General features: G+C 41.4%; 3 protein-coding genes across 4 annotated transcripts; all 3 read right to left on the bottom strand.

Moving 5' to 3' along the window:
• Positions 1-20431: 20431 nt before the first annotated feature.
• On the bottom strand, positions 20432-33436 carry LOC147213392 (calmodulin-1). The gene is made up of 6 exons (XM_086142981.1): positions 33310-33436; positions 28771-28801; positions 27322-27465; positions 22785-22891; positions 22521-22656; positions 20432-21611 (listed from the first exon to the last, which is right to left on the bottom strand). The coding sequence occupies exons 1-6, from the start codon at positions 33310-33312 to the stop codon at positions 21583-21585; spliced, it is 450 nt and encodes a 149-aa protein (XP_085999107.1). The 5' UTR covers positions 33313-33436; the 3' UTR covers positions 20432-21582.
• A 3217-nt stretch (positions 33437-36653) lies between these two features.
• On the bottom strand, positions 36654-45281 carry LOC147213391 (26S proteasome regulatory subunit 4). The gene is made up of 11 exons (XM_086142980.1): positions 45213-45281; positions 44843-44896; positions 44401-44497; positions 43627-43751; positions 42151-42336; positions 41816-41944; positions 41484-41580; positions 40078-40267; positions 38897-39048; positions 38468-38622; positions 36654-36926 (listed from the first exon to the last, which is right to left on the bottom strand). The coding sequence occupies exons 1-11, from the start codon at positions 45213-45215 to the stop codon at positions 36792-36794; spliced, it is 1323 nt and encodes a 440-aa protein (XP_085999106.1). The 5' UTR covers positions 45216-45281; the 3' UTR covers positions 36654-36791.
• A 3479-nt stretch (positions 45282-48760) lies between these two features.
• Positions 48761-56971, bottom strand: kcnk13b (potassium channel, subfamily K, member 13b). Of its 2 annotated transcripts, XM_086143085.1 has the most exons (4): positions 56195-56692; positions 51664-52067; positions 51301-51531; positions 48761-49429 (listed from the first exon to the last, which is right to left on the bottom strand). In XM_086143085.1, exons 1-4 carry the CDS (start codon positions 56529-56531, stop codon positions 49274-49276), a joined length of 1128 nt encoding a protein of 375 aa, XP_085999211.1. In that variant the 5' UTR covers positions 56532-56692; the 3' UTR covers positions 48761-49273. The 2 variants fall into 2 exon arrangements, with proteins under 2 accessions (XP_085999211.1, XP_085999210.1); XM_086143084.1 differs by having other exon boundaries at positions 51301-52067; positions 56195-56971.
• Between the last annotated feature and the right edge of the window lie 15118 nt (positions 56972-72089).

Raw genomic sequence — 72089 nt, 5'->3', positions numbered from 1 at the left:
AAACACGTTTAACATATGTGTATCTACACTGAATATATATTATTTACGTATCTATGTATAAATATGCAACCCATATATATATATATATTGTGTCTATATAAATATGTAGTGTAAATATATGAAAAATATCTATACATATACACACACCTATGTATACATACCAACACATATACATACATGTATATACACACACAAACCTACACATAAGCACAAATATACCGATAAATATATACATACTACTTTTATACACATACATATATATGTTTACACACATACCTATACAAGTGTATATTTATATATGTATGTCTTTATATATATATATTTGTTTATATGTATGTGTGTATACATGTATGTAATTATATATTTAGGTATGTATGTGTATACATGTATATAATTTATGTAAGTAAATATATGTAGGTATGTTTGTGTGTATACATGTAGGTATTTATGTGTGTATACATGTATGTATGTACATACATGTAGGTATGTATGTAAATGTGTATGTACATATATGTAGGTACACTTTTATGTAATTATATATCTAGGTAGAGCTATATAAGAGAAAATGCTGTTTGTGGTTTATTCGTTCTGACAGGCAGGCAGCGCCACTCTTACCGTTCATTTAGGACCATCATAACCACTGGCTCAGTCATTGACACATACATATTTCCTCACTTTGTAAGAAGTAAAAGAATGTATTTTCCTCAACTGAGACAAAATTATCACATGTGTGTTTGTTCCTATAACAGTGTTTAAAAAGTGTTAATCAGTTCTACCTTTGTTTTATTGTTCAAAATAAGTGACTGAGCAGAAACATACAAACATTTATCCAAACGATTCGGCACCGGAAATGACGTGTTTCTTTTCTGTTTTGTATGTATATATATGGAGACAAACAAATTTATACACACACATATACATACCTGTCACGTGGCGCTGGGGCAGACTCGAGCAGGGAACCACACTTCCGAGCAGGGATGGGTTGAAAGCGCTTTTATTGCGTTGAACTGGCAGGACGGGTTGCAGACGGGACTGCGGACGGGAGGGGTTGCAGGCCGGATGGATTGCAGGCGGGACCGCGGAGGCTGGGTCTTACCGGGACGGGTTGCAGGCAGGACGGGTTGCAGACTGGATGGGCCCCAGGCAGGGTGGCAGACTGGACGGGTTGCAGACGGGGTCAGAGGTTACATCGGCCGACTGGGTCCGGTCGTAACGAGGGAGGGGACAGAGGTTACACCTGGGGTCCAGCCGTGGCAGGGCTCTGCAGTGATCTGAGAGCCACGATCCCCCAGCGCCAGGCAGAGCGTGCCGCTGCCCTTTATAGGGATCTTGATTAGCGGCATCTGCTGCAACTGGCGCTGATTACAATTGGGATCAGGTGTGAACCCTGACATACCTACATATCTATATGCATGCGTGTGTGTGTTTGTTTGTGTATGCCTGCATACATTCACATATACATGCATGCATACACGCCTGAATGCACGTATGCACGCTCACACATAAGCACTCGTGTATGCATGTGTGTATCAATGAACACACATACATGTAGGTATGTTTTTTTATATTTATGTAGGCATATTAGTGTTCATACATGTATGTACGTATGTATCTTGCTCATCTTCATGACACAACAGGACACGTATGTATGTATGTATGTATGTATGTATACACAAGACCATCTCAGCCACCACGCGTGAGGGGCCTGAGGGGACGCCTACCTGTGGTGGAGGAACAAGAGGCCATCTGAGTCGCAGTCAGACGTATGAATGCAGATGAATGCATGCAGCCATACACACACAAACACACACACGCATGCATGCATGTATGTATGTAAATATGTAGGTAGGTATGTATGTGTGTGTAAAAATTTGTTTTTATGTGTGTATACATGTAAATTTTTATGAAGGTATCTGTGTGTATACATAAATATGTGTATATGGAGGTATGTGTATACATGTATGTATGTATGTCCATATATACATATCTATGTATAAAAAGTTATGTGTTCATACATATATGTGTATAAATATATGTATGAACACAAGTGCTTACGTGTGAGCGTGCATACATGCATGCAGGCGTGTATGCTTGCATGTATATGTGAATGCATGCAAGCATACACAAACACACACACACATGCATATAAATATGCAGGTATGTATATATATATACATATTATATACATATATACATACAACGTATATGTCAAATATAACGTCCGAACGGATCACTGTTGGGCGGCTCGGTGGCGCAGCGGTTAGAGCTGTGGCCTCACAGCAAAGCAACTCGGGTTCAAGCCCCACAGCAACCACTGTGTGTGGTTGCCTCTGTGTGGAGTTGGCATGTTCTCCCCGTGTCCGCGTGGGTTCTTCCCTTCCTCCCACTGGCCAAAAGCATGCATTTAAGTTGATTGGCGACTGTAAAGTGTCCCTAGGAATGAATGGTGTGAGTGGCCCTGTGCAATCCAGGGCGGCCCTATAGGCTGTGAGATGGGCGCCAGCCACCCCTCGCCACCCGCGGAGGCGGGGGGCTAATGTGTGAGTGTGTCCCCGGTAGAAAAGGAAACTTTTAGATTTTTCCCAATCAATCATTAAGACATATATAATAAGTATTTATGTATATATATATTTATGTATGTATAGATATAATTAACACAACAAGTATGCCAATATAAAAACAACACAGACTCCAATATGATGAAAAAGGAACTTTATTTAAAATTGACGCTGCCATTGACGTGCTGCCATGGCCTCCGTGGCGTCACAAATGAAGTTATTCTGCACAGACGCTCCAATCCACACCAAACAATCTGAGGTGCTCAAGGAGATCACAAGTTACATCACTCATTGGACAACATTCAACTTGGAAGCTGTTTAAAAAATATTAACGTTGCTATCATTTCTAGACTTCAAAAATAAAAAAGGTTTAATGAATCATTTCATGTGCCAATTTGATGACTGGAATCCATTTTTAAAATTCATGTGCTGAACTTGAAATAGAACATATTTACCTTTCAATCCTACTCAAACCCAGAGCATTGTTTGCTATTTTATCACTCTCAATATGGCCATTCATATTGCTGGGGAAAAACAATATCCAACAAAATGACTAACTTCAGACTGTTACACCAACATTAAGATGAACTGTCTGTTTTACAGGTCTGATCCATGAGAAAGAATCATTTAACAGCATTGAATGCAAAGTGCTGGGGAGATAAAGTTTGTTACTTTACCATTTAAAACTTCTTCTGCCTTCAGCAAACCATCTCTTCCTTGCATTCCGTTTCCTCAGATCAATCAACATCATGTCCTCGTTCAATCCATCCATACATATCCTCTTCCAAACCCTCCATTGACCTGCACTGTTGACAAGTGTACTTAAAATCCTCCACCTTCACACTTCTGCTTGGTCCCACTACACATGACAATGTACTTAATTTGGGATTTTGTCAAAATGCAGACTAACATACAAATACTTCGGAGAGGTTTTGGCTACAGACTGCCTATCAACGTAACTTCAGCAATTGCAGCATTTACACGTCAACGACAAGTCTGTCCTGAACTGAGCAGCGATAGCAAAGAAGCTCGATGCTAATGCTACTAGCCTCTTAACTGCTGCCCGCCAAGGTCTCACCTTTGAATGAAACAAAATTACGGTTACGAATTTCACCTCCTCTCTCTGAGGAATTTGATTAGTGTGTTCTTTCATCGAATTGTAGCAATTTCATCAGTAAAAAGGTTTAAATTTGTTTGTCTCACGTAGTCGGCGTCCCACGCCACTGCTACTGCTAGCTCGCCGGGCTTCACTTCCGGTCAGCTCGTTGGCCACGCCCCCTAATTTATAACATTGGTCGGAAAAAACGGAAAAGAAAAACGTCATTTCCGGTGCCGAATCGTTTGGATAAATGTTTGTATGTTTCTGCTCAATCACTTATTTTGAACAATAAAACAAAGGTAGAACTGATTAACACTTTTTGTAAACATTGTAGGAAAAAACACACATACGATAACTTTGTCTCAGTTGAGGAAAATACATTCTTTTACTTCTTACAAAGTGAGGAAATATGTATGTATCAATGACTGAGCCAGTGGTTATGATGGTCCTAAATGAACGGTAAGAGTCGAGTTGCCTGCCTGTCAGAACGAATCAACCACTAACAGCATTTTCTCTTATACATCTCTACCTAGATATATAATTACATAAAAGTATACATACCTACATATCTACATATATGTACATCCATACATGTATACATACATACATACCTACATATATGTACATACATACATTTCAATACATACTTGTATACACACATGAATACCTACATATATGTACAAACACATATATACACACAAACATACCTACATATATTTACTTACATAAATTATATACATAGATGTATACACATACATACCTACATATGTACAGATACATATATGTATACACACATATATACACACATATATACAAATATATACAAACAGACATGTACACACACAAACATACCTACATATATACATACATACGTATAAACACACATACATACATACACACTTACATACATACGAAGGTATGTATGAACACATACATGCATGTACAGATAAAAATACATATTAACATACATGTACACTCATTCATACATACATAGATATATGTACACACACACTTAAATATATACATACATGTATACACACAGATTAGTACATGTACTCAAATACATACCTACATATATATACAAATTCAAACACACATACATACATATATATACATATAAACACACATTCATTATCGTATACGAACATACTTAGTTACATATGTACAGATACATGTATGTATACACACATATATACATACATATATACAAATATATACAAAAATACATGTACACACACAAACATACCTATATATATACATACATATATAGACACACATACATACAAACATACATACATAGGTATGTATGAACACATACATGCATATACAGATAAAAATACATATTAACATACATGTACACTCATACATACATACATAAATATATATATATACACACACACTTAAATATATACACACATGTATACACAATACATACCTACGTGTATTTACTTACATACATTATATACATTCATGTATACACATACATACCTAAATATATACACACATACTAACATGTATGCACACATACATACATACTTACATGTATACAAATACATATATGCACGCACATATTTACATAAATACACACATATCTTTACAACACACGTACTTAAATATATAATTACATACATGTATACACACATAGATATAAACAAATATATCCTTAAATATATAAAGACATACATACATTCATATATAAATATACATTTATATAGGTATGTGTGTATACACACACACACACATATGTACATATATATTTATATATGTGTGTGTGTGTATAAAAGTAGGTATGTATGTGTGTATATATTTAGATATGTATATATTTTGGTGCGTTTGTGCATATATGTAGATATGTGTGTGTATACATGTATGTAGGTATGTATTTATGTGTATGTGTTTGTATGTATGTATTTATATATGTAGTTGAGTATACATGTATGTATGTTTGTGTATATATGTAGGAATGTATGCTAATATATACAGACACATACATACATACATAAATGTGTGAACACATACATACCACCATATATACGCCTACATACATATATTAACACAAACATTTCAACCTTTACACTTATATATACAAACACACATACATGTTTACACATACATATCAACATATATACACATTAACATACATGCATATTTATACATACAAACATGTATAGACACAGAAATTCCTACATTCATACATACAATTATATAGACACACATACATAATTACATTCATGAACAAAGAAATACCAACATATATACATACATAGAAAAATACATGTAGACGCACATAGATACATACAAAATACACACATACATGTATACACATACATACACACATACATACATACATACATACATACATACAAACACATATACACACACACATTGAAATATAAATGTATACCCACATATAGTCACATACATACCTAAATATTTACATAAATAGATAGATATGTATGAAAACATACAAACCTACAAATAAAGATAAAAATACATACTTACATACATGTACAAACATAAATATATATATATACATTTATACACACTACATACCTACATGAATACATATATAGACACTGATAAATACATATGTGTATACTCACATACATATCTAAATATACATACATACACATATACATGTTTAAAAAACCTACATACCTACATATATACACACACATAAATACATACATATATTCATACATATAAACACATATTCACAATCATATACAAACAAACTTACCTACATATGTACAGAAACATATATGTATTCACACATATATACCTATATATATACCACATATACAAATATATACAAACATACATGAAGACACACAAACATACCTACATATATAAATACATACATACATATATAAATATATGTATGTAAACATACACACAAATATATACATACATATATTCACACATACATGTCGACCTTTATACGTATATATACATACATGCATGTATACACATATACATACAAACACATATACATATAAACATACATACATATACATACATAAATGTATACACACAGATCTCTACATATATACATACAAATATATAGACAAACATACATAATTACATGCATGAACACATAAATACCAACATATGTATATAAAAAAACAAACATACATGTATACACACACATATATACATACATAGATACATACATACATACAAACATACATACATATGTACACGCACACATAAATACATACATACATGTATACACACTACATACCTACATGCCTACATACATACATAGACACTGTTAAATACATATGTGTATACTCATATACATACCTACATATACTTACATACACATATACATGTTTAAAAAAACCTACATACTACATATATACACACACATAAATGCATACATATATTCATACATATAAACACACATTCATAATCATATACAAACAAACTTACCATCATATGTACAGATTCATATATGTATACACAAACATACAAACATACATGTGCACACACAAAAATACCCAAATAAAAATATTGATACATATATACACACATACATGAATAGATGTATGAACACATACATACCTTCATATACATGCATACATACATGTACACAAATATATGTATACACACGCATAATATATATACATAAGTGTATACACATTCATGCCAACTTGTTCATGCCTACAATCATACCTGTTCGTGACTATAGTTGTATGTATGGATATAAATATATTTAGATGTCTGTGTTTGAACACATGTTTGTATGTGTATATATGTGTATATATGTATATATGTAGGTTTGTATGTGGTTATAGATGTCTGTATGTATGTTTGTATCAATGTGTGTGTATATATATTTAGTTATGTATGTGTGCATACATGGATGTATATATTTGTGTGTATGTTTACATACATATATTTATATATGTATGTATGTGTGTATATATATTTATGTATGTATGTGTGTCAATATATAGATGGTTTCATACATGTATGAATGTATGTATGTATGCGTGTGTGTGCATATATGTAGGTATATATATGAGCTTTTTTTGTGTATGCATGTATCTCTATGTATGTGTATATGTAGGTAGATATGTGTATACTTGTATGTATGTGTAAGTATACATGTATGTATATAGGTTTGTATATTTTTGTATTTACATATTTAGGTATGTGTGTTTATACATCTCTGTATTTAATGTTTATGTATGTATGTATGTTTGTATAGTTGTATGTATGTATTTAAGTAGGTTTCTATAAGCATGTATATATATGTATGTATGTGTGTTTGAATTTGTATATATATGTAGGTATATGTATATGAATCTGTGTGTATATGTGTAGGTATGTAGTGTGTATATTTGTATGTATATATTTAAGTGTGTGTGTATATATATATATTTATGTATGTATGTATTAGTGTGCATGCATGTTTATATGTATTTTTATCTATATATGCATGTATGTGTTCATACATACCTATGTATGTATGTATGTGTGTCTATATATTATGTATATATGTATGTATGTTTGTGTGTGTACATGAACGTTTGTATATATTTGTATATATTTGTATATATGTATGTACATATGTGTGTATACATATATGTATCTGTACATATGTAGGCAAGTATGTTTGTATGTGTTTATGAATGTGTGTTTATATGTATATATATGTATGTATGTATGTATGTATGTGTGTTTGAATGTGTATATATATATTTGTAGGTATGTATTTGAGTATATGTATTAATCTGTGTGTATATTTGTATGTATATATTTAAGTGTGTGTATATATATTTATGTATGTATGTATTAGTGTACATGTATGTTAATATGTATTTTTATCTGTATATGCATGTATGTGTTCATACATACCTATGTATGTATGTATGTGTGTCTATATATATGTATGTATATATTTGTATATATTTGTATATATGTATGTGCATATGTGTGTATACATATATGTATCTGTACACATGTAGGCAAGTATGTTTGTACACAATTATGAATGTGTGTTTATATGTATATATATATGTATGTATGTATATATGTATGTATGTGTGTTTGAATTTGAATATATTTATGTAGGTATGTATTTGAGTATATGTATTAATCTGTGTGTATACATGTATGTATATATTTAAGTGTGTGTGTGTATATATATATTTATGTATGTATGAATGAGTGTACATGTATGTTAATATGTATTTTTATCTGTATATGCATGTATGTGTTCATACATACCTATGTATGTATGTATGTATATATGTAGGTATGTTTGTGTGTACATGTATGTTTGTATATATTTGTATATGTGGTATGTATATATATATATATATATATATATATATATATATATATATATATATATATATACCTGAATATACATATATGTATATATGTATATTAAGGTATATTCAAATTAAATTTTATTACAAAACAAAGCAGTACATACATTTAATATATTTCATTTTTTAAAGTATTTTATAATTTTTCTTCTGGTTTCAATCTTCATATACCTCATATGTACAAACAATATATATAAACAAAGAATTACTTAGATTTTATATATATGTATATATATATATTTATATACTGCTTTGTTTTGTAAAAGAAATTGCATTAAAAATAAATAATTTCTTGTATCTATATTAAAATATATATATGTATACATATATATATGTCTGTGTATATGTATATATATATATTGAGTCATATATATGCATAAAAATGTATACATGAAAAATATAAATGTATCAAGATATATATATAATATACATTAGGTTATTCCAAGTATATTCATATATATAGAAGATAATTTTTTTTAATCATTTACACATACATATGTACATACACACACAATGAAAGAGTGAGCGTTTCTGTGTGCATCTGCACTAAATAAATGAATGTACTGGCATAATGTACGTACGTACATTATATTTTTTCTTTTACAAAACAAAGTTGTACATACATTTAATGTATGAATGTATATATATGTATATTTATATAAATATATTGATTGAATTTATACAATCAAGAATTGAAACCAAAAGTATAATAAAATGCATCAAAAAATGAAATATTTTTAAATGTAGAAGAAATTTGCATTAAAAAAGAAAAATATTTTATCAATACACATATGTATAAATATGAGGATACATATATACATACAAAAATGTATACATATATGTATATATATATGTGTGTATGTAAATTTATAAGTGTGTTTTTATGTGTCTGTATATATAGATATATATGGATATATCTACATATACATACATATATATCTATATGTACATCTATAAATATCTATACATCTATATGTATATATATATATATATATAGAGAGAGAGAGAGAGAGAGAGAGAGATACAAACACACATACTCACACATATAAATGTATACATAAATATATTTATGTATATAGATACAAGATTTTTTGTCATTTCTAATGCAATTTGTTTTACAAAACAAAGCCCTACATACTTTTCAAAAATGATTCATTATTTTAAGCATTTCATGATGTTGGTCTTTTGGTTTCAATTCTGGGTTGTATATACTTCAAATATACAAGTAGTATATATAAACAAAGGAGTACACATGTATAACATATATATATATATATATATATATATATATATATATATATATATATATATATATATGTATTTGTTAACCATGTGTACCGCTTTGTTTTGTAAAGGGAATTGCATTAAAATAAAAAATAATGTATACATATTCATATTTATATGTATATACCTATACATTTATGTGTATGTTTTAATGTTAAAAATTTTTATAATTAATGTTATCTTAATATTTTGTCTCAACCTGTGTTTTTAAAAAATAATTGCATATATAAATTTGTATCCATATTTATATATGTGTATATATATACATATGTGTGTGTGTAAATTTGTATATATACATACATATATATGTATTTGTATATTTATAAATTCATAAAAATGTGTCTATATATACACAAGAAATATATATGTGTATATATGTCTATACATATACATATGCTATGCATCAAGTTATATATCGTATATTCATTTATAAAATAAACGTGATAAGATTTGTTTGTGAAATCATTTACACACATACAACTATATAAAAATACGTTGCCACCTTTATATATATATTGATATATATATATATGAACACACACAGACTGAGAGTTTCTGTGCGTATCTCCACTGAATATATATTACTTACGTATGTCTTTGTATACATATGCAATATATATATATACATATATATATTTTTATGGCGTCTAAATTAATACATAGTGTACATATATGCAGATATATAAATACACATAAAACACACACCTATGTATATACACACACACACACATATATATATACACAAAATGATAAGTTATTTAATCGTATATACATATTAAATCTATATAGATAAATCATTTTTTCATTTTTAATACAATTTCTTTTACATTTTAAAATATTTCATCTTATTAAGCATTTTATGATTTTACTTTCGGTTTCAATTCTGAGTTGTATATACCTTATATGTACAAGCAATATATATATATATATATATATACATATATCCACATATATATATACATTTATACAATTAAATGTACTTACTGCTTTGTTTTGAAAAGGAAATTAAAAATAGAAAATAACTTTTATCCTTATTCATATATATGTGTATATATATACATATGTTTGTGTACATGTATAAATATGCATGCATATATATGTATGTGTACAATTATTTGTTCATATATATATACGTATTTATATGGATACTATATATTTATGTTCTCTATCTACAAATATACAAGAAATATCTATTCATATATACTCTATACATTAAGTTATACATAGTGTATAAAATATATAAGATTTTTTTCTAATCATTTACACCTATATATAAATATATATTGTCTATATAGAAAGATATATATATGAATATAAATTTATACAAATACATTTATATGCTTATATATAAATATATACACACAATATATATATATATATATATATATATATATATATACACAAACAATATATATAAACAAAGTAGTACATACCTTTATATATATTCATATATATATATTAAATGTATGCAAGGTATTTATTTTGTAAATTAAATTGCATCAAAAATAATAAATAATTTCTTGTATTCATATTATATGTATAAAGATACATATATGTGTGTATATCTATATATATACATACATATATATGTATGTTTATATATAAAGATTCATATAAATCCTCATGTATAAAAGAAAAATATATATATGTTGTAACATATATATATAGGCTGTACATTCAGTTTTACATAGTATATTCATATATAAAATATATAAGAACACACACACACACACATATATATGTATATATATATATATAAACAAATAATGTGTTTTTTGTTTATATCTACGCTGAATATATATTATGTACGGATGTCTCTATATATAAATATATATACTCTACATATATGAGTATAATGTCTATATAAGTGTATGTATATGGATCTATATACACGGACATATATATGTAATTCTATATATATACATACACACATACATATATACATGTATATGTATAGCAATACAAGTTATCATTTTTTTATTTTTAGTGCAATTTTATTACAAAAAAAAAATCATCAAATGTCTCAAAAAATGAAACATCAAAAAATGTTTCATTCCTTGAAGCATATTAGGATTTAACTTTTGTTTAAATTCTGGGTTGTATGAAATTCATATATACAAGCAATTTATATAAACAAAGCAGTATATATATATATATATATATATTAAACGTATGTACTGCTTTGTTTTGTCATAGATATAGCATTAAAAATAAAAAATAATTTCTTGTATCTATATTCATATTTGTATATATATACAAATATGTGTGTGTGTGTGTATATGTATGTATATGGATTCATATATACAATGTACATAAATACATGAAAAATGTATATGTATCAACATTTATATTCTTTACATTAAGCTATACATAGTATTTTGAAAAATATATTATAAGAATTGTTTTAATCATTTACACATACACACGTACATAAACACCTGTTAACATGTTACATATATGTATATATATATATATATATATATAAACACACACAGAGTGAGTGAATATGTGTATCTGCACTGAATATATATTATGTACGTATGTCTATATATATAAATAGTCTATATATATGTATGTGTATATACAAGCATATAAACATATAAACAAAGTGGTTAACATATATGTATTTTATATATATATATTAAACATATGTACTGCTTTGTTCTGTCAGAGAAATTACATAAAAAATAATTTCTTGTATCCATATTCATGATCATATGTATGTATATACCTACATATATGTGTGTGAGTACATGTATATATATGTACATACATATATGTATGTATATATATACATATATATTCATAAAAATCTATCTAAAAAACAAGAGATATATATAAATTATATATGTTGATACATATATACATTATATTACAAAAATTACATCACTAAAAAAACATTTTTAATATTTATAATATTTATCTTCATATTCATTTCTTTTTTATTTAAAATATAATTTGAATTTAACACTTTATTTTCCGTCTATCTTTTTTTTTTCTCCATGGAATAAAATTTGAATATTGCCATTTTTTGCATAAAATTGTAAATTTAAAGTATATTGATTTGAATATATTTTACTATGTTAAATTTATCTTTTACCTTTTATGTAGTTTCTCATCTCATTTCATGTTCAGGTATGTTTTTTATATAATTTATTTAAAAGTATTTCCATCTTAATTTTCTTTGAAAAAAGGAAAAGTAAAAATTAACCATTTTAGATACTAATTTTTTTAGTATATTAATGTTTCTTCTCATTTATTTTTAATGTTTTCCAATTTCGAAATTTTGTCTGTCTCTTTTCAACCCCTGTTATTTTTAGGTTTTGTTTTTTTCATGTAATTCATTTCAGACATTAAAAGTTTAATTTTACAAGAATTCACCATGAACTAGATAGCTGAAAACCTACACAGACATTGCGACTAGACTTTGTTTGTTTTTTCTAATTAATTTTAATCTTAACCTTTATTTTCTGTCTCCCTCATTTCAACCTGTGTGAATTATCTCTCGAGTGCCAGACATCACTTGACCTTTAACCTCCACAGAAGACAAGCTGCGAATTCTACAAATTTGAGCGATACGGCGATTAAAAAAGACAGCTCTGCGGGTGGAGGAAGGTCAGGGAAAAAAAAAAAAAAAAGCGACGTCGATCGAGTCGCGGGTTCACGCGTGACAGGTGGCGGCGGCGGACGAGTTTTTTTGCCCCCGCTGCTGACGACCGGCTCCCTGTCAATCAGTCCGGGGTTTTCGGCTTCCCCCCCCAGGGAAGAACATCCTGCCCTTCCCACACTGTCGCCTGTCAGCACCTTTCATGCAGCATATTACACAAACGCAAGCGCCTCTCCTTCCTGTCGGTTGTCTCTTTCTGACTACCTCTTGACAGGGCGGGACCCCCCACACCAGCACAAAACGTGGCCCCCGGCTGGTCGCAGAAGGACAGTAAAAAGTCTTAGTCGGCCGGTTCCCCTCCACATTCTTGGCGTTAAAAATGCACCGTCAATACCGGGGGGGAGAAGAAGGGGGGGGTCAAAGATGATGCACAAACAAGGGAATTGCACTGAATTGTTCCTGAGGACGGGTGTAGGGGGGGGGCATATGGGGTTTGGCTTTTCTGAATTATTCAATTAGGTGTGTGTGTGTGTTTTGCTGTGAAACCGGGGGCTCGGAAGGAGATTACTTTCTGAAAATTGCATTACGCCGACCTGCGTCAGCGGCGGCGTCTGCGTTACCTGGAGGCCCCCCCCGGCCCCGGTGACACCCGCCGCCTCGTCAGCGTCGAGTTACAGCCGAGTCGTTTGTGTTCTGTTCTGAGGGCGAATGCGTCGGGGATAAATAATTCACGGGCCGAGATGCACACACACACACACGCACGCACACACACACATATACACATACACACAGGTGCATTTAGATGCAAAGGCTTCCTGCTATGTTTTTCAGCTGGAGGAGGCTTCGGAGGAATATCTGGTCATTTACAGTCGGTGTCCGTCATTGTGAGCATCCTGACTGTGTGTGTGTGTGTGTGTGTGTGTGTGTGTGTGTGTGTAAGGGTGTATTTGGGGAGCACCCCCCCACCCAACCCCGTCCTTGTCCCGTCTGAACTGCAGTGCCTCCACTGGTACCCCTGCATTATGGTGCATTTGCATCGAATTGCCTCTGCATTGCCTCTGCAAGACTGACACCCCCACCTCCACCTCCACCTCCACCTCCACCTCCATCTCCACTCCCCCCTTTTTCTCGCTTCTCCGCCCACCTTCTAGAACTCTGTTTCTTCGCCCCGGTAATCCCTTTCTCTGGTGTCAGGCTGGTGCCGGCGGAGGGCTTGGAGAGGGGCTGCAGTCTCCAGCAGGGTCTTTTTTTTTCCCTTCCAGTATTGGCAGAGAATATGCAATAAAGTCAGAAAAGATTACGTTGCGGTAAAAAAAAAAAAAAAAAAGAGGAGGGGGGACGACATCGGAGGGAGGAAATCCCTTGCAGGAGAATGCCAAGTCAGCGCTCCCTCCCTTCTTCCTTCTCTGTCGCCCTCCCGTTTTTCTTCATTTCAAATTTCTCACTGAAATCCCTCCACTGTGCCTTTGCATGCTGATGGGGGCGACCAGGCGGGCGGGGGTCCCCCACTCGAAGAGAGGCAATCCACGTTGCTCCTTATGTGCATAAATGTGAGAATTAACTTTTTGCACGTGTATCGCAGGCCTGAGGAGGCGAGGGGGAATTCGCGCCCCGGAAAAGCGGGGGGGGGGTTGGGAGGCGGCTCTCCCGCAGCTGAAACAGGAGCTGGTATTAAAAGACTTGATTGCATTGCCCACTGTCTTTCTTTGGTATGTTTTTTTTCCTCTCATTAGCCAGAATCTTATATCATCGATGGTGAAAATTGCATTAGGATTTCGTGGGCCGAGGCTCGCCCGTCGTCGTGACGCCGTCGTCATATTTCACAAAACGTGGAAGATGGACGAGCCTGCGTGTGGAAGTAAACGGGGGGGAGGGCCGGCATCGAGGAGGGAGGAGAACGGAGACGACGGTGGCGGCGGCGGCGGCGGTGACGCGGCGAGAAAAGAAATAAGCGCGATTGAAGTCCATAAAATTGAAAACGCGCTCGAAGACGAACGGGCGAGAGACGAGGGAGCGAGGCGAGAGGCGGGGGCGCGAGAAGCAGGAGACGGGGGCTGTACGGGGCGGGGAGAAGAATTAGCGCTTTCTGTCATTGAAAGGGATGGAAAGGTGGGTGGGGGGGTTAATTCATGGGCCGGTGTGTGTGCGTGTGTGTGTGTGTGTGCACTGCATTGCAGAGCATAAGGAGCCAGCAAAGACCCCCACCACATCCCCCAACCACCGTGGTGCTCAGCCGATCCCGCTAACCGTCATTAGCGCGGCTGCACCGACCCTCCGAGGCCAGTAATAAGCGGCGAGGTGCAAAAACATTACGGTTAAATCCATATGAGCTGATTACGTGGAGGGTTGAGGGGGCGGGAGGGGTGGGGTGGGGGGTTTTCGGCCTTCCAGACAAGGACCAAGTTCCAATGCACGCAGAGGAGAGTAAAAAATTATGGTCTGGCAGCGAGTTATTGAAAAAAAAAAAAGTCACCTTGTCTCGCCGTGCCTTTAACTTTTAACAGCCGGCAGACTGTCAAATTATTCATCTCCATTAAGCGAGCGCTAATGGACGACGCTTCCCAACTTCCCAGAAGTTTCACCTCGTGCACGCGCCTGACGCTTGTCTGCAACCGTGCACATGCAGACGACACACCCTAGCATGGCACCAGCACCAGCACACACACACACACACACACACACACACACACACACACCCGTGCTGTTCGTCACCTCAGTAGGCCTGTTCGTTCTCGGAGTGTGTGTGTTGCTGACACATGATACGTGCGCCCAGTCAATCCTTCTCGCATTACTGCCTCTGCAGTGCGCCGCTTCATTTACACGTGAAATATTGATGTTCTTAATTTAACCCCCAGGGTGCTCAGGTGTCCCTCCCCCTCCCCCGATGTAGCAGAAAAAAAAAAACCCTCGCCGCCCCGCCATTGGCTGCGTGGCCGTGTTTAATTTTACCCCGGCTGGTTGGCCGGCGCATTTAGCCATGGCGAGCGGGGTTGGTGCGGGGCCGGGCCGGCGGGAGGGACCGCTCGGCAGCGATTGGCCGCCGCCGCCGCGACAGGACGGCTTCACTTTAAGGCCTGCTGCCCCCTGCACTTTCTAAAACCAGTCGAAATTGTTCGGCGGTGAGTCACGGCCGCGGCGGAGGTCTGGTTGGGGTTAAGCTCGGACCAACGCGCCGGCTCGGAGCTCAGTTTGCGATACTCGCTTGCTGCTCAGGTTGCAGCGCCAAATGGCCGTTTCATTCCCAATCTTTGATACTCGGGGTGAAGGTTCAGGCTTTCCTGCTTCTTCCTGCCCCCCCGAGTCAGATCTTTCAGATTTGTTCGGGACCAAATTCCGACCCGGTCCTGGCATGACGCTTTCCTGGTGGGCACTCTTTAAGAAGCAAACCTCGGAAAGGTCCTAGCTTAATGCGGGCGGCCTTCTGCCCCGACCAGGAAGGAGAGCGAGAATGTGAAAAGAGGCGGAGGAGAGTCGGGAGGGACGGGCACAAATGATATCATGCTAATACAGTTTACGAATTAGTCTAATCCCGAACAAATCGGCCTACGAACAGAGTTTTCGATCGAGTTTTAAATCGACCTGCGATTAATTCTCGGTGCACGAACATACAAACAAACAAACTCGCAGACTTTCTGTGTTGTAGCGTAGCGGCAGTCATGCGCGGTACTCCTCGTTGTTTACGGCATTGTGTCCTTCTGTTATGATGCTTTTTTTCAGTAAGCTAGCCCTCATTATGGCTTCTAATAAAAGCTAAAAAGTGCAGTGAAAGCGGTGCTATTCATTAATAAACAGGATGTTACTGTCCCTTGTGCCAAGATCCTGGTAAAAAAACGTCGAGAAGCCCAATTCAGGCTCTAGAGAAGCTATCTATACCAAGCATTGACAAGCAACCAGCAGGCTAACACCACTTACCTACATTAGCAAGCAACAGCCTGAAGCAGATCATCAGGGTTTTCAAGAGGGCACCTTCCATTATTTCTGAAGAAGTTAAGAATTAGTCGATCTGAAGAAGGAAATAAAAGCTAAGCGTGAGAGCGATGTTCCTGTTACAGATCTCGCCAAGCACTACAACATGGCAAAGTCAGCAATCTCTATAATCCTGCAGAACAAAGATGCGCTCCAGACGGCTGATGGCTGAAGAGGTGACTACATTATTGAAGGAAAGGTCTCAAGTCTAAGAAGAAGTAGAAAAGTGAATGTTAGTTTGGATGAATGAAATCCCGCTTGCTGGAGAGAGCGTTAGCGAGGGTCTCATATGCAATATACTTTTGCATGCTGATCTAGTGAACAAAACGTCAAGTGCTGCCAAGAGAAGAGAACACCAGAAACACGGGTTGAGGTTATTTTGAATTCCCTTCGGCATTTTTGCCACAAATAAACCCATAAAAAAGTTTCAAAAGAGGGCTTAAGAACACATCAATGGGATTTACATTGATTCCAATGGGAAAAATTGCCTTGGTTCACCAACGGGGTCAGACAATGAACGAAACTTACAAGCAGAGGTTTGCTAACAGCTACACGCTAATAGCATATAATAGCTGAAGTAGATGAAGCTGCGCCCTCTCACAACCTGCGATATGACCCAGAGTCTTGGGAGGAGATACGAGGTTACTATAATTCACAGATGAAGGGACACGAGTGCAGACGCGATTGGAAGATTGGAAGAGTGTGAGGAATGAGAGAAGTGCATCATGGGATATCATGGGATATCCGTCAGCAGAGAAAGCCTAAGGCGACGTAACTAGGGGCTAGCCTAGGGCGAGCTATAAGCCCGCTCTCTGCCTCAGCGTTGTGCATTTCTCGGTAAAGCTGGTAGAAACCAGCGGTGTAGTTTGGGGATATTTGCACCATATTATTGCTGCATGACACTGTTATTCTTCTATAAACGGTTAATAACAATAACTAAAGAGGAAAATACGCTGCCTTAAAGGGCAGAGCATTTTACTGATTTGATAGTTATCGGCAGCAGAGTTAAATCCGTACGTGCACAAGGAGATTTACACGAACATCCGGTCAGAACAGTAATTGAGTTTTATGTCTCATCATTACAATGATGTAGTTTATCGCGATCATTTGCAGCCAGTGTATCTTCTGTTTGCTCAGGTAACGGCGTCAACTTATAGATCACCTTGCGCTAGATTGCATTTACCCATACATACACACACACACTTCAATGGTTCAATCAAGGCCTAAAATTGCCCGGACACGTGAATGCTTGTGTCTGTATATGATGTGAATGAGCAAGTGTCACAGAGTGAATGACTGTGTGTCTCTAATTGACGTGAAAGAGAGTGATTGTCGGGAGAATGAGAGGGTGAATGATCGTACGTCTCTACACGTGGCTCTGTGATTGACTTGCAGCCGGCACAAGGTAAACCTCGCCACTGGGTAAATGGGTGATGGGTAAACTTGGCACTTTAAACTGGATTACATTTCATTTACTGCGATGGCGGCCATGTGAGGTACCAAGCAGACCATCGGGAGCTATTGAAAGGGGCGGGGGGTCGAATACAGACAGGAGTCAGAAATCGAACTCCCAAACGTGGGATTGGAGGGACGACCTGTTACGGTGACACTTTTTAAACCCTCCAGTGCAAAACTCTAATGCCGTTAGTTCCAGATGCTAAAAGGCATGCAATGTGACGCGAGGAATTTGTTTTTATTCTGAGATCAATGGAACTTTACACTGGAAAAGTAAGAAACCAGATGAGTATTTGCAGAAAAAAAAAAAAAAAAAAAAATCCATTTACCTCAATGAGAATATCTCTTCAGTATATTTGATGTGCTCCTTCTTAGCCGGTGCTACACGCCTGCAGGTTGTTGTTTAAAGACGGTCCTAATCCTGCTCAAAGGCAAACACACACCAAAATAAATGGTAGTGAAATTATTACCCGGATCAGACATTAAACTCTGCACTTTGTGAAAACTGGCAGCAAAATACCAAGGGGGGTGCAGAGGCGGTGAGTTTTGCGGGTGTTTTTCCGGCAGTTGTCGCAGGGGCTTGTCTCTTTCCCAAATAGGATGAAGTTACAGTCCAAATATAGCAAAAAAAAAAAGGATAAGGGTCTGGGTTGACTTTACAATTAGCATTTCGTAGCATGGGGGAACCACTAGAGCTGTCCTTCAGTGTGTGTGTGTGTGTGTGTGTGTGTGTGTGTGTTGTCAAAAAGAGCACAAGCCAGCAGTGTTGTGGCCTGGTTTGCCTTACTAGGACAAGCCAACAGAGTCATCGGCACAAGCAGGGAGGGTTTATTCAAACTCCCACTAGCCTTTCCAGAAAAAAAAAATCCCAGTTACAGCATGTTCCTGTTACCTAGCAACCAGTTGGGTCTTGAGAGAGACGCGGGGCCTGGTCGGCGTGCACGTATATGCCTCCCTAGCGAGCGGCTCAGTGTCATGGAACACGGTGACGCCACACATGGACGTTTATTACCGCTGAACATCACGCAGACGTGTTGTTTCACCTTCATCCCTTCACAGTTCAGCCTTTTCTTTTTAACGATCGGGAGGGGGGGAAAAAAAAAGACGACGTAAGACATGATTAAAGTTCATGGTCTTTTATTTGAAAAAAAAAAAAAAAAAAAAAAAAAAAGAAGACTAGCATGTACAACTTGGAATGAATGTAAACTGAACTCAGGGGGAAACAGTTTCTAAGAGCGGCGCGCTGACTCTCCTTACAGCCGGCACGCCCCCCCCCCGCGCTGCTGCCGTCTGAGCCAAGAAACAGAAAAGAAAGAAATGTAAAAGGCCAGTGATTCTCTTTTTGCAAGAAAAAAAAAAGAAGAGGACAAACACTCTATCTCGGCAAAAAAAAAAAAAAAAAAAAAAACCCGAAATAAAACCTCACTGTAAGACTCTTTCACCCCTCCTTTGAAAAAGGGCAGGACGCACAACTACAAAGATGGCCGTCCGAATAACATAACAACTAAACAAAACATGCCAAACATTTGAAATGTTTTTTTTTTTTGCACATTGTTTTTTGTAAATTTTTTTTTTTTTTTTACTTTTTTTTTTTTTTTTTTTTAAATCTGGCGTACGAGTAAGTCCCACTCCACTTCGCCCTTCAAAGTCAGAACCGGGTATAGTCGCCAAAACAACCAAAACGTCACAGGGTTTCCCTCCGCAGATACAAAAAAATTAAATTAAAATATAACTGTACCGAACCAACGAGAAGACGCTAGTGGAATCAGCACGCTCTGGTAGCCCGGAGGAGGGATGGGTGGATGGGAGTGGGAGGGGGTGCTCCGGTCTCAAGCTGCATGCATGAAGAACAGAAAACAGAGAGTAGAGAGAGTAGAGATGGCCAGCCCAGACGTTTACCACGAGCAAATGGAACTGGAAGAAGTTCACCAGATGCTTTAGCTGGAATCTGAAGGTAGCGGTTACAGGGTGGATGTTGTTATTTACTTGTTGAGTACTGATGCTAAACTGATCTCTGGGGGGGAGGGGGGACAGGATCACTAACCATCTTTTTTTCATGCAGATATTTTTTGTATATTTTTTAATATTTTCCCGTGTGGACTGAAGGATATTTTCATTTCAACATTCAATTATTTTCTATACAGAAACAGTATGAATAAATGAACATAGTTTGTTTTTTTTTTTCCCAAGAGGTAAGTAAAACATTTGGATTTTTTTTTTCTCATTTTCTTTTTTTCTTCTAAGAGGGGGAGAGAACGGGGCGGGCGAGCTTCACTTTGCAGTCATCATCTGTACAAACTCTGCAGGGGGAGAAAGAGAGAGAGACAGAATAGGACATTGGGTTTAGAGCCGAGTGGCGCCAGTAAAAGCACTCACATGTGACATTGTTTAATGCTTTATTAATTTTTTAATCAACTTGAGCAGGTTCAGAACACACATCCTAATTAGTGCTCCCCTTTCCAAGCGGCTTCCTTGTTCATCTCATTAAACCTATTTGATTAAAAAGCTCCCGCATTGTGCTTACAGTTGTGGGGCAATGTGATGGCTATACACGTGCACGCATGCACGCACCGAGCAAGTATGTGGACGCAAATATGTGGCTGTAGACACTGTTCCCTCTAAGCCGCGCGTTTGCACAATCGCGCACTGCTCCGGTGTTCTCCGGGCACAGCGAATCTATGCTGCGCACAAAATAAAAGCCGAGCTGAACTGTACATAAAATAAATATGTTTAATTTATTAACAGTTCAGCCTTGTTGTGCACAGAGAACGCCGGAGCAGTGCACGATTGCGCGAACGCGCGGCTTAGAGAGAACAGTGGCTGTGGACATCAAATTTTTGTCCAGCAACTGTGTAGAAGTAGGGCAGTCTTTAGCCAAGACTTATGGACTGGTTAATATATAGTGTGTAATGAGCCTAGAGTCTCATGTGATCTGCTATGGGACTGGCAGTGTGTGTGTGTGTGTGTGTGTGTGTGTGTGTGTGTGTGTGGTGGTGGGGCGAAAGGATCTTGGCACACTGATGATGATTCACAAGGACGGTTTCTCCCATCTCTGTTTCAGCAGGTTCCATCTATAGCCTCTATCTAATAACTAATATTACGAGTCGCTGGCCTGCCCTGCCCACAGCCACTGACAAACACACCGCTTGCAGAATCGAGCCCCATGCCACTTTAATAAAGGTAAACCCCACTTTGTCTCGCAAAGTTACCTTCGTAGTTGACCTGTCCGTCTCCGTCGATGTCTGCTTCTCTGATCATCTCGTCCACCTCCTCGTCCGTTAGCTTCTCGCCCAGGTTCGTCATGACGTGACGGAGCTCTGCAGCGCTGATGTAGCCGTTTCCATCCTGGGAAACGAGGGGATCCGAGGCGTTAAATGGGAGATTCCGGATTTGAGACTTTGTGTAAATGATACATCCCTACAAACGTATACTGCGCTTCGGGATCGATCGATAACCTCCGGAATCTTCTTTACCTTGTCAAATACTCGGAAAGCTTCACGGATCTCCTCCTCGCTGTCCGTGTCCTTCATTTTTCTGGCCATCATTGTCAGAAACTCGGGGAAGTCAATGGTTCCATTACCTGGAATGGGTGATCAATAAAGCGCCATTTAATTAAAAATTTCAATTACTTAAAAAGCAGACTCAGATGAGAAGAGATAATTTTATTCCGCCTCCTGCCTCGGAGCATTTAGCTGATTGGAAAGCACCTGGATGAAAATAAAACTTTCAGGCCTGTTTTTTTTCTCCCCCCACTTCCTGTAAATGGAGGCACGATCCCTTGCCACTGGCGGTGACAGCGCAACGTGGCGCAGGTAATCGAAGAAAGGAGTCACTCAAATCATTGCAGCATGGCGCTCATGCTGCGGTAAAACGCGGCTACTGCAGCTTGAGCAAAGAGTGTGTGTGTGTGTGTGTGTTTCCCTGTCCTTACTCAGGGAAGCCCTGGGAAGAGTCTGCTGTACGTAAAACACAGAGCAGAGGGATTGCAGGGGGGGGACCCGTGGCCAGTCATCCATAATGCAGACGTACAGCTTGCTGATTGGCCTTTCAGGTTCTTGCATAAATCAGAAGGTTCATCTCTCCTCTGCTCCCGTCAGAAACCAAGGATGGAGAGTGCGGGAGGAGGAAGGGGGGATGGGGAGCTTCCACGCAGAGGCGGCGTCCCTCCCATCGTCCGTTCTCGTCTATCTTTGCCTTCAACCATTCAGCGCCGCTTTCGACGCGTCCGCGGAACATCTTGTTCCGGAACCATTTGCCCCCCCGCCATCGATCCCTTGGCGTTGCGGTTTGTGTTGGCATTAGCGAAGGCCGCTGTGGTGCAACATTTCTGTGCATCGGGATCAATAACCGTGTTGCTCTTGTCAAGAAGAGATTACCACGGGATCAGGCCCCCCTGACAAGGGAAGGCTCAGCGGCTCACCGACTGACCACAGGGGGTGGGGGTGGTTGTGAATCTAATAGCAGTGGGTAAGTCTCTGCTGTGAAGGGGGGTCCTCTTCATGTCAAAATGAACCCAAAAAACAAGAATGTGACCGAGGAGGAGGTGGAAAAAAAAAAAATCCGGGGGGGGGATTAGCCCCGGGGTCGGGCCGAAGGGTGGGGGGATTGTGCAGAGATTAGACGATGACAAGAGCACGGCACAGGAAGAACAGAAAGCCAGAATGGATGTATGTGCAGAGCAAAAAAAAAAATAAAGGGAGGCGGTAATGTGATCGGGGCAGATGGTGATCCCGTGGCCCTGGGTAACAATCTGAGGACCTGTTATCTAACACACGGAGAGCCAGCAGCGTCGAGGGAACACATGTTGCCATAGGGGGGTTGGGGGTGGGCGGCTGTTCCGGTCTTGGAGAAGGACAAGAAAGCAAGCGGGGACAATGACTAGACAAGTGAGGCAGCCCTCGAGTGAGATCTGCTCCGATGCACCGCCGGCCAGCCGCTGATGGCGGAGGGATGAGGACGGAGACAGGAAGGAATGTGGAGATAGGGAGAAAGGCGGACGGGGAGCGATAACGGTGGGAGGGAAAGAGAGAAGACGAGAGGGAGGGAGTGGGCAGCAGAGAGGGAGATGGAGACGAGGGAGATGTGAAGAGGAGAGAATGTAAGGAGTGAACCGAGTGGGAGATCGTGCGATTACACATAACAGGAGCTGACGCAAACTGCAGAAGGCTGAGGCATCTCGACGCACTTGACTGTGTGGTCGTTGTTTTCCTGAATCATAAAAGCCCCCCTTCCACTGTCTGAATAAGAAGGGTGGGATTGTGTAATGATGACAAGCGCGGTGCTTGGGCGGAACCCGGCGCTTTTGTTTCGAATTGTTTTTTTTTTTTTTCTCCCCGCTGTACAATCAGAGCAGGAAGACTTTGGTGGTCCGCTATCACTTCAAGCAGATGTGTCAGCCAGTATGAAGCTACAGTATGAGCGACAAAACAGTAGATAATGTATTAATGCTACGTACTTTCGGTAAATAGCAGCTTGGCTTTTGCGATCAGATGACGAGGAGGCTATTTCTTTTAACCGCTCTGTTTGACTGAAGCCTTCTGTCCTCTCCATTCATTGTAATTCACTTCCACAGCCCCCCCTTGTTTGGTAAATAATGCTGATTTTCAATGGGCCAGATGACATCCCATGGCTGCTGATGTGGGTACTGGATGTGCAAAGCGCAGAGAGGCCTTATGTAACCACTTTTATTTTCCATTACTAGCTTCATTGCTGACTGACCTAGATTGCATCAGCCAAGGGAAGCAGAGGCAGAACAAGGGGATGTTAGTGATGGTGTGTGGATGAGTATGTAGATGTATGATTGCTCCTGGCTGAACCCGAAAGGGGGGGGGGCGAGGTGGTAGGAGGACATTTCAATAAAGGAGTGGCAAGGCTGTGGTGCCATTGATTTCTCCTGATCAATGCGGTCCCATTTACAAAATCCTATAAGCTGACAGAGCACTACTGGGGTAAAAGGCCCAAGTGACAACTAACATCCTATACTCTGCTCAAGGACGGCCAGCTTCTGATCTCCTAATCACCTTCTTGGACTTCTCCTTGCCTCCCTTTTGTCTCTTTCCACACTTCACGGTCTTGGTGGCATGGAGCTTTTGCAACAGAGGATAAAAAAACCCCAACAACAACTGAATCCCTCTAAAAGGACGGTACTCACCACAAAGCGCTAAGGGTGACAGTCTTTGACACTTGCACATGACACAATTTTTAACCGCGATTTGACCCTCGCCGGCGTTTTTTTTAAGCTCGCCCACAGGAAACTTGGCTGCTCACAAGTTGCCGCTGGAGCAGTCACTGTGTGTGAGATGTTCAAAGGCGTGAGCCGAGAGGCTCAGGAACACTTTGCGGTTCGTATCCCGGATAACGAGTGGGCTCGAAATCTTGATCTGTTGGTGACAAGCTTTCGCCACATGAACAAACTTACAGCACAAGACAGCGCTTGAGGGAAAAGTGAGGAGTCCATGAGCGGAGACAAGTTTCATGTATTTAGAACATGGACGCTTTCATCGTTCGACTGTCTTTCACCTTGTTTGGTGGTTTTCCGTACAAATGACTTTGATCAGCTGTTTCTTAGGGCCGAGTGGTTTTGCAATAAAAAATAAATAAAAATCATGCCTCATGTGTGGCTTTGCATCATTTCCTGATTTCTTCAGGCAAGTTTAGCAGGGTGAGTGACGCAGTGTAACCTTTCCCTTCGTCCGCTTTGCTCATCAGCCCTCAAGAGCGCCGCTTACACACCGATATCTCTGAGACTGTCAACCATGATGGAGGCGACTGCATAGTGACTTAACTGCTGACTCAGAGACGCACAACATGTGAACGTTAAAACCGGCCTGACAGTTTGCAGAGAAGAGAGGGAGATGGACAACTAGGCCACTGCATTAATGGATACTCTGTCTAATCTAGCTCTTACTAAAGGATTAAAAAAATAAAATAATGCAAAATATTAAGCAAGGAATCTCATCTAAACTCATTTGAAGGGAATGAAATGAATGAATAAAACCTCTTTAAGTCATTAGATACACTATATTGAACTTGGACTGAATGGAAATCGTTGACCTCCCTGCTTTTCACCAACTGAAGATAATATATTAGTTCCCCTTTCACTTTCAAGACTCTTCAACACTGAACTAAGGACCTCTTATATAAAGGATAAATGTACCCATATTTGAAATTCTAATACAATATATGCAAACATGTGTCACTTTTGTTACTAGATAGAAGTTTTAGTCCTTTGCACAGTCTCAAATGGATAAGGACTATTTTGGAAAGATACGAGAGGACCTCAAGATCCCCGACTGATGGAATTCAGGACACAAATGACTTCATTACGTACACAGATGGGAGGACCATCTCATCTAAACACATCTTACCTACCTTAGAATGACTGAAATCATTAATTGGAAAACCAGATCGATGAAGTGGTATTCACTTCTTAATTGACTACATATGGCTGCAGTTAAGTTTTAGGGGCGGGGAGATCCATCAGGTGACGATCATTTATACTTTCAATAGAATTCCACTTCTTGTGTCACTGGGTGAAATTAAACGTTCAATTATCACACTGAGTTCCCTTTTTGATGGTCATATACGGACTCCAAAATGTGTTTTGAATTTTCCAATTCAAAACCAGGCGTCTTTGTCACTTTACCACTCCTTTACCACTACCATTGATTGTGAGTTGCGTCAAGTTTCCTTGTAAATTTGAAGAGTGACAGCATTAAATAACCACTGTCCCACAGCTACCCGCTGTGCTTCCCACCAAAGACATTCTCAACGTCTTGTCAACAATTTGACATTTGCAAAGGTAGTGAGGATTTAAGTGGTAAAGACTAATTGTACCACTGAGTACAGAGCTACTTCTACTGGTGTGTGTATGTGTGTTTTTTTTTTTTTTTGTTTTGTTTTTGTGGAAAATACACCTGAGAAGACATTTTAGGCGAGTCATAGGCTTCAGTGACTTAGCCGGAAGTTACTTTACTGTAGCGGGGTAAATGTAGCAAGAATTTTACTGACCATCTGCGTCAACTTCATTGATCATGTCCTGCAGCTCGGCCTCTGTGGGGTTCTGTCCCAGCGACCTCATGACAGTGCCAAGTTCTTTGGTGGTGATGGTGCCATCGCCATCCTTGTCAAATAGGGAGAAAGCCTCCTTGAACTCTGCAGAAGTGACGAGGCAAAACTGTGGGTTAGACTGCTATTGTTGTGCGGTGACAGAAAGGATGCGCACCAGCGTCCATTACATAAAATGACAGTTCCTGACATTACAACACTGTGACCTACGCTTTTTTTTTTTTGCAGGTTTGAAAGCTACATCACTTCAAAATTTGCACAAATGAATTTGTCAACAGTGTTGGTCTCAAGCTGCAAGTTAAGAGAACAAAGCAGACAAGTGAAAATAGCCGGACAAGATTGGAATTGAAAATCTGGACATATGCAGGGCTTATTAAAAACTGCAGGCCATAAAATCCCATAAAGGGAATATGAAGAACACGAGTTATTGAGAATTAGCCCTGGAGTCTTAGCACAAGATAATTAGCCACAGAGGGGTTACGATGAGAATAAAATGTCCAGCCTCCTGTTTCAATACAGAGGCCACATCATTTATTTATGAAGGGTATCAGGTAGAGCCAGAACGATTACAAGAATAGGCTGATTTTATCAGCCAATATTGGCCGTATGCACATACAGAAGAGGTGAGTGAAACAGATTTATTCTTTGAAAGGGTTGTACTATGAAAGTCATGGCAAAAATAAACATGAATAAACTGATTCAAACACATAACAGCGTCAGCAATCAAACACTTGATATGGATTAGTTTGACCAAATGGAAAGTTTAAATTTGGCTTTAGATTATATCCAGGTAAGCAAACCCCTATATTCTAAAGATTTATTATAAAACAGGTTAGTTTCAGAAGTACCTCCTGTACAAGTGAAGAAACGTTTTTGGCCACCGCATGTCACGATAGAATTATTCACACAAACTCACGGCCATAAAACTGGAGTTGCTTCATGTTGAGTTTTTCAAGCAGATAAACCAAGAGGTTTGACTCAATGGTAAAGCTTTTAAAAAGGTGAATTTTACATGTTTTGACAACCAAGAAGAAAAAGTACTGATTGTTTTCAATCCATTGATACCTAATCATAGCAATCCTAAAATGTTCTGATGGAGTCCTGGATATCATACGCGGTGCCGAATTAAAACACTGGTTTTACTATATTTTTTTTGTCACTTAATATCGGCCCCTAAGGTTCGAGCAGACTCAATAGGCAGGGAGCCTTGATCGTTCCAACGTCTTTTAGATTTGTTTACTTTTTTCCCAAAGTGCTATGCAAAGTTCAGGATAAGCTAAAGGAGGGCAAATATTCCATTGACCCTTTAATATTTAAAAATAGGAATAAAGATGAAAAAGCTGAATAATGACATAGGAAACGTCCGGTGAGGACGCAAATCTTTGTTCATACCTGCAATCTGCTCCTCTGTTAGTTGGTCAGCCTGTGGTTGAGAGAGTAGGGGATAGGGGGGTACAAAAAACAAGTTACTCAGCAGACAATTATTTCAAATCCCAAACTCTTGTCATCACATTCCACAACGCTCTCACCCACGAATCACATTTCAACACCGGACGCAGTGTTCTCGCGGCGTGTCGGCCCCTGAGCCATTACTGGAGGCCTTGACTAAAATCTATGTGTCTGCCAATAACCGTAATCCAAAATAACAAAAAGCCCCATTAGCTCGCAGCCAATGCTCTGGAGAGAGGCACGCTGAGCAGCAAGACCGCTTTATCCATTATTGTTAACCTGTTAAAATCTCTTGTTTCAATTTTATGTCCCGCTTATATCCTGCTGAATAAACTGCGTGCAATCCCTGTAATGTATCAATTAGGACAAGAGCGGTTATTATCTAAACGGACTGCAATGAAATTGATAGATAGTGAAAAACCACAAGTGGTTTGCATTTGCTTATCAAAATGATATTGAAGAGTCGCATGACATTGCCCTGGAGACTAAACCACAAAGTAAAACAAACTGTAGATATCACAACGGCACCGAATTGCATTGCTACCCCTATCTGATCAGAGGAATGACTCTCTGACGGTACGAAAGTACATTGGAACTTGAATGTCACACAAGGCGGGCTGCTGGACAACAAGGTGGTGTAATAAACTGGCAGCCCTGTCTGTGGATCATGACAGCATGTTTAGTTGAGGTTGTTTTAGGACATATCAGCAGGGGATTGCTTTCCATGGTCCTACCGACAGGGGAGATGAAAAAAAAACAACACAAAAAAAAAAAAAACAGTCTGCTTGCTTGGAGCAGCTTGATAGCTCTCACAGATACCCACCTGTTTATGCTTCAGAAAAATATGGATTATCGGTGACTTTACTAGAGTTTTGTAGAGCGAAGAGAAGCCCACTCGACGACAATCAGGACCGTGATGTGCCAAGACACACACATGCAGGGTGACTCTAAATACCATTTCCTTAAATAATTTCCATCCCCAGATTTTGTTTGAATTGGTCAAATCAGCAATTCAACCGCAAAGCAAATTCTTTTGGTCCATTGGGGTGTTAGTGTGTTTTTCTTCCAACATGACTGGCCACGCACACACACACTCCTTACATCCAACAACTCTGGAAACTTCACCCTCTCGGAGTCCATATTTGGATGTGAGAATATTTCATTTCATAATTCAAGTCAGTAAATTAAATTTGTTGCATAATGACAATGTTCAGTAAAGGTGGATGATGATGATAAACTGATCATCGCCACATGACAGAGTTCATGGCAACTTCTAACTTGACTTTGAACAAACATAATGTTTCTCATCTCTGCATAAACAGCAGACGCTGGACGACTGATGCAGTGTTCATGGACGGCTTCAGTGGCACTCATGTGATTAACTGACATGATTCAATAACCCTTCCCTGCACACAACTGCGCCCAGCCTCCTCCTCCCTGCCAGCTTCTTTAAATCTGCGACATGAAATTTCAAGATACAAAACAGGACTTCTCGATGCTAACACGCCATCCAAGCCTGACTAATAATATAAATCTTAACAAGCATTTCCTGGGACTCGGTCCCTCTGTATTTCCCATCTCACATGCTTATTCATGAGACAAGTTGCCCTCTTTGACTCATTCTGTCTTTGTGTCCTCTGCTGTCTCTGTAAATGGGCTGGGTGTGGAGTTTGGTGACTCAGTGCTACAGATCCCCCTGTTGATCGGGTCCGAGCTGTTGGACGGCTCATGCTGCTGCTGCCGCTGCTGCGCAATCAGACCGACAACGAGCTTGTCCCTCACTTTCCTATCGCGCTTGTCCCTCACTTTCTTATCTCTTCCCTTTCCTTGACACTTGGACAATGGCCATTACAAACTCCTCCTGCCGCTTTTGACTTTTGCCCCCCCAACCATCTCCTTTTTCTCTCCACGCTTGCGAAAAACACTGTTCAGAGGAACTCCCTGGAATTATCGAGCCATGGTGTATTATGGGACAGGAATTTCTTCTGCCAAAACCAGTCTTTGAAACAGCCTGCACAGGAATGGGTGTGTTTGTTATGCGCGTTGGGTGTTGGGGGTGCTTTGCTGGCAATCGTCCGTTGGCATGAGTGGGTCAACCACTCCCACTGTTGCTTGGGCAGCCAGCTCCAGCAATGCGCTCCAAACAGGATTGTGGGAGGCTAGGGGCAGTTTACTGGGCCAGTAAAGAATAACTCCGGCTCGCACTTGATGTCATATCACCCTTCAACATACATACTGCATGCTTCCCTGTTCACACTGGGTTCAATTTGATAGATGATGCCAAATGGTTTTAACAGGACACCAACAAATGTCTTCCTCTTTAACAACCCCTTATCAACGCTTAAAGCTCTTTTGGAGTTGTTGATCTGTCACCATTATGTGCACAACTAATTCCTGAAGTACCATCGCCATATTCGGCGAGTGAAATGCTCGGAAGCTGTCGCCCCCCAAAAAATGGGTCTGACACACATCCACATGTCTATTCAACCCACGCAGGCACAAACACAAGTCATGGTGACACAAGCTTTTTCTATGGGAGCCATGAACACTTCTTTCCTTTGTAGCTGGACAACAGAGGGACGGGCGGGGGAATCGGCACCACCAGCCTTCTGGTGCCCAGCAGACAGGGATGGTCCGCCATATGGTCTGATGGCAGTAGGTAGCCGGGTACTCCCCCACACCGCAGAGAAAAGTTCACCGCTTCTAGATATTGGGAACATGGAACGCGGCTAAGTGTCGCTGGCAAGCAAATAAAGTAGTCATGGAAGATCGGATTTCCTTCGCGTTACTAAACATACATCGGCATACGCGGATCATAAGAGGAACGGTGTAGGTCCTTAGGGTGACCTTACTCCTTATCCAGTGCTTCCACCTCAACGGGGGAAGACTGCTGAGTGTAACATAGCAGACAAGGAGATTATGTCTGTGGGTTAAACTCGTCAGATGCTGAAACACAATCAAACTTCATAACAACTCCGCTTTAGTCTCTGATTTCTGCACTGTGTGGAACACGATCTTCTATCACAGCTCAAAACCACATATGGGCTATTTGATCACAAGAGGGGTGGGAGGGAAACAGTCTCGGGCTTCTGCAATCTCTCGGCCATTAAAAGTTCTGCCGAGCTTGATAATCAATGGATTAACTGGAGGGCCTCTTTTACATAGCGGGATCATTTCCACTGGGTAACTTCTACATGTGACACTGCCAGCTGAGGGGCTCTCTTTCATTAGCTGTCTGCAGATGTTGGGCAAAATGCAGATGTCTGCCTCCAACATCTGGTGGGATTTGTCAAATTGCATGATCATACATTTCCAGATCAATGAGGCCATTCGAAACCCCGGGATTTAGATTTCTGCTGCCAGCAATGCCGAATATGTGCTGTTTCAGAGATATGCACGGACTGCCTTGCATTATTAATATTTCACAAGATTTTATTGCTTTGTGGAAAACTCCCAACAGCTTAGGGTTCGCAAGGCGCCTTGGGCAGCTCCAAACGCTTTGCACAACACTGAAAACCGTGCACGGGGTAAATCAGCGAAACAGACCTACGGCAAATAAATAAATATAAACAAGCTAAACCATCAGCCTGAGGTAGAATCGGAACTCCGTATATTATTTCTGAACCGACAGATATAATCCTGTTAAGAGAAGGAACAAAATCAGCTTCCACGGTGGAGATACAACGGTGTCATTCCCCATCACGCCTCGGCTCGACGCATGCAAGATGGTGCAATCTAGAAAAAGAAAAAGGAGAACCCAAACGCAGCTGGGTGTTTTCCTTTTTCTTTTTTTTTTTCTTTTGCACCGGAACCGGGAAGCTCCACGGCGCCGGTTTCCCCTTCGATCACCGCGGGCGGTGGCGGTGGCCACACGGCTTGGGAAGGCGACTTTAACGCGGAGGGGGGTTAAAAATGGCAGCGCAGGGGACTGATTTGAGCCCTCGGACGGGTAATAACGCATGGTCGGCGTCTGAACACGCCTGCCTTCCTAAGACGGGATTGTCAAATGTGCCCTAATGCACTTACAGCAGCAGAATTATGCTGTAATAACCCAGAATAGCTAGCAGGTTACACCGACGCCAATCATCCTGTCCAAGATTTAATTCGATCTACAACGCGGCGGCGGCAAACCGACCCGACCGGACGACAGCGGGAATGAATTGCGCAGTTCGAGGCGGGGGGGGGCGTGAATACAATGAAAATAAAATCAGGAAATAAAAATAAATCGAGGGGGGGTGAATTATCAGGGGATACACCTGTCGAGAGAAAAAAAACCCGAACCTCCATGTCAGCTAGGCTATCGTTGAGGGCTAGCTTGGCGACGAAAAATGCGGGTAGCGGGCGTTTTCCCCACCCGCCGTCTCCCCGAGTCCAAAACGGGCGAATGAAACCATAAACGCGATATTATGCGTTTTCGGTTGAATTAAATGACTTTTCTCAGCCACACCCGAACAACTGAAAAGAATGAATGGCAATACGTACCATGTCGGATGGGTTGTGTGCTTGTCGGTCGGCGGACTAGGAGTGTGCTCGTTCCTTAGATGGAGTTCCACTGGCGGGTTAGGAGTGTGTATATTGGCAGTGGCCGGAGTGGGGGATTGTCTGTGTATCCCTCCGCAACTGGAACACTAATCACTCACTTCCTTGTTTCAATTCAGGGCCCCTTCCGCGCGATACACACACACACACACACACACACACACACACACACACACACACACACACACACACACACACACACACACACACACACACACACACACACAGATACAGAGCTGCAGTGTGCACGGTTGAATTCAAGTTTATTTATATAAAATGTTAATTCCGATTTTTTTTTCTTTTAGCTTCGTGTCGATCGTATGTATGTTGAAATTCATAATAAAGATGCAAAATTCACGATATTCTCTTCTTCAGATCCTTCTATCACACTTCTAGGAGGTTAAGGGGTCTGACAAATATCATAGTTTAAATGTGGACTAAGGTGAAATCAAATCTAAAACTCAGTTATGATAATTTATCTAAAAGAATGGCACTGATCAGAGAGGAAAACTTCATTGTTAATTTGAATTGTATTCACTTTTACATATGAATTTGGTACCCACCACCATCACTGTCATTTCTTTGAATCTCAACATTGCAGAGAAATTGCACATCAACGAACTGACGCTAATGTGGAGGGATGAGAACTTCATTAAATCCTGATAAAATCAAACTAATGAACAAGATGCATGCCTCCAAATATAGATTGCATTGACCGGATTAATTGATTACATAATGATTTCCTGTACAATGTGACTAGGAAATCTAAAACTGATTTAAAAATACTCCCTCAACACGTGACTGTGCTGGATCGTGGATTTTTATTAAAAATCATTTAATTCTCTCGTAATTCCTCCTGCATTTAGCATATTTACTGTACCTTTTGTACACATGGCTATTTATTATTAATAAGAGGGGTCTAGTTTATCCTTACGGAGCGCTAGGACCAGTTTGCAAACGCGGAAGGATACCCACCAGTGTAGGAAGTAGCCTGGCTGACACTGGAGAATGTACCGTACCGGTGTGTGATGGCGCTTCTGATTGGCCGCTGCAGACCCGCAATATTATACTCCCTGTATCGGCGGCGCTGATTGGCTGCAGGGGACCTGCATTGCACCAGGCAGTGGCATTTAATGGGAATGTAATAAATATAAATACTGGAAACTGGACAACTAGCGCGCAGTCGAGCGCCATGTTCCCAGAAGTTTATTCATACGTACAAATATCCTGATCTCTTCGGGCGAGACAGACATTTGACCCGATATTTCCGCACTGATGCGGCATTAAGGAGAGACCTACCATTGGCTAGCGGGGCTGTGTACGCGAAATCTACCATGAACCGTGTCTGTTTTCTGTTTAATTTCTAATGCTGGTCTCGACTTATTAACAGTATCACACGAATCGTGGTCGCTTGAATTGACAAACCTTTAGCCTTATGCGCGACACACTTCGCTGATAATATCGCAAACCGGCTAGTATAGCAGCTTGGAGTCAACACTAGCTGCAAGACAAGTGGGATTTCGCCTGGCTGACCTGCCTCAGCGATTTTTCAGAAGCGCCACTTCGTGGCCAAATAGGAGCGCTGCACCAGGACAGGCGGTGACGCTGAATAGATCCCACTTGTCACACACACACACACCAAAATGTGTGTGTGTGTCACAAAGTGGGGCCTCTGCACAGGTGCAATCACTGAACACACACTAATTGAATTCCCGGCAGAAATCAAAGCATTCGACCATTAAAATAAATTGTCTCCTTTCCTGAGCTGATTAAATAAAAACTGAATATAATAATATCATAATCTATGTCAGGGGAGGATTCATTTGCAGAAGCACATTCATTTTAATTGCGGCCTTTTTTTTTCTTTTCTACCCCTGTAACCCAGATATTCATCAGCCACTGACGGGTGGGGGGGTTATTGTTTGATTATCTCCCATACGGTGAATGAAAATTGCCACCTTACTGAGGTCCCTCGAAGGGGAAAATAGATTCCACCTGAAAATAACGTGGAAAGACACAAATTTAAGAAAAGTGCATGATTCATTCTAAACATGCATGCTTTAGGCCAAGCTTGTCGATTTTGAGTTTAAAAGTTCTCATTCGATGTGCTTTCAGTTAATTTATTAAAACCGTTCTGCATGGCAGCAACGTATTAACGTGTGTAATTCTTTGTTTGGAAAGCCTTTTTTTTTGAGGTTGGGGGGAAAGTAATAATAATTTGAGTGTAATCTGCGTAAGTGATGAGTGAGCAGTATTGGGGATTGAACAGGTCAGAGGATGCAAGATAAACCAAACCCAGAGCCATACCTCATCAGAACACTAGAACTTTCCGCCTCTTCTGCAAAACACACCACAGTTGATTGAAGTGGGATTTTTTTTTCTCCCCCCTTCTTTGTCCCGTCCGCTGAATGCACCTCGATATGCGAGCTGCAGTGGAAATGCGTGACTGATTTAATAAGGACCGCTTCCAAAGAGGGGGGCTGCAGCAGCAGTAGCCACTCGAGACCAGCGATGGCCCTGTAAAGAGGCTGGATGCTTGCTGCACGGTGGGCCCTGCTTTCTGCTGAGCACAGAGTTACACATGGCATCACATCAAGGGGAATTAAATCACTGCCGCCTTTTCCCCCCGTGTGTCACACTGCAGCAAGGGCAGCTTGGCTGGATTTTGCTATGCCATGATATAGACTTTTTTAATTTAAAACGGGAGAAATTCAAATCATTGATGACGGCGGACGTGTGCCGACGCACGCCCCGAAGAAATTATCCGGCCTCTTGAATTGATGGTCTAGCAAAATGACTCTGCGCGCTCTCAAAACCCGAGAATTAATTGTACGAGTCCTGTCACCGCCACACAGGGGAGTCACCTGCGATATTCTGGTAATTATCGAAGAACGCCACTCGTGTGGGAGAGGACGAGCTGTTCCTTTGCCTTTCTTTGGCGTGGCAGGGATGTCATCCACAGGTAGTATGTGGAACGAAAAAGAAAAAAAAAAAAAAGATATATATTGGTGCAAACTATTGTGTCTGTGGCAGAGGGTGTGGGTTCAGTTACGTTAAGAATCACAAGATCCAGAAGTGTGTAGACGACAATAAAAAGGCATTTAAAATGACAAGACCACTTAGACAAATCGGTATTTGGGAGCGACAACGATACAAGATTGCCACATTTTTTTTTAACAGATTTTTTTTTTTTGTTATTTTATTAACGTTTCTAAACATGTAATGGCGTGAGGAGAGTGGGAAGGGATGGGGGAGGCAAACATGACATGCACAAAATATATCAAAAACTCTCTCTCTCTCTCTCTCTCTCTCTCTCTCTCTCTCTCTGTGAAGAGGTGCAACTCAGCTGCGATACCCCTCACTAGTTCACACGGCGCTAAGATATTTTAAAGGTGGGCCGGGAGGAACACGGTGGAGTTTGAAGGTTAGAGGTACAGGCCCTCCGGCGTGCCCTCCTGCTTCTTGTACAAGACGTTTTCCTTTGACTTCTTGAAGTCTTCGTTGGTGACTTTCATGCGGCGCTCCCGCAGCGCCATGAGGCCCGCCTCTGTGCAGATGGCCTGCGAGACAAGAGCGAGGGAGGGAATTCTGATGAGCGCTTCGGCGAACGGAGAGAGGCGTGCTATTGTGCCGACGCGGGAGAGTGCGGGGAACGCTCGTCGTGGCTCTGAGACCGAGGAAAACAATGCGTATTGTTTGTCTCATTACACAAGCCGCGTGTTGAGCTTTCTGGTGGCCTGTTGATTGTATGGGATCTCCATTAGGAGTGAAAAGAACTGCGACGACACACTTTGTTAACGCTACGCTAGTTTAGTAACCCTAGGCAGCTACTGTCCATATTTATTGATTTAATGTCCATTTCAACTGTATTTTATATAGCATAATTTATTATCTGTGCATTTCTACCTGTAAATTATGCCCCATGGATCCAGTCTACATTTAATTCATATCCATGTAGGTAATGTTCATAGTACCCGATCTGTAAATCACTGACATAATATACCATGTACATAATGTTGATTTATTTGCCATATCTGCACCTGCTACTTTTTTTTTGCTGAAGATGCGAGATGCTAAATTGCATTTCGTTGCCCTATATATAATGACAATAAAGTTGAACCTCCTGTAATCTAGTTTGCAAGGGCCAAGTGGAGGAAATAAACGATGGGGGAGCACGGGTGAGGATGATCTCGCGGGCGTTTCTCACACTCTAAATAAATCGAGGTTCGAAATGTAAACCAGCTGCAGCTTTGTGACCATTTGAAACCACCTATATTTGGGTCAGCAAGCAACTGTATTGCTAAGAATCACTATAATTGATTTCCCAATACATTAGAAAACCTATACTGGACTTGTCACGTAATTGTAACCATAACATAGAAACTTAAACCTTACTTTTGGCTTAGCCTCGTATCAGAGATGACTCACAACACAATACGAGAGTGATAACACACAGGTACAGCAACAGCGGTGGGGTAAAGGTTAAGAGGACTTCAATATAAAAAGAAAAAAAAATTGACTTTATAAAATCGAAAAGTAAGATATTGTTATCCATGACCTCAGAGTTGTAAATGAAGAATGAACCGGTCATAAAAGTGCAGGGATGATCCACCGCGCTAACAGACAATAAGCACATAATTGTTTGTTTTGTAATTGTAATGGAATTACTGTATTTAGGGCGGTCATGTGTTACAAGACTGTCCTTTATTTTTGTTTGGAAGATGCAGAGTGTCGTTCTGCGATCTTCCACCGGAGGGCAGCAGAGGGCAGTTAGTTATCAGACTAAAAATGTAAATTCTTTTCTGACTTAATGAAGGATTTAAGAGTTTTTCCTTTTTCTTCTTCTTTAAACACAGAGTGGAATTATTCATGTCCGAACGGCTTCCATCTCGTGTTCACACATTCTGAGGACAACTCTGGCATGACGCCTAATCCACGGCGGTATTAAGATGATGTACTCATACAGATATTATTAGATCAACCGAGGGATAATCTTAATTCTGTCGACTTGTCTCTTATTTACCGCCGTCTGCCTAAAACAGACCTTGAGAAAAGTGTCACGAGGGCACTTTGCAGCGCCGTTCGCAGACTTTTCCCCCACCTTGATGTCGGCTCCTGACAGGTCGTCCTTGGCCAGGATGAGGTCGTCGAGGGTGACGTCATCGGCGACCGTCATGCGACTGGTGTGGATCTGGAAGATCCTCCTCTTGGTCTTCTCGTCAGGCAGCGGGAACTCGATCTTGCGGTCGATTCTCCCTGAGGGCAACCAGAGCAAATAACCGTGAATGTCTGCCAGATGCCTCCACGCGGCCGCACGTTGCTGGGACATTGTAATCGATGAGTCATTTTAATAGTAGTATAAAAACTTGTGTTTTGCAAATGCGGCTGTTTTCTGACTTAAGACAGAACTCAACACTTACATTAGAGGTCTAAGTACATACTGAATGGGAACAAACATTTAGTAGAATTAAAAGACAAGGTTCTCCTTTGTGACTCGGCAGATTAGTCTCACTTTTCGGCTTTTACTGACCGGGTCTGATGAGGGCTGGATCCAGGGTTTCTATCCGATTGGTGGCCATGATAACTTTCACGTCGCCCCGCGAGTCGAAGCCGTCCAGCTGGTTCAGCAGCTCCAACATGGTCCTCTGGATCTCCCTCTCGCCGCCAGAGTTGGAGTCATACCTGCGGGACACGGACGGGATTTCGGGATGGATTTTCGGTCACGCCGCTCAGTAAGTGTCCGTTGAAGCCCGCCTTTGTATTCATTTGCCAGGGGACAGAGAGTTCCCCTGTGCTCACTTCCGAGTCTTGACTGGGCTGCTCACTAGTCATGGTTCTGTCTGAAACGTGCAAATGTAACGTGTGATGAAGAACTGGCACTCGGGCTCTGCTGCCTTTCTATGGGATAGCTTGAAGCCAAAAGATGCTTCCTTTAAAAAAAAAAACAAAAACAAATAAATAAATCGTGAAATAAAGACCATCATCCCTCCAGAGATGCGTGGAGACTGTTTGCTTTTCAAGAAAATGCACTAAATCCAAATTCCTATGGCGCATTGGTCGGCTTCAATGGATTTTTTGTGTTTTTTTTAGGCGTTATGAGACAGAGAAGAACGTATTATCCTAAAAAGACAGGGATCTTGAGACGTGCAGGCGGTGAATTCCGGGGAATCAAATCAGTCCACGGTTAATAACATCCTTTACTGATGGTGTTTCGTGGTTACATCACCATCTTCCATATATTTATTGAGAAAGTCTCGTTCCATCATCCCAACGTACAATGTTCGCGACGTTGACAACGAATTTCACGCCAGGAAGTAATGAAAGACAACTTTCGCCTATTGCGCGCCATATTGGATTGTACTGCAATAGCTTTCCTTTGTTTGTGTTGTTTTTTTAGAAACTATTTGCCCTTCATGATGAAGCCTTTTTTTTATACTTTTACCGTACAGGGTTTAAGTCCTATATTATGATTTTACCAACCTAGATGAGTTACATAGGTGCTCATGTACAGTATGCGAGTTCCAGCTTCCGCAGAAAATCATGTTACGTTGCACTATAAGGAACGGAATTCCGACATAAGTCAAGGACCGCCCGTACCACATAAAGTTCGGGGGGTGAATGGCCATACATCTGCAGCCGGGCTGATATTCAAGCCCTCATACCTTTCGGAATATCGCAACGAGAAACGGTTTCGAACCGCCACCACAGTACCTCTTTGTGCCGATGGCGTCGATTTCATCGATGAAGACGATGGAGGGCGCGTGCTCTTCTGCCACCCGGAACAGCTCTCGCACCAGCTTGGGCCCGTCGCCCAGGTACTTCTGGATGAGCTCGGAGCCCACCACGCGCAGGAAGGTGGCCGACGTCTGGTTGGCCACAGCCTTGGCCAGCAGCGTCTTGCCTGGTGCACGGAGAACCGGAGAAATTCAGTAAAATATTTTTTCTGCGTATGACATATAGCATCAAGCCACCCAGAAGTAATATAATAACCAGGAAGACAACTAACTAATTTGAGGATATTAACATTAATCTAATGTTTAGTAGAAAGATCACCGCACTTATCCTCATTGTCTGTTTACATTTAAATTGCGAGGTAACTTCTGCACAAACGTGTAGATGGTGTAAACAACAGTCAACCGTGGTTAAGGTTTGGGTTATGCGAATCAGAGTTTCATTGAGCAATTCTATATTCGCATGTCTAAATGTGGCAGTTATTATAACTAGAAAGTGCATCAAAAAGTGTGTGTGAGTATTTGCGGAGTTATAAACGGCCTTTTTTCTTTATTTTTTTCCAAACACGTTGTGCCATTAGTGGCAACGGAACGCCGACTGCTCTAAGAACATAATGGCTCTTTGAAAGTGGTTACAGGAACACATCAAGTCGCTCTGAAATAAAATAAAAAAAAAAAAAAAGGGAAAAAATACAACAAAGCAGAGTACGATGATTTCAACCCAAAAAAATGGGTTACGCAATGGAACATCGCACTTTCTTTCCTTTCAGTTAAACTCATCTCAAAACACTTAGTGGTCTTTCCGACCTTAAAACAGGCATCGCTACCAAGGCTGTTGGATAATAAAAAAAAATACTGAAGTTACTCTGTGTGGCTTTCCTTCAATGGTTAGAGATTTGTCATCATCTGAAAAGGTTCTGGGCTTTTGGTGAGGCGAGACATTTGGAAGCGTCCAAGTAGATCGCTCAACTGCTTGCAGTGGGTGGCGTGTCAAACAATATGCCTTTTTGATGTCCGCTTGGAACTGTGTGAGTGTTTTAAAATTGTACCAAGGGTGCAGTTGATCAGTGATCGTGCACGTGTCTATTTCGTTGTCATGTTAACGACGCCGATAACACGCGTGCCTTGGCTTACATACACAACAGGCAAAACGGCGGCCATTAGTTGGTGAGGTTGACAAGAAAATTTAAGTCTGAACTCCAATTATATCAGGCATTCCTGGGTTTTATCTGTTGGAGGCGGTTGTTGAGATACTGAATGAAGGCGAAGACATTTCAACGTGGAATTTAGTAAGACTACAATACAAGCTTCCCACTCTTAGCCGTTTATGGTATAATTTACAGATCAAATTGGCTGTTTTGGACTCAGGAACATGATGTTACTCACCTGTCCCGGGGGGCCCATAGAGGATGACACCTTTGGGCGGCTTTATGCCCATTTCCTCGTAGTACTCGGGATGTGTAAGAGGCAGCTCCACCGACTCCTATTAAACAACAGAGGCAGAGTTGTCCTCAGTGCCCTCGGAGAGGAAGTTAACGCTAATGCATTTCTTCTGAAAGATATTAAATGTGTGTCTTCGCTCGCTTGGGGCTCCAGTGGCTCTGCGGTTTGCTTCCTTGTTCGCACACTTTTATCATTGCTAACATTAAAGCTGGTTTCTATCTCTTGAACTTCATGGCGTTTTGACAAAAAAACAGGGCCTGGATAACTTGTCATACCTTGATTTCCTGGATCTGATTGTCAAGGCCTCCGATGTCAGCGTAGGTCTCTTGCGGTGCCTTCTCCACCTTCATCACCGTCACCAGGGGGTCAGTGTCATCCATCAACACCCCAATGACAGCATGGACCTGTTTGACGTTGGGACAAATGCTTGGGTCACGAATGACGACACATTTTGTGGTCCTATGCCACAAGCATATATCAGAAATTAACAAAGATCAAAATTCAACTTTCTGGGGCGCACAAATCCTGATTCATTGCTTTCTAATGTCTGGAATCCTTTTAAAACACACATGAACGTGTAAAAGGACACCTTGAATACGTCCGACGTTACCTTATGGTTGAGCAGGACCGAGCAGCCCGGCTCCAGGAGATCTTTATCCACAAAAGACAAGATGCTAACGTAGTGCTCCGATCCCACCGAGGTGGAAACTATAGCATGGTTGTCGTCGATAATTTCCTCCAGGGTTCCGACGGACATGGGGGTTCCCCGCAGGTCATCCACTTTGGACCTCTCCTCCTGCAAAAGAGGCAAAAACAAAACAAGATTGGAGAATGTACTGATGGTTAAAATAACATTATTGCGGCCTTGATTCTTCAGCGGGCAGCATGAAAGGAGCACAGCGCCATCTTTAAAACATTTTACCATGTCTGTCCAGCCCTTGCTATGCTAACATTAGCTGTTATTGTTATTTACTGTATTTAACTGTTATATACTTTGACATCTCACATTGCAAGTATGAATAAATAGCAGAAAATACTGATTTCGGTTTGGTAGCAAACATATACTGCAAAACATCCAAATACTTGGTGAATGTTGTGTTATGAATGTTCAAAATGTAAAATGTAGCTCGATCAAGTAGTGGTAGAGGATAACAAAAAAAAAACAACAACAAAAAAAACACACAATAAGAATAATGCAAGAATGAAAGCAAAATAAAGTTCATGTTCAAACTATCACCCTGAAACAGGGCTTGTAGAAGAAAGTAGAATATTATTAAATGTCCTGTTGTTCATTGTGTACCAATGCTGCATCCCGCTGCATGGACTTACCGCAGTAGCATAAATCAGCCTCTAATTATTTCTCTCAAATTTATGGGGAGTCATAGAGCTAATCTGACGAAACCGGTTGGAGTCACAGCATGTGAAAATGGGATCGAGTGATGGCAGGTGGAGTTTGCTGCAACGGGGCCAGAGTATGCGACACTGCGGCCGATATAAAAGCGCTAGTATCACCTGTGGGGTAGCAGGAAGCCCAGACACATAACACTAGTTACAGCAACATAGTACAATAAATCTTGTCATCACTGACAAGGTCGGGCTGAGCTCACCAAAGGCAGCCATTCTAGAAGTTGTAGAACTTCTACCCCCCCCCCAACAATGAATAACAATGAAATGTGCAGTGACTGCATGCTGGCTCTGCTTGTATTGAGCAGGCTTTGTGGATAATTGGCTCTCAATCTGGGATCGGCGGTTGCCAGGAGCAGACACCCTCCATCCTGCTGGAGCTGGATGTTGCAGTTTAATTAAGCAACACAGACAGGTACTTAAAACAGGGTCGACACTGGGGTTATACATCTTGGCGAGCCGCTGGTGATTCGGGAACCTGCTAGGCCTATACTGAGCGTTTGCCTGGAGTCCAGTGATTCATAATAAGCTCAGCAGCCAGAGGTCTATTGAAGGTTTTCAGACAGGTAACATTTATAAGTTTATAAAGTTTGTTAAATAAGTTATAAACTGATCAAATTGATCCTTGAGACTGCATTTATTGTATTTTCCCCAAATGCAAAAATGTGTGGCAAAGGCTGACCTCCTGTTTTTCCTCTAGGGGTTTCATCTGCTCCTGGTTTCTGATGAACTCCTCCTCCATCAGTAGGTAGTCCTTGATCCGCTCCTGCTTCAAGAGCTTCAGGCGGCACTGAGTGTGAGGGGTGACTGGGAAACAGACGGACACACCAATTACCTCCAATCACAGTTGTACTGTTTTCAACTTCCCGTACTTCTGCTTTTCACGCAAACCTGAACATTTCTTTGACCTATTTCTTTATTTTATACTCTCCTAACATTAGTTAATGGTATAGAAAGCACTGTCTTGACAGTTACAGTGTGGATTCCACATTGCTAGCTGTCATTGGAGGTCAAAGGTAAGAATACTGGATATGTTGTGTTGTCGGCACATAAAACAACCACTGCTATAAAAGCGACAATGATACGAATTCTATTATAAGCGGATTTCAAGGACAAGGGACGGATACATTTTTTAATACCAGAATTACTGTACGGATTTAACAGTTGTATTCAACAACAGATTGGCTAACAAACAAAGGGATGATATGTCTCTGAGGGTCAGGTCATCTAGGTCAGTTAATTTTTAAGTATTTATTTATATTACGTAACTAACACTATGTCATACTATCTGACACTCACTTCAGACAGCAAAGCAAGAATTTCCAGGCATATGACAATACAAAATTCAAATCCTCTCAGATGACAGATGAAATCGGAAGTCTTTGTGGGTGCCACGCCAAGAGGGATGAAATACATATATTGTTTTTAAACTATATAGTTTTGTTTGTTTCCTTACCCAAGGGTAATTTGCTTGCAGCATCTGGTCCCTTGGTCTTCTTCTTCTTCTTCCCAACTCTAGTGGGAATGGGTGGCTCGTATTTCTTCTTCTTATCCTGAAAACAGCAACAGGCGTCAAGACATATTGTCACCATGAAGAATAAAACTCAATTTCATAACGCCCAAATAAAAAATTTGGAGTTGATAATCGCGGCATAAATTTTAAGGAGAACTGTGGCATGCAGTGTAAATGGGTTGATCTTCGGTGGGCTGAAAGTAGTAAAAACGAAAACAAAAACACATTCACCCGAATGAGACAACATGTGTGAAATATAGTTCTTGCTAATCAGATGCCATGATTGTTGTACAATCCAAAATATGGACTTAAAGCGATGTCCCCTTATCCCGACATTATAAACAAACAGGTTACGAGATGTGCTAACTGGCGCTGTCATTCTCACCTTGTCATCCTTCTTTCCTCCGCCCGGGCCGTGACCTCCGCTCTGGCTTTGACCCTAGAACAACACGACAAACATCTTGGCATGAAAACATTAACTCTAATGACGAGATGAATCTCATAATAACTTAAATCGATCGTGGAAGAAAAGCTCGGCGAATACTGACAAGTGAGCTACCGCAACTAGCATTCGGCTAATGCAACTCTATATAATTCAACATGGCGATTTCACAATTAACGGCTAGATTTGCTTAATGAATCCGATAACACTAATACAACCGTTTCCAATTTTATGTTATATTCTATCGACGGATGATATTTTTACCATGAAATAAAAGATCGAGAAGAGAAGAGAAAATTGCTTGCTCACTTACCATTGTTGCTCGTCGCTTGTTGATGTCGTCACATCTACGGCAAGCCCGAAAGGACAAACTTCATCTTCTTCTCACTGACGTCCGGCTGATTCGCGCATTACTGCCCACCTCTGTTCCGGAGCTGGAAACCCAACCACTGGTTCATAATAACAACAAGACGTTAAAACTTCACCCAATCCGGCTAAAAAACAGTGAGCTTCGATACTTCAAGGGTGTCAAGATTTGTAAAAAGTTGCCTCATCCCCAATTCATCCCCATTCAAAAAAAATAACTCAATCACCCGGATGTTTTGGTGTATTTTTAGGAATAGTATAATATGATATTAACTGATGCCTTACCTTTTTTAACGTTTTCCACCTGAGTGCGAGTAAGAATGCATCTTAATTTTGCTGGTGCACTGGAGTCGGAAGCATGTGTTTGTATAAATTTGTGTAAAATGACGAGTTGTCGAATACATATATTCAGTACTTGCGGAATACTACAATAACCACAACGATTAAACTAAGATGAGCTTTTTGACATCAAAAAAATACCAACCCCACCCCAAATCTTGACTGTATTTTGCCATCAAGCACCAAGCAAATTCATAGCACTCCTATATCACACTTTTTTTTTTTTTTTTAATTCCAAGACTGATATTCTCAGATTTCTCGATTTCTCCTTGTAAGAAAATTCAAATACTAAACACCCCCTCGATCACATGCGATTTTTTTTTTACAATAGATCCTGCAACTGATTCCCAAGATGGGCTGCAAGCATGGAAAGCAGATCTGCATCGATTCCCTCACTTAACAGTCTGCTCACTCCCCCGCCATATATTCTGTTTTTTTGAGTCCAAACCATCTTGGACGGTAGCGACAATTTTTCCCATAATTACTGTCTTTCATATATTAAATCAAATGATGCATTACAATTAAGAGGAACGTGATTGTTGGTTTTAAATTTAGAGACGGACTGCTCAAAATTAGAGTTTCACATCTGAATAACAACCAACTCGTGCGATGCTCTTGCAAAAATCGTCTGTCCTTCCTCACCTTTTGAAAAGGTTTTACAGGTGTTTTTTTTGGCCATTTAGCCGCATGTCTGATTCTCCCAGATGACCTGTGACACCTGCTTTCTTCCCATTATGTTGCTAAAGAATGGTAAAAAAAAAAAACCTGCAACCAGAAATCTCCAACAAATATGTATGCAGATGGATTTCTCCTAAAAAAAACTCACCCTAAATAGTTGGCAGGATCCAGTCAGTCAAAATGAGACAGAGATAGGATGTTGCTGTGTTATAAAACCGTATATTAATATACATAGACAGTGCATGTAGTGATTATAAATAGCACATTGCAGCCTCACTTTTGAATGTTTAATTTATATTTTACTTTTTAGTTTCGTATAATCCTCACCCTTCCCCGTCAGAATCACTTCATTATTGCACGAACGGTCTATTTCACATCAATTTTTCTTTCCACACAGTTTAATCGTTCTTTTTTTCCCCATATCTTTATTAGAATTAATTACATATCACTCGACATTTGAATTACCTGTCGACATTTTGATTCTGAAAGAGGTTTCTGTTATCCATTTTATGCACGGACGCTTTTTTTTTCGGGCAGCGTTTATGGAGCAGAGAGAGGGAAAGCGCTGAGGCGACCTTGCGCTTTCAAAACCGATTTTCGGGGTGAGAACAGTATTTCAAATTCAGCACCTGGATGCTCGACCACATCTCCAATTAACTGCAGTGGAATGAAATTATAATTTGATCACTTTCAAAACGGAGGGCCCACTTTCCGTTCTGTAAACACAATTATTGAAATAGACGATCCATATTCATCGCATCAGAATTTGTGATGAAAGAATAAAACCTAAATGAGGCTCAAAATATAGTTATTTGTGCTGCAGTCCAGCTAACTTGCTAACTTGGGTTTTTATTCAGTCACACATACAACATTTAATTTTTCATTCCCACGTCATATAGAGACACAGGCGTCAAAATGGAAGCTCCTCACAGGAAGGCCCTTGTGTTGGAACTGATACATTTAGTGGAGAGCAAGAACAAAATAACACATTGAGAAAATACCAAAGTAACTGAATGAAAGGACAATTCGACACTGTCTTGGGAAACAGAACAGGAAAAAGCAGCTGAAAAATGCATCTTTTCCTTTATTCATTAACTCTTTTTAAGTCCCCCTGTTGTGCTTATTAAATGATCTCAAATGAATCCGCAAATCAATATTCATTTGTAAGCGGAAATGATTTCCGGGGATGTCGGAGGGGATACGAGTCTCCGGTGACCCATCTTTCGGGGATTGCGGTATTAACTGTTTGAAAATCCCTGCGTTGAACCACGGCCGTTTATCTCCCGACAATCCGAACAATTTAGTAACTCTAGATAAACGTGACCGCTGGGTTTTCGGAACTGTTTTATTTCAAAAATTTCTATTTTGCGCGTCACCTTGGAGTTGTTAGAGAGCGGCTCAGACCTGTTCCTCCCGGCCCACCTGTGTAAGACAAATGAATTTTTTTTTTTTTCCTCTAAACCAGACAACATCCCTGGTTCCTTTCATACCGACAATCTTTTTGCACAGGTTTCATCACCTCTTCTTTATTCATAAGTCTCCAAATTATACATGATGAGCTAAAACCGAGTCCATTTCAGCAGATTGGACTCAACCCTAGTTAGATGGTCATTCAAAGCGTTTTCATTTATCACACCGGACGCAGCGAACACAGGAAATCCCTTCATCGGCTTGGAAAAGGACTTCGACTCGGGAGTCTCCGCTGCTGTAAACGTGGTGCATTTTCTGCATGCAACATGCAGTCACTTGCACAAGGTCATTTTATCATCCAGCAACGGGTTTAGATTTTCCTTCAAGCTAGTTTATACAGAGACGTGAAGCAAGATTGTTTTGTGATATTGCACCGCGATGGCGATAACAGTCAGTCAAAAGCACGGCAGCTGCTTTGAGTTATTGTCATTATTCTGGTTGTTACGACGCCGCTTCTCCTTATAGTCGCTGTAACCAGGACTGGCAGTTCTTGCGCACAAATAAACCCTCTTCACATTTTGTGCCCCCGACCCCCTCTCCTCCCGGGCAACCGGATTCATAATTGCCTTTGGCGCAGACGTTTTACACGTCTGAGTTAAAATCCAATAATGGGCCCGGGGCTACTTGTTTCACTGAATTTGTATCCGCATCGAAGACCAGGGAGGGGGTGACAAAATCACACAATCCGCAGCAAAAGTCATCATTTATCTTCCGTCACGGAGCAAAGTCCCAGTCGGGCCGAGATGGATCCTTCACGTTGAGAATGAGGTTCTCTTTATTGTGAAAACAGAGGGATGCGTTGTAAATGGTTGGCTGGAGAAAGAGAGATATAAGAGTTTGCCAGACTCTTGAACGATGTAAACAAAAGAGGAGCATTAACAGTCTGATTGTTCAATGATATAATCTGTTAAAAGCATACATTCAATTACTGCAGCTTGTCTTTTATTGCCTGCGTGGCGTGCTCTTTTATGAAACGACACAGGGGAGAGCCAAGAAAAAGACTTTTCATTAAAGGCCATTTTCTTTCTTTAATACTTTGGACAGATACAGCTTTTGTGAGTAGAGATATAGAGAGCGACGTTAAGTACTGGCGGAGAGTGGATGTAGCAGTTTGGCCTGAAGTACCTTTTTTTTTTTTTTTTTGAATTTGATTAGATACAACAGCGCCAAGCAGGCTTTGCTATCGCCATGGAAACTGTATTCCTCATGGGGGGTGTGAGGGGAAAGCATTCCGGCAGACGTAGCTTGATCCACATGTGAGACTTCCAGCAAAATATCATGCATCATTCATGTAGATATGCTAAGCGCGTCATGCCGTTGTGATTCTAAGCGGTAGCCGCCGCAGGTCAGCCCCACTCACTGATGGCAAACGTGTACAGCGCGGTTATAAGGTCTGGTGAGCAACCTGAAAACCTGTCCGCTTTGTCCAGGGAGGCAGCGTTCAGCATCAATATGTTGTCAATCCATCGTCACGCCTCCCATTCCTCGGTTCCCGCCGGGCCCATCCGTGTTTTCATACCCCTATCTGTCCACGCTAGTCTCTGCAAGCCGGTTATTCATGATGCCGAGGGCGCCGACCCCGCCCGAGAAGCCGTTCTGGCGTGAGGCGGAGGTGGGCTGGCGCGGGTTCCCGATGGCCATCTCGGATAGCTGCTTCTGCATAATAGCCAAGTTCACCTGGAAGGGACAAAGACATACATGTTTGGGGGTATCTCAAGGGGACAAAGACATACATATTTGGGGGTATCTTAAGGGGACAAAGGCATACATGTTTGGGGGTAGGGCATGGAGGGGACAAAGACATACATGTTTGGGGGTATCTCAAGGGGACAAAGACATACATGTTTGGGGGTATCTCAAGGGGACAAAGACATACATGTATGTGGATGGGGCATGAAGAGACAAAGACATACATGTTTGGGGGTATCTCAAGGGGACAAAGACATACATGTTTGGGGGTAGGGCTGCACAAGATAGGAATGCTGATGGATGGGAGATCTTGTTTTTCCAGATGTCAGGGGCGTCACTTTATAAAAAAGTTTACATGACTGGGATTTATAGGCAGCTATGGCCGAGGTTGGAACTGCCAAGGAGGAGCCCTGGAGGAAGACTGAAGAGATTTATGGATGGAGTGAGAGAGAATATGAAGTTCGTTGGGTTGAGAGAAAATGGAGGACGACGATTGGCTGTGGCGACGCTGGAGTTGAGCAGCCCGGAGGAAAAGGAGAAGAAGATAGCGAGAGTCCGACAGATGTGTTGCTACGCTGGTAACACTCCACAACTCCTATTTGGAGCACTTCTTCCAAGCCTCAGTGTTGCTAGGTTACCGGAACCAGCTTCCAGTACTTCCAGCCGCCTTTAGTGTCAATCTCCCGGGTTTACTCGAAGAAGTTTAGCTAAAATGATGAAGATATTTCACACTGACATTCATATTTGTCGTGAGGCCCCTGCGGCACGTACGAGTCTGCACGATCACGACTTCATTAAGACAATAAAACAATTGAAAAGACAACTTAAGCAATGAAACAATGATTCACATGCAGAGGAGTCAGTGAGTGTGTGTGTGTGTTTCACATAACTGGCATCCTAAAGCTGATATCATGCAGATTTGGGGGGGTGGGATTAGATCCTAATTTTAAGACTCACGTGATATTTTGTTGTTTTTTTTTTTTGTGGGCGTTTCATTTGCGATTCCAAAAGTTATCCAGTAAATTCCTTTTTCAAACACCGCACTGCAACGGTTCAGTTGTTGTCGAGTTTCAGCCTCACAGCAAAATATATCTGCATGACGTGCGCGTGAGCGGGTGAAAGATAGTTTCAATATGATGTGCGAGTTGAGATTTGTTCCTTCGATGGATTGGTGAGCGATCCGGAGTGAACGTCGCAACTCACACATTGACCGCTGGGATAGGCACTAGTGTAGGATAAGCGGTAAGGGTAATGAAAGAATGAATATTTAACTCTCAAAATAACAAGAAGGACCTAGCGTTGATGTACAAATATTGTTTTCTCAAGTAATTTCAGCAATGACAATCAGCCATGACTAAACTCCATTCTTTCTGCGTTTCCATTTGGGTTAGTACCTTGTAACAGCACTTGATGTGCCTGATTGAATGACGTTACAAATACAAACCTGACGTGAGACTGCCGGCCAGAGAATGTTGTCGCGGCAAGAACGCTACATGTTAGCATGGCTAATACCTTGTAGTGCAGCCTGTAGCCTTCGCCTGCTCCCTTGTTTTGCTTTGTGTTACATGAAACTACAAACCTACCAGCGAGTGCACCATCGTCTGTTTTTTGTGTTTACCGTCACGCATAAAAAAATATTACTGCAATTTTGCGTTGCCGTGCTGGAGCTATGCACTGAAAAGCACCTTTCGGTTCAGTATAAGAGAAACTCAAGAAGATGGCGTAACGATTGCAGTAGTAATTACAGGACGATATTTGAGTGCAGTCAAATCACATTACACGCAGTGCAAATCGATTATCGTGCTTGTAACAGCGCCTTTCGCCGCATTCGTCGGAGGGCAATATCCGACGGCTCTCACCTTGTTGGCCGCCAGAAAGTCTCTCATGGAGATCATTTCCCCAGACATCCTGCGACCTGGGTCGGTCTCGCTCTCGTTGACGGCGTCTGTCTCGATAGACGGGTCTCTGCGGGCCCGCAAGTGGCCCGGCGCCACCACATTCCGACGGGGGTGTCGGTGTGGGTGGTGACCCCTCCTGGGGAAGCAACATCGGCAGGGGGCCTCGAGTCTCCTCAGCAGCCAGTTGAGGACCTGCTTGATGGCGATGGAGATGACGTTGAAGAGGGAGTAGATGCAGCAGACGCCTGTTAGGATAAACAGGAAGTTGCCGAGCCGGTACGCGGCGGTGGCGTGGCCTTCGTAGGCAACCCGCTGGCTGCTCACCATATCTCCGAAGCCGATCGTACTGAAGGCTACGAAGCAAAAGTACAGCGAGTCCAGGTAGCCCCAACCCTCGGCTGCCGAGTACATGAGCGAGGCGCAGCAGGACACCAATATGGCCGCCGCCCCTAATATGAGCATGACACAGTAGACCGAAGGCTTCCAGCCTGCCAGATCCTCGCCTTTCCCCCCGGCTCGGCTGCCTTCCGGAACTTCTCGACCGTTCTGCGGGAGCACGGCTTTGCTGTACCGCCGCTCGTGGCACGACTTGAGGACTACGGCGATGACCGTGATGACGCGCTCCAGGAAGAGGTTGAAGAAGAGGATGGTGGCGGCGCACCCCAGCAGGCCGTAGAACATGAGGAAGACCTTCCCTCCGATGGTTGCAGGAGTGGTCATTCCAAACCCTGACATACAGAAAAAAAACATATAGTTATACATCTATTCATTATCTTTACTGCTCATCCTAGAACCTATCCCAGCGGTCATTGGGCGAGAGGTGCGTTATGCTCGGCCAGTCGATCACCGGGTCCCGTGTACACATGCAACCACCTCCAGGCATTCTGGGGTCTCCAATAGACTTCCGGCAAGTTTTTGGACTGAGGGAGGTAACACGGCGAGAACACGCAAACTCAGCAAATCACATCACACTCTGCCCCTCGTTACATACATCGATGTATGTCTCCATTGGGTTTGGACATTGCGTACAATGTGAAGATGGGATGTAAGCCACGTTTGCAACTGCGTTAGCTCACCAACAGTAGACGTGCCGCTTTAGTACCCTTGTGCTTTTACTACAAACACGTGCAGAAAATGACTTGGCATAGATTAAACGGCAGCATACGCTGCTCCAAAACCTCTATGTTATCTTCGTAGGGTGCAAGTAACCAAAGCAACGGGAACCATCGTGTCCCCCATACCATCACAGATGCTGGCTTTTGACCTTTTGGGCTGGTAACTATCTGTATTGTCCTAGTCTTCTTTACATTCCTGACAGTCGGTCCATCTCAGATGAGCCCAGAGAAGCCGAAGAGCGTATCTGGGTCCTGTTGAGCTTTCGCTTTTGTGCGGTAAAGCGTTACCTAAAAACTGTAGACGAAGTGACGAACCCTGTTGATTGAAAACGGTTTGTTGACGTGGTCCTGAGCCAACATGGTTGCATCCTTTGCAGAACAATGTTGATTTTTAAATCGCCGCCTGAGGCTGTCATTCAATGTTGGGTTTTCAGACTTGCTGCTTGCATAGTTAGTCCTCCATTTGGTCCTTCCTTCATCTTTTCATATTATGGACGGTAGATGATGAAATCGCTGAATTCCTCGCAATCGTACGTTGAGAAGCATTGCTCTTGAACTGAGCGATTGCACAAAGTGGCAAACTTCACACCAACTTAGCCCTTCCACCATGCTCCGACCTGAACTCTCACCCGATTCCAATTAACCTGCTCACCTGTAAAAGGTTTTTATTTTTTTTTGGAGCCTCAACTGCAGGAAGGTGTTGCAGGCATCAAAGTGAATATTTTGCAAAAATAAATAAATACATAAGTACATTTTTTTTATTACTTTACACATTAAATATCTAATCCTCGTCTTACATTCCATTGAATATAACTCATCGACAATTTACAAATCACCGCTTTCTGTTTTTATTCACGTTTGATACTATTAGATGCTGAATATCATTGATTAATATTAGGCACATTATGACCTTTTATTCAAAAAACCCCTGACCGCCTCCTTGGAAACTATCCAGTCTAATCACAGCTCGCACTCACAGTTTCACTTCCTTATTATGACGAACTAAGGAGAGGCGCCGCCTCCTCGTCAGCTTCCCCCTTCTCACGGTTACAGTTCCTTTGCCTGGAAGCAAATCAGTACAACTAATGGCCAGTCAGGTCAAGGCTACGGCGGCAGCCATAATGACGAATCCCACCTTGAGGCCGCAGCTGTTTCACTCAACTCCTAGGAAACGTACCCTCAGATATCCGTCTATTACACTGAAGTACTTCAAGAATTAAATGTGAAGTAAAAGCATAGAATCGGCATTGGCGAATTGTTCTTCATGCAAATGTTTTGGTCCTAGTGAAGTTCTAGTTAATAACCAGTACTTTATGATGAACCGCTTGTCTGGGAAGTAAGATGTACTTCTAAATAAACGAGCGGAGAGTACGATATTTCCCTCTGAAATGGAGTGGAGGGGAAGAAGTACATCAGATCCGTGCTTCAGCAAAAGCATTCAAGTACTTTCTGCCGCAGAGGGTCAAGTCTTCTCTGTGTGCGTGGGTTAAACCAATTGATGTCCCGACAAAAGATGAAATACATCCCAAGATAATCCTCTTTCTAAGCGTAAACCCTTATCCAAACGCCCGATCTCGACTCTTCTCGTCTTCCCGCTCGCCGCGAGGTTGCTATTAGCGACGTAACCTCTCGCCTTATCTGCCCGCTGCTCTTCCGATAGCCGAGCGGTACATCGGCAACCCCGAGATCAGAACTCCGTGTCGCCGAAAGGTACGAATCCTACCGGTTCCGCGGTGATTTTCTGCAAACTCCTGACGTTCGGCGCCGCTTTCGGGCGAGCCGATCGCAAACAAGCCTTGCCGTATCTTGCGCTATGAAGACACACCAAAACGAGACTAATTGCCGCGGTGCTGCGGGCAAAGACCTCTTGCGTTGGATGTGATTACCTCGACTTTGAAACGGCTTCTCGAGGTTCTACTCGGTGTTTTCCACCAAACACGGTAATGAAAGTCGCCCCCTCCGCCCCCCATCTCTGCCGTGACGCTCTGTTCACTGTGGCTCTAATGAGCCGCTGGACCAGCTCAATAAGATGTGGACTCGGTGGAGGAGGGAAGCGACCGATATGGATTCAGGACCGCGTGGCTCACAGGCTTGGTTTTGTCGATGACAACGTGGGCGGCGTGACAGAATTCTGACCTTTTTTTCCTCTCTTTAATGCATAAACCGCATTTAGCGCTAGTAAATGATTCAATTATGAGCTTACTTTTGGTGAAAATATTAGTACTAGGTGTTGAAAAAGAAATAATTGCTCTACATTTGCATCGGTAGGGACCCGTAGGGTTCATTGGTTTCCTCCCACAGTCCAAAAACATGCGGCGGCTTCAATGATCGTATGTCTTCATGTGTGGCCAGTGCAGGAAAAGCGGTTTAGATGACGAATGAACAACTGAATACATGAATTAAACGAGACAATTCATCTTACTGTTAGAAACAACCAAGCCACAGCTGATTAGCTTAGCTTGAAAGTTGTAAACACAAGAAAGCCACTGGCGTTCTTTTATTTATTAGCGTTATTATTTCACACAGACCTCAACACGGGAAAGGATGTATTACATTGCAGGATTAGTCAGAGCTCGGATGAAGAATTTCGTCGTTTCCATCGACCTCCGAGCAAGCAAATGAGCAAACGTCTCTCGGTTTGTTTTTCGACCGACCGTACATTGGAAACAAAAAAAGTATCGGCCCCCTACTGTTTTCCAATTAGGGTCTCCTTGGAAAAACATGCAAAATAAAACAACTGAGTGTCTAAACAATAACGCTAATGATAATTGCACACATTTACGCACATCAACGTTTGCGACCTTCGTCGTAACAATTCAGTGACTCAGATCCTTAATTAGTACTCATTAAGCACGTCTCCAAATATGGCGCCGTTAGCATGCGTCCATTACGCAAGTAAAGACGAGTGTATTCCCTGAACCCGAGCGACCTCCACGTGCACGTTTAGATCCAAACCGCCCCACGAAACCGGTGGATTTAACCGACGACGTGCGCTTTGGTGCGTGATACGCATCCACCGTCGGTCGCGAGATGACGGCGGCCTCACGTTGAGACGCCGACATACTAGAGCGACGGACGAAGATCACGAGAGGTCAGACGCCGATCTGACAGCCTTAAGCTCGTCGGGCGATGGAGGCGCCTCCAGGTACCCCGAAATGTAAATATAGGGTATTAATGCACGTTGAGATGTTATTTCAGGGGGAAACTAAGGTGACGACCGACCAATCAGGGGCCCGAGTCGGACGCAATCCAGAGAAATCAATTCGCCTCGCTCACTCGAGAGATCTCTCTCTCTCTCTCTCTCTCTCTTTCTTTCTTTCTTTTCTTTCTGTCAGGCGCCCGGAATAAAAGGCTTTCAATAAGACGCCGTGGGCTGAAGGTGCTCGGAGGAGATTCATCGCTCGTTTCTGCTCAACAGCCCGGAGAGACACCCTTACGTTTGTTCTCTCCGGGGGTGAAAAACAAAAGAACTCCCTCCCAAAAAAAGGGGGAAAATGTCCCGATTTCAAGTTGTAAACTAAGGATGTGGATCTTCTGCAGGCGACAAATTACACCGTAAATTAAGACACCTGGCGTTTGTTGCAGAGATTCTCTCAGGTGTTTTTAAAAGTTCGGCCGCTGGTGAGAACTCCAAAGTGCAGGAAACATCTAGAGGTTGGATTTCATGCACTTTAAAACGAATCTTTGTTGTTTTTTTTTTTTTTCTTTCTTTAATAAAACGACTGACAACATGGTCTTACCAATAGTGGAAACCACCGTTCCGACGAAGTAAAAAGCACCGGTAAAGTCCCACCGGGGTCTGATCGCGTCCACCCGGATCCCCGCCACGTTCGCCTCCTCGTAGCTCCTCAGGAAGTTCTTGAGGGCTTTCCTGCTCAGGTTGTAGGTCTGGCTGAAGTGCTCGAAGCGCTGCGCCCAGCGCTCCTTGGCCTCCCGCTCCTTGGGCTGCTCCAGCGCGGAGAAAACGGCGGCCCCGCAGAACAGGTAGACCACGATGAAGAGGGCCAGCAGCAGGAACCGCGCGTTGTCCTCGTTCACCGGCGCGCAGCCGCAGCCGCAGCCGCTCCTCAGTGCCATGGCGCCGGCGAGAGTCCGCTCAGCGGCGCGGCGCGGCTGCGGCGGGCAACATGTGGCATGGTGGGTCTCGACCGGGAGGAAGGGCGGGGAGATGTTGAGTGGATGTGAGTAGAAAAAAAAAAAAAAAAAAGAAAAGGAAGAAAAAAAAAAAAATCACAAGTCCTGTGCAGCGCGATGCTTGCAGGTTGGGAGTGGGAGTGGGGGGTGGAGGACGGGAGGGGGGTTCCCGTCCCCGACGTCTTTTCTCCTCTGCGCACTTTCACTTCACTCTGCTTGGCGTGTGAAGATGCGCGCTGAGGATGAGGATGAGGAGGTTCCTCCTCTGGCCCAGCCTCCCGTCTCCTCCCAGGAGCGCGCCCTTTACGCACCGCCCCGACGCACGGACAGCCGCCGTAGGGTGAGCCGGCCGGTAGGGGGCGCTACCAGAGCCCCCCCACTCCCCCACCACCACCACCACACACACACACACACACACACACACACACACACACACACACACACACACACACACACACACACACACTTTCATTTTCCACAGCTCGGGTATGACTGTAACTTTTCCGCTTGTCACAACAACTTCCCCCACCCTCCCCTCTCTTTCTGACACGTCACAGCGACCGATGTGACGTCACAAGAGTAGTAAGTGTGTGTCCGCGTGTGTCTGTGACAGAACGTCTATCGGCGACGTGCAGAGAAGGAAATAAGATATTGATTTTAAAATTTCAATGATGATAAATCATCAACTTTTTGGAGACTCTGCAGAGACCGTCGTTAGCCGGCATCATGGTTTCCTCTTGAAGGTAAATATACTAAAGGTAAAATAAGAAAATACTTCGTCGTGGCAACCGGAATTGAATTTTATTCACGCCACATCCGAGGGCTTTCGTCAGAATGAGAATCAGAATACTGTATTGATCCCCCAGGGGAGAAATTGGTTTTTGTTGAAAGCAGTTCCTGGTCCCGGACTCGTGGCCCGCCGGCCCATTGTGGCCCTCGGAACAAAATTTTTTGGCCCCCCTGCCTGAAATCAAATCTTTGTGTTAGTGCAGCCACGTGTTTTTTCTCACATGCACTTGGGGGGTTTATACGGTGAGTTTGAAGAAAAAAAAAAAAAAAGTACAAGGAAAAACTGAAAAAGTAACTTTGCAATGTATTTTTGACTTCCAAATTTGAAAACAAAATGATCTTTTTGATGAAAAAAATGTCTAGTGACATTGTTAAAATGATCTTTTCCTATTTCTATAAAAACCACAAAAACAATAGCAAAAAAAAAAAAAAAACATGCAAAATTTAAAAGATTGATTTTAATAACCAGAATAGCCTCGGAAACGAAACATGATACGTCCTCTTATACATGCGACCAATCCATTTTCTAATAAATTCTAGTGACAAGATTTTCTTTTAACGCAACAATATTTTTAGGGGGTCATTTCATCAATTCTTTTTTGATATTACTTCATCATGTATTTTTTTAGAGGAACAGTTCATTACATATAAAGATTTTATACTTTACCTGTTTACCTCCTTTACACTAAAACCAAGGAATAATTTGGACTTAGTGTTACTTCTAGGTAATAATTTTACTGGTCCGGCCCCCTTGACATCAAATTAGGCAGTATCTTATTCTCCCTCCTTCCTACTATTATCTATTATTGTTATGTTTTTGCTTGAAACTCTGGCACAACAATTTCCTTCGGGATAAATAAAGTTGTTCTCATCTCATCTCTCATGTGGCCCCCGGACACAAAAAATTACTGACACCTCTGTGCTACGGGTTCAAGTGAGGAAGAATCAAAATAGAACTCTAGATTAAAATAAATAAAATAGCGAATAATAAACATAAAATAAAAAGAACAGTAAAGATTGAAATAAATAAAAAATAAAGATACGGATAAAGTTAAAGGTATTCATGACACGAATGACTGAGAACCACCACAGACTAGATAATACTTTATCGATGCCCTTTGGAGAAACTTGATAAAATAAAATAGAGATGAAAAAAACAGCTTATTTCTCTACATTCTCTTTTATTATGTTTTTATACATTATTTTTTTATTCATAGGAAATATATATTGATAACACAAATGATTAAATCTTATTTAAAAACATGTAACAAAGCCGGGGAGCTGGAATGGGATTTAAAGCGTTTCATTCATTTTTAATGGGGAAAATGATTGGATACGCGATCAAATTGCGAATAAATCACGAAACGAATAAAACTCTTAAGTCGAGGGATAGGTATGTACCTGTCAATCAAACACCTGCAGAGAAGTTTAACTTTCAGGGATACCTTTGCCTTCGGGGGAATAAAAAAAACAAAAAAAAACAAATAGACGTATTCAGTCCAGAACAGAAGAGACATTAATTTTAAGTTCACATAAATACAGGTCATGGAAACTTGTTTTAGTTAAAGTTCCTGTTATGCAAGATACCTTGTGGCGGATTGATACGGTGAACTAGAGCAGCAATGCTTTGGCAGCGCAAAGCAAATAAACAATCAGTCAAGGCATCGTTCCATGTATCTTGCGCAAGTGCAAAAAAAAAAAAAAAAAAAATCTGAACAAAAAAAAAAGGACAGGAAGTCACATGGTGGGTTTCAGACTACGGCTGCAGAAAGTGGATGGGGGGGCGAGGGGAAAATTGCAACGATGGGGACGTGGAGTTTTTTTTTTTTTCCATTTGAAAAAAGCGCAGAGAAGCCGAGGTCTCATTTCCTTTAAATGAGAATATTTCATCCACAAGTGTGATATCCGTGGTAACGGCTGAGGTCGAGGTGAGACGCTGGAACTCGGCGGACTTAAAAGCAGACTGAGGAGAGTCGAGCAGCTCTGCGGGGATTGCCATGAAGTCTTCTTTAGCTCCGGATGAACCTCCGGCACGCCTCTCGCGTTAAGATGACAGAAAGAGGATGGACTCGCAGCGATCGGCATGTGTGCTATATTTTACTCGAGTCATATAATCCAAAAGTGTCCGGAAGGGCCCGCCTGCTCCAGGGAAAACCTAAACACGCCCATTTTATTATTTTTCCCCATTTCTGCAAACTAGATTTTCATATTTTTCCAGGGGGCGCAGTAGTGCCATGGAAGCGTGCCGAGCTCATGCATTGAGAGTTGTCTTTAAAAATAAAGCAAATATAGGTCACTGCAAGCGGCACGGAGGTTAGCGCCGCTGCCTTGCACATTTTCAAATCCAACCTGAACTGAAAATAAACACAAGTTGATTCGGTTCCATTTTGCAGTGTGAATTAAGAGCGTGACACGTCGGTCGACCGATGATACGACGCGGTAAACACACGTATTCACGCACCTAACTAACCTCATCGATCGTGTTTTGTTTGTGGAGCGGTGTGGACTAAACCACCCGCAACTCCATATAACAAAAACGAAGAAGCTGCTGGTGCACTTTAAGGAAAAGGACGACCTGTGCAAACCCCATCTCCATCAGCGGGACTGATGTGGACGAGTACAAGTACCCGGGCGTCCATTACGTCACATTACATTCCAGTCATTTGGCAGACGCTTTTATCCAAAGCGACTCACAAGAAGTGCAACTCAGTCACCGAAGATGCAGTGGTCGAAAGTCAGAAGTGACCATCCAACCAAGTAGCCATCTCAGCACCATATACATACACACATTCATTTCATCGTTCATTTTTTTTTGGGGGGGGGGGGGTTGGGGGCTAAGTGCGATTAGCAGGGTAGTTTTTGGTATGTTTTTCAAGTGAAAACATATTGCTGTTCACATCCAAAAGTCAGACCCGCCTGTTCTTTCTCAGGAGACTCTGGTCTTTCAACGTCTGCAGAGCCGTGTTGTAGGTGTTTGGTATTCAGCGTCATTTTCCGTGCCGTAGACCATAGGTGTCAAGCTCTGGCCCGCGGGCCAAATTTGGCCTGCACTGTAATTATATTTGTCCCGCAAAGCCATACCAAATGACTTTTAGAGCTGGCCCGCCGGGATAGTCTACAGTGCATGTGCCGCTAATTCTACAAATCCCAGAATTTTCTGCTGGTGTTTTGGCCCGAAAATCCCAACAGGACCCATAAACGCCCTCTCCTCTGTGTACAGTAGTCATAGCGACCTTATGCTAATACTGGCACCCTGCTACTTAGGCAGAAAATTTGCATGTGTGCAATATTAAGTTATAAATTGCACAGTATTAAGCTATGCTTGTTCCATATTTAGTTTTTAAGCAAAACTTGTTTATGAAAAGGTTCATTGCTATATCTGGGGGAAGATTTTTTTCAATCAATATCAATGTTGGGCTGCAACTGTGTCCTAGTTTTGAATTTTGTCCCTCTGTGTATTTGAGTTTGACACCCCTGCCCTGGAGGCTGAAGGTGGCCGACGCTAACGGACTTAATAAGCTCATCGGGAAGGCTGGCTCCGTCCTGGGAGATGAATTAGACTGGAAATGTCTGAGAGGAGGATGCTGAAGAAGCTGCTCCGCATCAGGGACAACAAGACCTTCAGTTGTAGACTGAGACCACCGGAGCACCGCAAGATGCCACTGAAGGTTTTCCTGCAAGAAGGAAACCTGACAGCAATAAAATCAATATCATGTTTGGAGTGAATATAAGCAACGACGGAGCATTCTGGTAAAACAATTTCCATCGGGATTAGTAAAGTTCTATTCCCTCTTGACGAAATTGGAGAGAAACTGAAGAGGCAGTGGCACATCCACTCACCCCAGCCAAAGAAAAAAAAAAAAGGAATGCGGTTCTTTTCGGATGGAATGGCTGTCGGAGAATGTGGAAACAGAAGAAAAAAAACGGTGAGAAATCTCACTCTTTTTCCAATGAGAAAGTCTGAAAGTCAACGGGCAAAACCCGGTGAGACAGAATGGAAGCCGGAGTGCCTCAAGCGCCACATCCAACACAAAAGTCATTTAAATGCGGTTGGAATTCTACGAAGGTGCAAGATGGGAATGGAGATCGATACATTACTGGTATTTTATGCGTTATGCATGATGTATTTTTCCATTGCAAATGGACTAAATCACTTCGTTAAATTGTACATTATATCTAATTGTACATTAAATTGCTCAGACACATGGAAAATTAGGGGAAACATTAGTTGTTTCTGTATGAACAAGAGCATCAATGGCGTCCCTTATTTGAATTGTGAATGAATGAGTGAATTATGTGAATTATGTATGCCTGTAAATTATGCATGTGATATATTATGTATATTATGTGTGTGAATAATGTAGGTCGCTATATTACATGTGAATGAATGACAGGGTGAATAAATGTGTCTCTATAATGTGTAAATGATGAGTGGATGGTTTGCCATTATATACACTGTTCAAAAAAAATGAAGGAAACACTAAAATAACACATCCTTGATCTGAATGAATGAAATATTCTTATTAAATATGTTGTTCTTTGCATAGTTGAATGGGCCGACAACAGAATCACACAAAAACGATGAATGGAAATCAAATGTATGAACCCACGGAGCCACACTCAAAAAGAAAGTGGAAAAACACTCCAAGCTGATCCGACATTCATATAATGTCCGTAAAAGAGGTCAAAATGAATCCGTGTTGCTTCCTAAGTGGACACTTTGATTTCACACAAGTGTGATTGACTTGGAGTTACATTGTGTTAAGTGTTCCCTATATTTTTTACAGCAGTATATATGAACGATTGTTTATCTACATTACGTATGAATGGGTGACTGAATGGTTGTGTATCTTTGTATGGAATGGCAAGTACAGCGACTCCAGTTTCTCCCTCCCTCTGCATCTCCGGCCTAATCCTGAACTTTCCTCTGGACCGCGGCGTCGTCGGGGCCGGGAGGTCATTGAGCGGCGCTCGCAGCCGGCGACGACGTGATGCTTAAAGCCACTCGATCACGAGGAAAAACGACTGACTGGGTTTCATTTCCCTTCAATTAATCAGAAAAGATCAATCCAAATTCTTTTTTTTGCACTTTCACATGCTCGCCACCTCTGCAACCCTAATCACATTTAACATGAAGGTACTCCATTTATATATTTTTAAAACAATTCCGATTAATTATTAATTAATTTAATTTAATCATTGATTAATTTAATAAATTAATTTAATTTGATTTATGTTGTATTAAATTGCGAATTTTTCCCCAAATACCGTAATTTCCGGATTATTGAGCGCACCTCAATATAAGCCGCACCGGCTAGCCGATCGCGATCTCGGGCTTCATCCCGCGCGCTAAAACCGTCAAAGTCAATTTCTTCGGTGTCAGAGTTGAAAAAACTCAGAATTTCCCGGTCACTTCATCAGTCCGATGTGACAAGGATAAACGTTTTAGCGGCGTGAAACTTGTTAGCGTCCCCCACCCAAAAAAAAGTCCATATATTAGCCGCATCGTTGTTTGCGTGAAAAAAAGTCGCGGCTTATCGTCCGGAAATTACGGTATATTGATTTCACATGAACAGTATTTTTCCTTCTTTTACTTCCCCTTCTGAATCCATCATTTAACGCTTTGCCGCGCCGATATGCAATATTCTCTGTAAACAACCCTTACAATTATCTGTCAGCGCTTTGACTTCTGTACAATTGATTCACTGTGAATAAGTTGAGTTTTTAATTGTCACTTATGCACCGTGATTCCATGGCATCAGCCTTTACAGTGACAATAACGCTCTATTGTATTCTCGATGCGTCTCGGAGGCTGCGAAGGCTTGCGGTGCAGCGATGGAGAAAATGATTATTGAAAATGCGCTTTTATCAGCAAACTCAAGATTTCCCATTTTGCATTTTTTTTTTTTTTTTGGAAATTCTGTAGCTTGTAATTGAAAGCATCATTTGTGTGTATCTGATGAGAGGCGTGCGCGGAGAACATCCAACTTAACCCAAATCAGTGGATACTTACGATGTAGAGTTTGTTTGCGAAGCGCGATCGATACGCTTTGACCTTTCCTGGGCGGCGGCGAGGGATCTGTGCCGCTGCTTGCGCTTTGCCCGGGGATGATGTGAGCAAATGTCAGAACGGTGAGACGGTTCCAAATAAATTATTCAAGAACGCGGGGACAACAAATGATCTATTTTTGTAGAATTGAGAATTGGCCGAAATGATGTCACGGCGCCGGCCGCAGTGGAACCTTCGGCGGCTTTTCTAGATCACGCGTTATTTAAAGATCCTGGCCGGTTGCAGCTTCATGTCAAAAATGATGCCACGGCCAAAAGCCGCTAATCGCTCTAGTTTATTAGGTTTACGCCACAGAACTTTTCCGTGAGCAAATTAATTTGTTCATTATCTACAGCGTTTACCCTGCGGTCAGGGTGGCGGCGGGGCTGGAGCCTCTCCCAGCAGCCATCGGACGGTAGCCGGGTTCACGCTGGACCAGTCAGTTAGCTGGCTGCAAATGACCATGGGAAAATGATCCACCGCTACTAAAAATGCTGAATATATATTTATTGATATATCTACTGAGTAGACTTAACACAATGAATGTTTGTGGATCTTGCATAACTCCTCTATTGTAAGTCGCTTTGGATAAAAGCGTCTGCCAAATGCAATGTAATGTAATGTAAAACTGCATGAACTCTTATGGCACACTAAAACAGAGTACTTTTTTGGTAAATACTGTATTTCTGATGACTTGAATGGAGTGAGCAGTATTGTTGAATTTAGCTGTGAGAAAAATGACCACTGGGATTTTAGTTCCTTCACCTTTCTCCTTCTCGGCTCACTTTTCAGAGGGAAGTCGGCGTCGTAGTTTTTATGAACGGTCCAAAAATGCCGCTACACATTTCCCTTTTTTTTTATAGCGATGGCAGACGAGGCAAACGCACCTTGAAAATGACATGGGGGGGGAGTCAACCTCCCATTCCGTATGGAAGTGATACGTTTTAGTCTTTTTCCTCGGTCCAGCACCCCCGCTAATTTTTATAGCCATAAGTTTAGAAGACATAAATTGGAGGCTAACTTGCTAGCTTGCTGGAACGCGCCGTTCTGTGCACATGTGCAGTGACGACTGTGTCAGAAAAGGTCAGTATTGGACAGACCGACTGTCAGTCAAGTGACAAATTTCATCGTGAGGATGATAGGCTGACATCTACGTTTTAATGCCACGCCATCTACACACACTACCTTTGCAATGGACGTATTGGGCACACCTGCTCTAGAGACATTCAACCATTCACTCTCATATAGAAATGCAACCAGGGCCGGTTTGTTTATAGAACTCCATCTGGGCGACGCGCCACCAAAAAGCGGAAAAGGATGGGATTTTTAAAATCCGATTCAGAATTGCTTCAGTCGCCAAGTAATTTTGCAACTACAAGTAATTTGATTTGGTTGACGGTGCTGAACAGACAACGGGCATTAAATAAATGACAAACCGCTGTTTCAACAGTTCTGCGTATCGTATTTGCCCCTGAATGTAACGTCCAATCATAGGCTCACGCAATTTTTTTTTTTTTTTAACCAAAAAACAGGTATTACGTTACCGGCTCAGACTTGTACATACGTGCTTTCGTCATGCGGCTTCTCTCTTTGTATTCTGAGATTTCTGATGATAAACTGACAATTCTTCTTTGAATGAATATTAAATGTTGATAATTCCACTAAGATGTAATTATGTATCTAGAGGGAACATCTTTGTGTTTCTCGCCACCCGTTCTTGCAAGTTGTATCGCTTTGTAATTTTAACGAGACAAATGTAAAGTCAGCAATTAGTCAGAAATGCAAACGTTGCCCCCCGATTATTTAGTCAGGAGCCGCCACTGCATGCAACCATTCACGTGGTATAGAAACATGCATTTACCCATTGGTACCTTAACTCCCTCTGCTGCAATAGCAACTTTGTGCAGTGTGTGACTTGAAATTTCCTCACTGTGGGATGACTCTAGGACTATTCTATTCATTCTCACGTCATAGAAACAACCGCTTATTCTTCATACAGAGAAAAACAACCCTTCCAGCCACCTCTCATACAGAGATGTACCATTCAAGTGGTTCTTGGTTGGTGGAAATAAACCCCACACAGACACGGGTGACCAAAAAAAAACCAAAATAAAAAACGCATGCTGGAACCAGAGGCCTGCTGTAAGGTGGAGGTGCCCCAATCAAATCTAGCCGAAAAAAACAATAAAAAAAAAAAAAACGGATATTTAGTATTAGCTCATCACCACCGATGAATACCACATTCAGGATGGTGAAATTAAAACGAATCGATTTGTATTGAGATGCTAAAAATATCATATCCTGCTGAAAGCTAACCTAGAAAAATCCCAAAATACAGTGCATCAAAACATGTAAATGTTTGCAGTTTTCGCTCAAGCATGGGTTTGATGCAGCTCCATTTTTGCGAATGGTTGTGGGTCTGCTGATTTTCTTGCCTTCCTTCTCGGCGCCGCAGTGCGTGGTACCGGGGATGGCAACATTTGCAAATACATTGTATTGCCATGGAAACAATGTCATTGGAAATCAATTAAGATCCTTTTCTTTTCATGGTCGGGCTGGAAGACTCAGCGTTAAAAGGGAACCACAGGGCAGAGCCTGTTAACGCGAGGATCGGGATGTGACGGCCGATGGGGACACAGGCTGGCAGGAGTGGAGAAGTTAATATATGTAAAACAAGAAGAAAAAAAAATAAAAATTCACGCAACAGTCCATGGTTGGTGTGTTTGAACAGCATTGTTCCTGGGTAAAAGCAGGGATCATGACATATGTCTCAAAAAGCGGGGTTTTGTTAACAAAAGGAGCTCATTATTTTTAAAATAATAATAAAACCAATATAAAAATAATAATTACTGCAGACTTTTATTGTGAATTTATCTATATATTATCGGGCTTGATAATAAAAAGAAAAGGCAACTTTCCCTCCCAGGTGCCATAAACTAAGTTGACTTTCTAACTTGGTCGTCGTCTTTGGAACCAGATATTCCTGTTTGGATTCCCGGCTCCTCCTTGTGTGTCCAAGTGTTGTTGAGCAAGACACCGAACCCCTCACTGCTCCCCTGACGCTGCTGGACGGCAGCCTGCTGCTCATGGTTCATTCATAATGGGTTCATTGCAGAGAATGAATTTCCCCACAAGGGATTAATAAAGTTTAAAATTAATCAAATTAACTTGCACAAGGCCTTTTCAGTCAATCTCTATAGCAGGGGCGCCCAACACGTCGATGTCGATTTACTGGTCGCAAAGACAACACGGGTCAATTGCGGAGCCCTGCCTTTCAAAATAAACTAACGCACAACATATAAAAAAAAACTCAACCGCGAGTCACAGAATACGCGACAGTACAAGAAGTGTGGATAGATCGCGTGTCCTTAAAAATTGCTGTATCATCCATCCCCACTGCAGCATGGACACGCTTGATTGACATACAGTACAGCCAATCAGAGATCTCGATAAGAGTACCATGCCGCCATGACTGATGGGTTTGAACGTGTGTTAGAGGCTGGGCTACCAGTTAGTTGACTGAGTCCTTCCAGCGCAAGACGTCATCAGAGTCATAGCCTCTCTCACACACACACACACACACACACACACACACACACACACACACACACACACACACACACACACACACACACACACACAAGATCATTTGGACTTGGTCACTAAGAGTATATATGGCTGTTCCGGTGACAGGATATGGCTCCCAAACACTACTGAGTTGGGAAGAAAAAAAAAAAAGTTTGGAAAGGATTTTAAAATACTTGTGATATTTCTTCATAATACTGTGCCATTTTAAAGTAAACAGAAATTAGTTTTGAAGATGAATTTCACGGGTCACAGTCGGGCATCGATGGCTTCCGAGCACGTCTGGGTCATTGTAAAGGTGAAGAAATTAATTTTATCAGATAGCCAACTAGTTTATTCGCTTCAACCCTTGTAACAGAAAATATGGCTAAAAGAAAAAAAAAAAAAAAAAAAATACTACCGTGCATTCCAGGCAGTGTGGACAGAGGAATTTGCATTTGTGACGCTGGATTTACGGTATGTCTAATATGCAAGGATAAAATTGCATTGATGAAACTGTCAAATATAAAGCTGCACTTTGAACAAATCCATGCAGCAGCAGGGGTCTTATTAAAAATAAGACAATTTATTGTGTAACTGCGCAGAAAACAATATTTGATTTTCTTTCTTTTTTTAAGACAGACTGACATTCATTATCTACTATGTGTGTCAGACAGCCTGTTAGGGGGGCGTTCACCCCAACATACAACTATTCACTCACGGGTCATAAAAGTCAAAGAACCTCCTGTATGATTCTGATTCTTTCAGAAAATCTGGTACTTGCAAACTCCCCTCCTTGGAAATCAAACCGGCAACCTTTTAGCTGTAAGACAAGCTAGTCAACAGACTGACATCGAGATAAACCCAATGCCCGAAACATCGGGTTTTCTGTTATTATAATGAAATTAAGGGGATTCAAGCAGCACTTAAGGTGATATTAGACATTTAAGGAAAACACTGATACCCAAGAGCTTTTCTTTAGACCACCATGACCTCTGGGGGGGTTTGATTGGGCTGTTAGACATTGCCGGTGATGTGTAACGAGAGGAGCCGTGAGCGGGCGAAGAAAAATTCAGCGGCAGGTGGGCCGAAAGAGACGGAAGCCACAATGTTCGTTAAACTTGGGCGTTGGGGAGCGGAAATCTGCGAGTAGGATGTGTGTCGGAAGACGGGGGTTGAATTGGCGGATTTCTGAGGGCCCCCCCCACCTCGCGCAAGAGTGAGTAACAGGAAACCCTGCGGGTGAGAAATGGGTCAGTTCAAAGAATGGAGTAAAAGAAAAAAAAAAAAAAAAAGCCGCCTCCGTCAGGGAAAAAGTGTGAAGAGAAATGAGCTTTATTCCTGGGAAAAAAAAAAAAAAAAATTGCAAAATCCTGCGGCACTGTGATTACCCTGAATTTGACAGGGAGTTTTACCAGGTGTCTCGAACGCAGCGGAATATGTAAGAGGGAGGCGCTGTTACTGTGGGGAGGAAATCACAGCCTCGCTTGCAGGAAATAAGTGGTTTCAAAGCCAGATGTGAAGGAAACAAAAATCTCATGCACAGGCGAGAAAGCGGGCAGGTTGATAAAACAGTCTTTTTAGGATTTAAAAAAAAAAAATAGTGCAGAGATAAGAATCTTTTCAGGAACTAGGCCTGTTTTCTGGGCAGCAGAACCAGGGATGCATTTCAGCTCCTACTCCAAGGCTTTTAATGCTTCCACAGGAAAGCAGCACAGGTGCTCAGTAGAAGTTATGAGCACGCCTATTACCAGATACCATTTTTAAAAAACCACAGTATTAGTCTGTTTCCATGACTGGGCAGAACCAGCCAGGAATAGATCGACAAAGAGGTCAAAGCTATTCCACAGAGGGGATTCCGGGGCTCGTAGCCCAGCATTGAAATTTTTTTTGCCGAAATAAGTCCAGAGTTAGCAAACGCCGGGGTTCTTCACAAGGGTGAACAGCGCAGGGAGAAAATACAAAACATATCAACCCATCTCCTATTCAATTGTTATTGCTTTCCGCCCTGCAGGACGAGAACGCCGCGGCAGCTTCGCTCTCCATGTAGTTCGTGTGGTTTTCCTCTTTGTGGTGGTTTGCTTTTGAGTGTGGTGCTTCAGGAGTTAGAAAAAGGAAAAATAAACAAACAAAAAAAACATGCACATCCTCTGCCCGGTTAGGGAAGGGTGTTGGATCAAAGAAAAAAAAAAAAAAAAGTCAAATAATAGAAGTTTTTTTTTTGAAGAAAATCTGCACACCAAAAATAAAAGACTTTACAAACTTATGTTTTGAGCAAACATTAGCTGTTCAGCAGACGCTTAGGAAGCACTTCCTATAAATATAATAGGATTTGGACCAGGACTAGATTCAGAGGAAGAGCTTAAAATGGTTAAAAGATAAAGATCAATAGTTTAAATGCTTGTTTATCCAATAGAATTGAAGTAGTCAGAGATAGTAGTAATAACAAATTGGTACCAAATAGACATTTACACAAACATTAAGTGCAAAAGCATTTACAGTAATTTCGGACTATTGAGCGCACCTCAGTATAAGCCGCACCGGCTAGCCGTTCGCTATCTCGGGCTTCCTGCTGCGCACTAAAACTGTCAAAGTCGTCTTCTTCTGTGTCGCAGTTGCACGGACTCAGACTATCCCGGTCATTTCACCGGTCCGATAAGACGAGGAAATATTTTTTAGCGGTGTGAAGCTCGTTAGCCCCCCCGAAAAAAATCCATGTATTAGCCGCATCGTTGTTTAAGTGAAAAATGTCACGGCTTATCGTTCGAAAATTTCAGTACATAGAAATGCAAAAGATGAGTTTCCGTTTCAATCCTTGTTCCCCTTTAAGTAAGGAAACAATAATGAATTTCATATCCCTTTATTTATTTCACTTTAGTTTCAGATACCTAAATTTAAATTCTGTTTCAGTCTTTGTCCATCATAGGTTTTTATTCAGTTCCTGTTTTAAAAATGTTTAAGCCGTAAGTGATTTTGTTTTAACTACTTATCTGTTTTTTAAAATCAACATAGGCCTATTTTAGCACAAAGAGACCCAGTATTGGTATGACCTTCCTAACAGCAGCTTATTTCAATTATAGAAACCATTGGGTGACATTAATCATCTCAATTAACCCAATAAGAAATTAATATCTTCAATTGCAATAAACACTTGAGATTCACAGGTAAACATATTCAAGATATGCCACATAAAATGAAACAAAGTGAATATACAGTTATCAAAATCTTGCTACTCAATCAGTCCTTTTGCAAGTAAATACAAAGTTAGCAGATGAATGCAAAGCTATCTTTCCTTACAACCGCATTGGGATCCACTATCGGTAAACAGCTAGAAAAACTTTACTAAATCGGCTTTGCGGTTCAATGTCTAGTTCCCCAAAAGCAAAGAGAACAGAAGAGTAGAAAAGTTTTCTTACCGATGTCACGCGCAGTCGAGTCCAGGCTCTCGCCATCAAGCATTCATGTCCACGTGCGGGACGCATTGGTTGCAACACTTCACCATTTCTCCATCAATACGGTCATTAACTCAGCAGGGAAATGGTCAAAGTAACCGCAGTCTATCAGAATAAACAGAAAATTAAGTAAAATACTTCAAAAGATAAAAACAAACATCAAGAATACTTCTGTTCCCTTCTTTGTTCACTCATCGCATCAACCCAGCATGACTTTCGATATCATGCTTTTTAAATTTTTTTTTTTGGTTCTAACTTCTGGCAAAGAATCAATAGACTTACCATTTCGAAAAGAAACAGCACTATTAAACTGAATGACAAGACAATAGGAAATAATATTTTTATCCTATTTAATATAGACATTTTATATCACTAAGGACTTTTTAAGATGCTGAAATTCTTCTCAATATTTATAAACTTATGGCTATCTTCTTCTGGATTACACCTACCAGAGATGTGTCGTATGTTAAGGAGTGACGGTCTTTACTGAGACCCGCGAGTCTGAAACCTCTGGTTAAAAATCAGAGGGTTTCAGGCGGCATCATTATGGGTTTGACACAGCTAAAGTTAGCAAACAGTAGCGATGGGTGGCTGAACAAACGACCGCTTACTAACTGCTCTGCCGCTTCATCCCAGCTTCTTATTTCTCAGAGAAAAGCACACATTTGTCCTCACGGTTTCCATTGATTGAAAGTGCAGGCGGCTACTCATTTAAAGATTGTTAATTTTGAGCTCTACGATCCGCAGTTATTATGCCTCAGCAGTGAGGAGCGATCTAATCTGATGAGACCCTTTGGGAGTTATTGTCATATTACACAAAAGAGGATTACCAGCTGTTAAAAACCCTGCATCCGTCCCGCTTCTCTTAACTCGGGCCCGGGGAAGACGGGGCAGGGAGAATTTCTTTAATTAAAAAAGCCAACGGGAGGCTGGAGGTTTGACATTGGAGACCTGCAGTTAATCTGACATTTTTAGTTGTTATCAAGATATCAAACAGAAATCAAATGGATGAGGAGAATTATTAAAAAAAAAAAAAAAATAGAAAGACACTCCCACAGAGGTGGGAGTTTTTGGCAGAAGGCAAGGAGCCCGATGCATAATTTGCAGAGCAGGAGGCAGGACAGCGGTGCCTTGCAGGACGTGACTTCTGTCACGACTTGAATGACTAACTTGACCAAAACGCTTTTTTTTTTTTTTTTTATAAAAAGGGTGCAAAGGAAAATAGCAACCAAAGTCCCTAAACAAATGGACTTGACCGGATCCAGGGCAACAAGTTATCCAGTGATCAAGAAACCAACACTCGCTAAAGGCTCATGTATGCTCATGTTCCGTACGTAAACAGGTACGTCAATTTGGAACCTTTCAAACGTCACTACCCTCAAACTTCCCCATGTGTGCCTTACGTTGCCATGGCTTTTAAGCAATACATTCACTGCAATTCAGAGTTCACTTCAAAATGAGCTGGGAGTAATGTACATTCTAAGAAAGGACAGCGGAGTAGACAGCAGCGGTCTGTGCGCCCATTAAAAAAAAAAAAAATGTCGCCATGTGGACGGAGAATCACTTACCCTGGTGATACCGTGTTGTCTTCTTGTTGCTGTCAAACTCGAGCATACAACACTGCACCCAAGACTTCTGGTGGTACTT

Source organism: Fistularia commersonii, chromosome 36 (genome assembly GCF_037954325.1).
Source record: "Fistularia commersonii isolate RoL2024-O1a breed Wild chromosome 36, RoL_Fcom_v1.0, whole genome shotgun sequence".
NCBI classification, from domain to species: domain Eukaryota; kingdom Metazoa; phylum Chordata; class Actinopteri; order Syngnathiformes; family Fistulariidae; genus Fistularia; species Fistularia commersonii.
Note: the sequence above shows the minus strand (reverse complement) of the source record. Positions and strands in the feature narration are given on the sequence as shown.

Excerpts from the sequence above, each read along its gene's own strand:
- LOC147213392 (XM_086142981.1), bottom strand. Across the intron at positions 27,466-28,770 it reads AACAGAGGAGCAGATTGCAG|AGTTCAAGGAGGCTTTCTCC; the intron begins GTATGAACAAAG and ends TCACTTCTGCAG. Across the intron at positions 22,892-27,321 it reads CAATGAAGTTGACGCAGATG|GTAATGGAACCATTGACTTC; the intron begins GTCAGTAAAATT and ends CACCCATTCCAG.
- kcnk13b (XM_086143084.1), bottom strand. The coding sequence starts at position 56,531 with ATGGCACTGAGGAGCGGCTGCGGCTGCGGCTGCGCGCCGGTGAACGAG. Across the intron at positions 52,068-56,194 it reads AACGGTGGTTTCCACTATTG|GGTTTGGAATGACCACTCCT; the intron begins GTAAGACCATGT and ends TCTGTATGTCAG. Across the intron at positions 49,430-51,300 it reads ACTTTCTGGCGGCCAACAAG|GTGAACTTGGCTATTATGCA; the intron begins GTGAGAGCCGTC and ends TGTCCCTTCCAG.
- LOC147213391 (XM_086142980.1), bottom strand. Across the intron at positions 41,581-41,815 it reads ATCAGATCCAGGAAATCAAG|GAGTCGGTGGAGCTGCCTCT; the intron begins GTATGACAAGTT and ends GTTGTTTAATAG. Across the intron at positions 40,268-41,483 it reads CTATGGGCCCCCCGGGACAG|GCAAGACGCTGCTGGCCAAG; the intron begins GTGAGTAACATC and ends TCCGTGCACCAG.